A 61,617-nucleotide genomic window follows, 5' to 3' on the forward strand; every position below is an offset into this window, starting at 1 on the left:
TATATGTTCCACATTTACTATAAACATATTATGGAGCTAATCAATTAGATACTACTAGTCTTCCTGCTGGTTGGACCCTCAGACCACGTCAGGACCAACTCTTGGCCCCCCTTAAAACGGCCTGTTTGGTCCAGTCCGACCAGTTCTTGTGTATAAAATGTCCAACCCTATTGGTATGGCATCAGTGGGCTACTCTTCCCTCTCTCTCTCTCTCTCTCTCTCTCTCTCTCAACCCTCCCTCGCTCTGTCCTCCCCTTCCTTGAGGACTACCGTCATGGCGCTCATCATCTTTATTTATGTCTCTATCGTTACAAATCCTTCTGCTCTCCGGTGAGTGTTCACTACGCCCACCTTGCCTGGTATTCTTGTATGTGCGCTTCCAAATTTTTCCATAATCCATGAACCCCATCTCCTTCCTCGACCATTGACAACAACAGTCAACTATCGAGTTGTGTACGACAACAGTTATAGCAGACATTTACATGCGAGTCTACATAAGACTTTGTTCTATTACGGCATTTTAAACAGAAACAAATACAAGATTACAAAGACAAAACTGACGGCGATAGCATCCGACTTGCACCCCTTTCATACGTCGTCTTATTTTACTACCACGTCGGTAGACTGTCAGACCCCGTCATCAGTCACAAGTGGTCTCCCTTGGAGGCCATGTAGTCCATCTGGGAACAGCACCTGCAACCGGAGCGATCGCAGCAACGGAACGGGCAAGGATAGCCGTATCCAGGTCCGGGAAAGTCTCGCCCAGGACCCGGATAGCCGCGCCCAGGTCCGGGAAAGTCTCGCCCGGGACCCGGATAGCCGCGCCCAGGTCCAGGAAAGTCTCGCCCAGGACTCGGATAGCCGCGCCCAGGTCCAGGAAAGTCTCGCCCAGGACCCGGATAGCCGCGCCCAGGACCTGGTCCAGGGCGCCTTCCACCGCCATACTGGTCTACTTCAACCTCTTCATGAACAACCGAGTGTTTCAAGTTAGTTGGAGAAAAACGACCCGGGAAAGAGGAGAGCGGATGAAGGATATAACGTACTTGTTTCTTCGTTCTTCAATTCGACGGCGAAGGAGACGATGATCATGGCGATAAACAGCACGGCGAGAAGTGCCAAAGACTTGGAAGACATTCTAAAGTATGAAGAAGAAAGTGTATGGAGAAGATGAATATCCTTGGGTGACGTTATGCTCTATTTATAATGATTTTTACCCAGTGAGTCAACGGTGAGCAGTTGCCACTTCATTAAAATCGTTTGATTATGAGAGAGAGAGAGGTTATGTGCAGAAGACGGAGCCTTATCTTCTTACAGAATGCCCACAGTATGTCCCGCCTGAGAGAACACCATAAAAAGAAACTACTGTTCTAGATGACATTTCTGGATCAATTTAGTATCAATTAATACTTTTCGTGCGTCAACCTCTCTACCTCTTTCGACCGTTGATTGGTACCCATGGTACACCCTTCAATCACTGATTCTGGATAATAATTCTTCGTAGGCCGCCGTTATATCAATGTCGGTTATATAAGATTTTGGCAGATTTGACAGTAGAGCGGAATGTTGTCCGTCACCTGATTTGTCACTGGTCAAATCGTCACTGATTGCCATGTGAGTGAGTTATGAAAACTTAGCCATCCTCAACGAAATTGACCGCGGAGGGGAGACAATATTGAATTGGTATTAATGGATTCATGTGCCATTAAAAAGGCCAGCACATTTTCCAAGCCGAGGTTTTCCATTCTTGTTTAGATACTCATAGAGAACATATCATACTGCGGTCCGACTAAAATGAAGATGTTTTTATTCTCATCTACCAGTGGACCAAACGAAGACAACTCATGTCTTATGCTTCCCATTCCATTCCCATACTTTCAGATGGAACCAGTGGTTTCTAATTAACCAAAACTAATTTAAAATTGATAAACTACAAAGATTGTTGAGGAGTGCCAACTCGGAAGTCAACACGAGCGACAACACGACAGTCAATAAGGATTTTTAATCAGATTAGATAGTAAAATCTATATACATTATACTCGTCATGAGAAATAGACGGCTAAGATTAAATATAGGATTTCACGTAGACTAGGATCAAATCGAGCGGCAATGATTAAATATAGAATAGGAAATACAACCGTTAAAATCTAACGGTCCTTGTTTGTTTTAATATAGCCGTTATCCCGTTATAATGGCTATGATTAAAAACAACATATTACTATATTTAGTATCACTCTATAACTATAAATACAAACCAACTTATTGTAAACTTTGAGGATTAATAAACAGTCTAATTCAAGATTGATGGTGTCTCACCCCTCCCTTCTCTTCTTCCTCTTCTTCTTCTTCAATTTTTCTTCTTCTCTCTCTCTCTCGTCTTAGCTCAAGATTTCCAACAAAGATAACCATTTTCCATTTATCCATTAAATTTTCAGAAAATTTAACCTGTTTAGAACTCCTTTAAGATCATACGATAGTTAGATTTGATGGATCAAATTGATATAGTCTATATTTTTCTTTAGAATTTCATTTTATCCGATCAGTAAGTGGTTTCATTGCTTTTATATCAAAACACAAATGTGAGACAAATTAACTTCATTGTCCGTAGGAGAAATTTTCAGGACGAGGTAGGATGGCGTCCTGTTAGACAGTAAAGAACAACCCCGGGGTCTACATCTGCCGGGTTATTTCAGGGTCAATTTCCGTTGCATTTTTTGATTGGTATCCTCTAATGGATAATATTTGTTGTCGAGAAGTCCTAGACAGATGAATCTACCATCTCAAGTATCTCCGATTTGCTTGCAAGAAAGATAATTCAAAATAATAATCGTTTGCCAAGCAAAAAAGGGACTTTCAATAATGTTTTGAGTCCCCAGTAGTCTTTTCTTGCACCATACTCATTTCTAATCGGGGTTTGCCTAAGCTCCAAATTACTCCAAAGAAATGAGATGGGGATAGAGACGGGACCGAGAGATATGTAGGATATATAATGGTGGAATTGGGGGGGGGGTTTTGTGGGAAGTGTACAGAGAGATTCTAAGAGGCAACATGTACAGCGATTGAAGGACATTTAGAAAGAGAGAAAGACTGAGAGAATAAGATGGGTAGGAAGAAAGATAATCAGAATTTATCATCCAGCTCCGTTACGACATAGCTTAAGGGTTAAGCATCTTTCAATCACACAAAGCTTGAAAACGTTACCTGATCTCATTTAGAAGTTTCAAGTTCCCCGCTCTTAAATTTTCTTCGTATTGGGGATGTGAGATCCCCATCATGGGAATGCGGGAGTAGGGTTCGCCCAACCGATATCCGTCCGATATCCGATATCCAACAACCGATATCCGATATCGGGAACAAAACCAAAACGGTGCCGGATATCGGATATCGGATATCAGTCTCTGAAGGGTAGACGGATATCGTTGACGGATACCGTAGATATAGGGACATGGCGGATATCGGATGCCGGATATCAGTTATCGATATCGGGATATTGGTAACCGATTTCTGGATATCTTTTCCGAATCTGTCACAATCCCATATGGTAGATTTTAAAAATATTTTAAGGTTTAAAGTTACTCCAGCTGTCTTTAATGTAAATCTTTTGTATGAGTTGCGCTTTTCAATGAATGCTATTTGTGGAAATTATTATAAAAATGCCCATATGACTTTATATTGCCCAAATTTTTATAAGGGAACTTTACAGAAACAAAAGTTCATACATTAAGCCCACAAACAATTATTTTGATCCTTAATCGAGCAACATATAACCTATGGTTTTTATGGGGACTAACCAACTAAGGAATATGTAAAATATTTATCTCAAAATTTGAAAAGAAACTAGAAGCTTATTTGGTTCTTTAACATGGTTTATTGGTTTATTACCTAAAATTTATATTATTGAATTAAGTGAGAATTTGAAACATGTAAATTACTAATTGGGCATGTGTAAATTTTTAATGTTGGAAAATTCAACAATTTTTTATGAAAATGTTGCAAAAATTTTAACAAAATTATGCCCACTATTTGGTTCTTTCACATGATTTATATACCGTAATAATTATATTATTAAATTAAGTGCAAATTTGAAATATGTAAATTACTAATTGGGTAAGTGTAAATTTATAATGTTGGAAAAGTTAAAATTTTTTTTATAAAAATGTTGCAAAAGTTTTAACAAAATTATCCCCCACTATTTGGTGCTTTAACAGGGTTTATTACCTAATATTTATATTATTGAATTACAGGCAAATTTCAAATATGTAAATTACTAATTGGGTAAGTGTAAATATATAATGTTCGAAAATTCAACAATTTTTTGGTTAAATGTTGCAAACTTTTTAACAAAATTGAGCCCCACTATTTGGTGCTTTAACATGGTTTATATACCTAATATTTATATTATTGAGCTAAGTGAAAATTTGAAATATGTAATTTACTTATTTTGTTAAGTGTAAATTTGTAAAAAAAATCAAGAAATATATAGGAAATTTTTGCAAAGTTTTTAACAAAAGATGCCTTCTGTAATATGTAATCGTCAATAGGCCCTTCGCCTGAAAATTGCCCCACGCTTGTGTCAAAGGTTTGAGCTTAGTTGGTCATCGCCTGCATAGCGAAAGATAACAGATAAGGAACAATGATTACGTTAAATATGCATAAAATGTAGTCAATGTAGATGATGTGTACCTCGAGCACATGCGACTACCCTATCTTGTCCATCCTCGCCATCCGAATCCATCTCCACATCAGTGTACCATCGTTTGTTGTTCGCGCGCAGCTAACACTTCATAGTGATGAGTGTTTCAATGCTTATTAGCGACAAACATGATATTTTGTATGCGACAATAGCGTTGCACACTGAGAACATGCGCGCAACAGGAGTGTTTGTTGCACATACGGACAACAGCTTCCTAGTAATGGAAATAAGTAAGGGGAAGTGTTTTGCCCCTGTGCTGGCCCACCAAGATAGTGGGGTGAGCACTCCCTCATCAGGTACGACCTCTGTTAGGTATTGGTTGAACTCGTCCAACTCGTTGAGGCACGTGTCGGTTGGACTCTTCGCATCATGTTTTGTAGCCAAGAGTCCAACTCTTTACCTTTTGAGTGTCCATATTCAGCGTGCCCACTCGCTCCATGCCTCGGCGAGTCACATGGTAACAAGGACCGTACATATGGGATGGTTGCCTCTCTGATGCCCTGACGGAGCATTAACCCTTTGTGGAATGGATCCATCAACTAGTGATTGCCTCATTCTCCCACAAGATTTCTGCATACTGTGCTAGCTTGCGTTGCATCGCCTTACACGCTTGCGCCATGTTGGAAGGATCTCCTTCATCCAATTGTTGTATGCATGTGAAGAAAGTTCCCTCTTTGATTTGCTGGACCACTTCCTCCATGCGTTCTTTCAGGTTGTCTATGAGAAATAATAAATCACATATGGCCAGTGTCACTATCTTGCAAACATGATCGGTGGATGTAGCGAACCGTCCAAAGGTGCAACAATATTCTTTCACCAACTCCCACTCGTCCTTCGACATCTTTGTCGCCTTCCCCTTCTGGCCAAATGTCTTCGACACTTCATCAATGACATCACGTTTCTTCACGGCAGTGGATAACATAGCGCAAGTGCTATTTCATCGTTAGAGTCCTCGACTTCGGGGTCATCTTGACATGCCTTCGCATACTCCTCTCTTCGTTGCGTAGAGCTCCGAATACTGTGCATTAGTGTCCGCACCTTTGCAACTACATCACCCGAATACTACAGCTGGCGTGCTCTGTTATTGTCGCCAGATGCTGAGAATATATCTCTAAGATCATTGTCCTCGTCACTACCATACTTATCTGATGTCCTGGTCACGTCGCCTTCTTCAGGCTCTAAAACGTGGGCCGAAGGAATGTCGAAGCTTTTTATTGTCGCTTGCACGACAATGTTCAGAATGTGTCCGACGCATGGGACGTGCCTTCTAGCCCTAAACGTCGGTGAATGATAATATCCTTTTATTTGCCGAGGCATTGTGAGTAGTGACACCGTAAACCTGCATAAATACCGGTCACATGTAAAATAAAATGTTTAATTAATAAGATAAGTTTGATGCTGAATGAAAAACTTTGGCCGCAGACAAAATTCTACTAGGACATAGAGAGCGATGGACGACATGTTCTCCACATCGTGCATGCCGACGAGCCCTCGGATGGCAAGTACCTGCTCTTGGTACACCCATTTGTCGTCCACCTAATGAACGGTGATGCCTAGAAGTCCGGTACCATTCTCCGTGGTCCACGCATCTATAGTGAGGGACACTTGGCTCACGTTCTCCCATAGCTTCTTCACATCTTGCTTCATGCATCCATGCATTTAGCGGGGATCCAAGTCGAGCGGTGTCGCATAGCGCCACAGCTCCTTTATTGCGACATTCTGAATAATGCTCCACGGTGAATCAGTCATACGTATAAATTGCAATGACATTCTTCGTCTCGTCTGGTGTATGCCCTCTAATCGGCCCTTGTCTACTTGGCTCTCCATGTTGTTTGCTTTGCATTTTCTGTGATATACGCGGCTGATCAGGGTCTTCCAACACCACGCCCTTGAGCTCCGCATGATGAGCAGGATGACAAGCTCTAAAATGTCTCCAAAATACGTTGGTGCTCTTGCTGGCTTGCTGCTTTATCACTTTTCTCTTATTGTATGGGTTCTTCTCTCAGCATAGTAAGCATGCATAGTATCCATCACCAATGTGTTTGACGTAGTAAATGATGACTGAACAGTTTGAACGAGGGTGACTCTGTATGGCACAAGATGTTCCTTCGTTCATACGTTCAGGAAAGTTAGCTCCTGACCCAGATCTGTATTGGGGTGGGGCACCACCACCCGGTGGGTTCATGGTTCTAAGGGCCTGATTTGATAAGCAATGATTGTTTAATACATCAACACAATATGCTGAACTACGCTTAGAAACTGAACACTACAAATAAATTGAGCAATCTATAAAAAGAGTCAACAGCTAATCAACTTTCTTGATTAACGTCCAAAAAGAAAGGTTAAGTAATAATGAGAAGCGAATAGAGGAAATAAGAATAAATCAGCATAAGGGATTCGGGAAAAATAGAGAAAACATCCCGACATTCTTAAGTAAAGTTTAGTTTCCTACATGGCACAACTAGTCAAGAATGACTGAAGAGAGGGATAATGAGAAAGAATACCACTGAAACGGAATAAGAAAAAGGAAGAGTGACACAGCGAGAGAGAGGGTAAATGAGAGAAAAATGAGAGAACGAATCATAGAGCAAGAGAGAATGTGATAGAGGGAGAATTAGAGATAAAAAGAGATAATGAATAATAGAGTGAGAGAGAATGAGAAAAAAGAGTGTGAATTAGAGAAAGAATGCCAGTGAAATGGAATGAGAAAAAGGAAAAGTGACAGAGTGAGAGAGAGGGGGAATGAGAGAAAATGACAGAACGAATCATAGAGTGAGACAGAATATGAGCGCAGAAGAATTAGAGATAAAAAGAGAGTAAGAATCAGAGATTGAGAGAGAATAAGAGAGGGAGAATTAGATAAAAAATGCCACTGAAATAGAATGAGAGGAAGGGAGAGTGGCAGGGTGAATGAGATAAAATTAGAGAACAAATCATAGCGTGAGAGATAATGTGATAGAAAGAGAATTAGAGATAGAAAAGGAGAAAGAAGTAGAGAGTGAGAGAGAATGAGAAAAGAGACAAAGAATGAGAAAGAATGCCACTGAAATGGAATGAGAGAAAGGGAGAGTGAAAGAGTGAGAGAGAGTGTAAATGAGAGAAAAATGAAAGAACTAATCATAGCGTGAGAGAGAATGTGAGAGAGGAAGAATTAAAGATAAAAAGAGAGAAAGAATCAGAGAGTGAGTGAGAAGCGAGAAGAGCGAGAGAATAAGAAAGAATGCATCTGAAATGGAATCAGAGAAGGGGAGAGTGACAGAGTGAGAGAGAGGGTGAATGAGAGAAAGAATCAGAAAGTGAGAGAGAATGTGACAGAGGGAGAATTAAAGATTTCAAGAGAGAAAAAAATCAGAGAGTAAGAAAGAATGAGAGAAGAGATGGAGAATTAGCGAAAGAATGCCACTGAAGTGGAATGAGAGAAATGGAGAGAGACAGAGTGAGAGAGAGGATGAGCGAGAGAAAAATAAGAGAAAGAATCATAGATTGAGAGAGAATATGAGAGAGGTAGAATCAAAGATAAAAAGAGAGAAAGAGTCAAGGAGTGAGAGAGAATGAGAGAAGACAGGGATAATCAGAAAGAATTCCACTGAAATGGAATGAGAGAAAGGGAGAGTGACTAAGTGAGAGAGAGTGAATGAGAGAAATAATCATATAGTGAGAGAGAATGTGAGTGAATGAGAATAAAGATAGTTAAAGAGAAAGAATCAGAAAGTTAGAGAGAATGAGAAAAGAGAGGGAGCATTAGAGAAAGAATGCCAATGAAATGGAACTACAAAGAGGAAGAATGACAGAGTGAGAGAGAAGTTGAATGAGAGAAAAATGAGAGAACGAATAATAGAGGGAGATAACGTGAGAGAGGGAGAACTAGAGATAAAATGAGTGAAAGATTCAGAAGTGACAGAGAATAAGAGAAGAGGGGGAGAATTAGAGAAAGAATGCCACTGAAATGGAATGAGAGAAAGGGGGAGTGATAGAGTGAGAGAACAAATCAGCGTGTATGACATAACAAGAGAGAGGGAGAATTAGATATAAAAAGAGAGAAAGAATCAGAGAGTGAGAAAGAATGAGAGAAGAGAGGGTGGATAAGAAAGAATGAAACTGAAATAAAATGGCAGAAAGGGAGAGTGTCAGAGTGAGAGAGAGGGTAAATAAGAAAAACAATCATAGAGTGAGAGAGAATGTAAGCGAGGGGGAATCAAAGATAAATAAAGAGAAAGAATCATGGAGTGAGAGAGAATGAGAAAAGAGAGGGAGATTTAGAGAAAGAATGCCACTAAAATGGAACCAGATAAAGGGAGAGTGACAGAGTGAGAGAGAGGGTAAAATACAGAATGATTCATAAAGGGAGAGAGACTTTGAGAGAGCCAGAATTAGAGATAAAAAGAGAAAACGAATCACAGAGTGAGAGAGAATTAGAGCAGAGAGGGAGAATAAGAAGGAATCCGACCAAAACAAAATGAGAGAAACGGAGAGTGACGGAGTGAAAGAGAGGGTGAATGGGAGAAAAATGGGAGAACGAATTATAGATAGAAAGAGATAAAGAATCAGGAGGGAGACAGAATAAGCGAAGAGAGGGAGAATTAGAGAAAGAATGCCCCAAAAATGGAGTGCGAAAAAGGGAGAGTGACAGAGGGAGAGAGAGGGTGAGTGAGAGAAAAATAAGAGAACGAATCATAGAGTGTTAGAGAATGTTAGCGAGGGAGAATTAGAGACAGAGGAGAGAAAGAATCACATAGTAAGAGAGAATGAGAGAAGAGAGGGAGACTAAGATTAAAAATGCCTATAAAATGGAACAAGAGAAAGGGAGATTGACAGAGTGAGAGAGAGGGTAAATGAGAGAACAAATCATAGGGTGAGAGAGAGTTCGAGAGAGCAAGAATTAAAGATAAAAAGCGAAAAAGAATCGCAGAGTGAGAGTGAAGGAAAGAAGAGAGAGAGAATGATAAAGAATGCCACTAACATGGAATGAGAGAAAGGGAGAGTGACAGGGTGAGGGAGAGGGTGAATGAGAGAAAAATGATAAAATGACTCATAGAGTGAGAGAGAATTTGAGAGAGGGAGAATTAGAGATAAAAAGAGAGAAAGAATCAGGAGTGAGAGAGAATAAGAGGAGGGAGAATTAGAAAATGAATGCCACTGAGATGGAATGAGAGAAGGGAAGAAATGCAGAGTGAGAGAGAGTTGAGTGAGAGAAAAATAAGAGAACCAATCATAGAGTGTGACAGAATGTGTGAGAGAGAGAACTAGAGATAAAAAGATAGAAAGAATGAGAGAATCAAAGAGAATGAGATAAGAGAGGAACAACAAGATAAAGAATGGCAGTTAAATGGAGTCAGAGAAAGGGAGAGTGAGCGAGTTAGAGAGAGGGTGAACGAGAGAATGATTTATAGAGGGATAGAGAGTTTTTGAGAGCAAGAATTAGAGATAGAAAAAATAAGAATCACAGACTGAGAGAGAATGAGAGAAGAGAGGGAGAATGAGAAAGAACGCCTTTAAAATGGAATGAGAGAAAGGGAGAGTGACAGAGTGAAAGCGATGGTGAATGAAAGAAAAAGGAGAGAACGAATCATAGAGTAAGAGAGATTGTGGGAGAGGGAGAATGAGCGATTAAAAGAAGAACAAATCAGGAGTTTGGGAGAATAAATGACGAGAAGGAGAATTAGAGAAAGAATGCCACTGAAATGGAATGAGAGAAGAGGAGAGTTGAAGACTAAGAGGGGGGTGAATTAGTCTACTTTTGTATTTATGTTATCTAATTCTCTTTTTAAGATTCCTTGTTTAATATTGTCTCTCAACCACTCTTCTCACCTTAACACAATCTTTTACCCTGCTTGGGGGCACAAGTGCCCTTAATGCAGCCGCGGGAGATCGTCTAGATCTCAGGACAGTCACAGGCTCAAAGACCCAGTGAAAGTGAGAGAGAATGAGAGAAGAAAGGGAGATTTAGAGAAAGAATGCCAATGAAATGGAATGAGAAAAAGGGAGAGTGACAGAGTGAGAGAGAGTGTAAGTGAGAGAAAAATGAGAGAATGAATCATACAGTGTGAGAGAACGTGAGATAGGGAGCATTAGAGATAAAAGGAGGGAAAGAATTAGAGAGAAAGAAAGAATGAGAGAAGAGAGGAACAACAAGGTAAAGAATGCCACTAAAATACAATAAGAGAAAGGGAGAGTGACAGAGTCAGAATGCAGGTGAAAGAGAGAATGAATCATAGAGAGAGAAAGAGTTTAAGAGAGCGAGAATTAGAGATAAAAAGAGAAAAAGAATCACAGAGAGAGAGAATAAGAGAAGAGAGGGGGAATGAGAAAGAATGCCTTTAAAACGGAATGAGAGAAAGGGAGAGCGACAGAGTAAGAGAGAGGGTGAATTAGAGAAAAATGAGAGAACAAATCATAGAGTGAAACATAATGTTAGAGAGGGAGACATAGAGATAAAATGAGAGAAAGAATGAGAGAGTGAAAGAGAATAAAGATAAGAGAGGGAGAATTATAGACATAACGCCACTAAAATGCAATGAGAGAAAGGGAGAGTGATAGAGTAAGAGAGAGGGTGAATGAGAGGAAAATAAGAAAACGGATCATAGAGTGAGATAGAATGAGAAGGAGGGAAAATAAGACATAAAAAGAGAGAAAGAATCAAAGAGTGAGAGAGAATGAGAGAAGAGAGGGAGAATTAGAGAAAGATTGCCACTGAAATAAAATGAGACAAAGTGAGAGTTACACAGTTAGAGAGAGGGTAAATTAAAGAAAAATGAAAGAGTGAATCATAGAGTGAGACAAAATGTGAGAAAGGGAAAATTAGAGACAAAAAGAGAGAAAGAATCAGAGTGTAAAAGAGAATGAGAGAATAGATGGAGAATTAGAGAAAGAATGCAACTGAAATCACATAAGAGAAAGGGAGAGTGATGCAGTTGGAGAGCGGATGAGTGAGACAAAAATAAGAGAAAGAATCATAGAGTGAGAGAAAATGTAAGAAAGGGAAAATTAGATATAAAAAGAGAGAAAGAGTTAGAGAGTAAGAGAGAATGAGAGAATAGAGGGAAAATCAGAAAGATTGCCACTGAAATGGAATGAGAGAAAGGGAGAGTGACTGAGTGAGAGAGAGGGTGAATGAGAGAAAGAATCATAGAGTAAGAGAGAATGTGAGTGAATAAGAATAAAGATAGTTAAAGAGAAAGAATCAGAGCGTCAGATAAAATGAGATAAGAGAGGGAGAATTAGAGAAAGAATGCCACTGAAATGGAATGAGAGAAAGGGAGAGTGACAGAATGAGAGAGAGGGTGAATGAGAGAAAGAATCATAGAGTAAGAAAGAATTTGAGAGAGGGAGAACGAAAGATTAAAAGAGAGAAAGAATCAGAGAGTGAGAGAGACTGAGCGAAGACAAGGAGAATTAGAGAAAGAAGGCTAGTGAAATGGAACTAGAAAAAGGGAGAGTGACAGAGTAAGAGAGAGGGTGAATGAGAAAAAAATGAGAGAACAAATCATAGAGTGAGAGAGAACCTGAGTGAGGAGGAATTAGATATGAGAAGAGAGAAGAATCAGAGAGTGAGATAGAATGAAAGAAAGTAGGGAGAATTAGAGAAAAAATGCCATTGAAATGGAATGAGATAAAGGAAGAGTGACAGAATGAGAAAGAAAGTGAATGTACGAAAAATGAGAGAACGATTCATAGGGTAAGAGAGAATGTGATAGAGGAAGAAATAGAGATAAAAAGAGAAAATGAATCAGAGAGTTAGAGAGAAGGAGAAAAGAGAGGGAGAATGAGAAAGAATGTCACTGAGACTGAAAGAGAGAAAGGACGACTAACACCGTGAGCGAGAGGGTGAATGAGAGATAAATGAGAGAACGAATCATAGAGATAGAGAGAATGTGAGTTGAAGAATCCGTGATAAATAGAGAGAAAGAATCAGGAGTGAGAGAGAATAAAAGAAGAGAGGGAGAATTAGAGAATGAATGCCAATGAGATAGAATGAGAGAAGGGAAGAGTGACAGAGTGAGAAAGAGGGTAAATGAGAGAAAAATAAGAGAACGAATCATAGAGTGTGAGAGAATGTGAGAGCGGGATAATTAGAGATAAAAAGAGAGGAAGAATCAAAGAGTCATAGAGATTGAGAGAAGAGAGGGAGAATAAGATAAAGATTGCCACTAAAATGGAATTAGAGAAACGGAGAGTGACAGAGTCTGAGAAAGGGTGAATGAGTGAATGCATTATAGAGGGAGAGAGAGTTTGAGAGAGCGAGAATTAAAGATAAAAAGAGAAAAAGAATCACAGGGTGAGAGAGAATGAGAGGAGAGAGGGAGAATGAGAAAGAATCCCACTAAACCTGGATGAGATAAAGGGAGATTGACAGAGTAAGAGAGAGGGTTAATGAGAGAAAATTGATATAATGAATCATAGAGGAACAGAGAATGTGACAGAGGGAGAATAAAAGATAAAAAGATAGAAAGAATCGGGAGTAAGAGAGAAAAAGAGAATATAGGGAGAATTGAAGAAAGAGTGCCACTGAAATGGAATGAGAGAACATGAGAGGGGCAAAGTAAGAGATAAGGTGAATAAGAGAAAAATGAGAGAATCAATCATAGAGTGAGAGAGAATATGTAGTGGGAGCATTAGATATAAAAAGAGAGGAAGAATCAAAGAGTGAGAGAGAATGATCGTAGAGAGGGAAAATTGGAGAAAGAATGCCACTGAAATGGAATGTGAGAAAGGGAGAGTGATAGAGTGAGAGAGAGGGTAAATGAGAGAAAAATGAGAGAAAGCATCATAGACTATTAGAGAATCTGAGAGAGGGAGAATTAGAGATAAAAAGAGGGAAAGTTTTAGAGATTGAGAGAGAATAAGAGAGGGGAGGAAGAATTAGAGAAAAACTGCAACTGAAATGAAAGGAGAGAAATGGAGAATGACAGAGTTAGAGAGGGGTGAATTAGAGAAAAAACAGAGAACAAATCATAGAGTGAGACAAAATGTGAGAGAGGAAGAAAAAGAGATAAAAAGAGAGAAAGAATCAGAGAGTGGGAGAGAATGAGCGAAGAGATGGAGAATTAGAGAAAGAATGCCACTGAAATATAATGAAAGAAAGGGAGAAAGACAGAGTGAGAGAGAGGTTGCATGAGAGAAAACAAGAGGAAAAATCCTACAGTGAGAAAGAATGTGAGCGAGGGAGAATTAGACATACAAAGAGAGAAAGAGTCAGAGTGTGAGAGAGAATAAAAGAAGAGAGGGAGGATTAGAAAGAATGCCACTGAAATGGAATGAGTGAAAGGGAGAGTGACAGAGTGAAAGGGAGGGGGAATGAGAGAAAAATGAGAGATAGAATCATAGTGTTTGGAAAAATGTGAGTGAGGGAGAATTAAAGATAAAAAGAGAAAAAGAATCTAAGAGTGAGAGAGAACGAGAAAAGAGAGGGAGAACTAGACAAACAATCCCACCAAAATGGCACTAGAAAAAGGGAGAGTGATAGAGTAAAGGAGATGGTGAATGAGAGAAAAATGAGAGAACGAATCACAGAGTATGAAAGAACGTGAGAGAAGGAGAATTGGAGATAAAATGAGAGAAAGAGTCAGAGAGTGAGAGAGAATGAGAGAATAAAGGGAGAATCAGAGAAAGAGTGCTACTGAAATGGAATGAGAAAAAGGGAGAGTGATAGAGTGAGAGAGAGGGTGAGTGAGAGAAAAATGAGAGAATGATTCATAGAGTGTCCGAGAATGTGAGAGAGGGAGAATTAGAGATGTAATGAGAGGAAGAACTAGAGAGAGAGAGAGAATGAGAGAAGAGAGGGAGAATTAGTGAAAGAATGCCACGGAAATTGAATGTGAGAAACGGAGAGTGACAAAGTGAGAGAGAGGATGAATGAGAGAAAGAATCATAGAGTGAGAGAAAATTTGAGAGAGGGAGACATAAACATTAAAAGAGATAAAGAATCAAAGAGTGAGAGAGAATGAGGGAGAGCGGGAGAATTAGGGAAAGGGAGAGTGGAACTAGAAAAAGGGAGAGTGACAGAGTGAGAGAAAGGGTGAATGAGAGAAAAATAAGAGAAAACTATGAAAACAAATCATAAAGTGAGAGAGAAAGTAAGAGAGGGAAAATTAGATATAAAAAAAGAAAGGATCAGATAGTGAGAGATAATAAGAGAAGAGAGGAAGAATTAGAAAAAAGAATGCCATTGAAATGGAATGGGAGAAAAGAAGAGTGACAGAATGAGAGAGAAAGTGAATGAAAGAAGAATGAGAGAACGATTCATAGAGTAAGAGAGAATGTGACAGGGGAAGAAATGGAGATAAAAAGAGAGAAGGAATGAGAGAGTGAGAGAGAAGGAGAGAAGAGAGGGAGAATAAGAAAGAATGGCACTAAAACAGAATGAGACAAAGGGAGAGTGACAGAGGGAGAAAGAGGGTAAATGAAAGAAAAATGTGAGAACGAATCATAGAGTACGAGAGAATGTGATAGAGGAAGAATTAGAGATACAAAGAGAGAAAGAATCACAAAGCTTGAGAATGAGAAAAATAAGTGAGAATTAGAGAAAGATTGCCACCATAATGGAATGAGAAAAACGAAGAGTGACAAACTGAGAGAGAGGGTGAATGAGAGAACGAATCAGCGTGTATGACATAACGTGAAATAGGGAGAGTTAAATATAAAAAAACAGAAGGATCAGAGAGTAGGAAAGAATGAGAGAAGAGAGGGAGAACAAGAAAGAATGTGACTGAAGCAAAATGAGAGAAAGGGAGAGTGACGAGTAAGAGAGAATATAAGGGAGGGAGAATTAAAGTTAAAAAGAGAGAGAATGAGAGAGAGAGAGAGAATGAGAAAAGAGGGGGAGAATTAGAGAAAGAATGCAACTAAAATAGAAACAGAAAAAGGGAGAGTGACCGACTGAGAGAGAGGGTGAGTGATGATAAGCCAAAATAGGGGTAAATTTTATGCGATTTTAAGCCCTTGTTGTTGTCAATTTTAGCTTATACAATAAAATTTATAAAAACTCTACTCAAAATGTGTAGTGATAAGTATGAGTGTCGTCCAAGGGAAGCTAGTAAGGAATCCAATTGATGTTCTTCTTGAATAATTTGAACCTAATTGGGGTTAATTTAATCTTCAACAGAGATTAAATCACCCTAATTAGATGAGAAATTTGGAAAGGGGGGTCGAATAGATGAGAGAAGTAGAAGAAATAAGGGGCTCAATTGAATTAATTGGTCCAATTGAGAGGATCAAAGAAGTCAATTAGAGAGACTAAGAAGAAGATTTAGATGTGTTTTGGTTGATTCTGTAGATTTGACAATTCAGGAACAACTACTCTATTGAATAATGGAATGGGAAATTCAATCTGCTAGAAAGTTAACCCTTTTTATGTTTTTTTTATAGTTTTCTTGAAATGCACTTGAATAGCCAGGTAAATCTCTCAATTTCTCTGCTCAATCCTAGTCCGGGCTTGTACATGCCGCTCAAGCCAAGCGATTTAGAAGTTCAGACAGAAATTAAGAAGAACGATTAAGAGATTCAACTAACAACATCCAAAATACACCAAAAAATTCAAATACAATGAAGGAAAAAGTACCAAATAGGTTGATCTAAGCTGGAGCTCCTCTCTGTCTTGCAGCTGTGATAGAGCACCATCAAGAATGAGCTCCCCCTCTCGAAATTTAGCTTTCATACTAAGGTTACATGGTAAAAATCACCATTTTACACCGATTTAGTAATTAATTTTTATCTATCAATGTAGGCTAGATCTGAATGATCCAACCGTATAGATAGAAAGAGGGAATCAAGACGAGCAAATCCATAAAAGAATCATGTCAATCGGACTCTAGGATCAAAGTTATTAATAAATGAGTTTTAAACCAATTTAATCTATTGGATTTAAATTGAAATATTTATTCATTTCTTTTTTAATCTGCCATGATGTGTCGCTCTCTCATTGGCTGGCACATTTTGAATTCTTCTTTTTGCCAAAAGTCCTTTAAAAAGGCCGGAATTGTTGCTGGACGACGCCCAAAAGTAGTTGTGTATATGCCCCTTGCGCACTCTCTCTCCTTGGGTTTCTCCTAAAAACATTAAAAGAAATATTACATAATTGCAAGAAAACCCTGAAACTGTTTGAATAACATCTTTATGCCTGCAACCACGACCGAGAGCTGTTTTTGAGGGCATCCTTGCGACTAAAATTTACGAAAAGCCCCTAGAAGAGTAGAAATTGCTTTAAAACTCATTTTCTCATTATAAATATATCCTTTTCCTCTTAAAAATTCATTTCTCACTTAAATACATCTCAAAAAATCCAATTCAATCCTACATAAATTCTAGAAAATTCCATAAAAATCTAGAAAATTCAGTATTTCATCCCCATAATAATTAAGCTCAAAATTAAATTTTAAACCTGCCATTTTCATTTAAAAATAATTATTTCAAGCTCAAATAAATCTCAGAAATTCATAAAATTAACAGAAAATTAGGGAAAAATCGGAAATCAATTGGAAACATTAAATTTATGTAAATATATGATAACAACCCCATTTTACGCTCTTTAAATGCATAACATTGTGCTAATAGCATGAAATAAAGACCAAATTTAGGGCGTTATCAAGCGAGAGAAAAATAAGAGAAGGAATCATAGAGTGAGAAAGAACGTAAGAGAGATAGAATTGGAGATACAAAGAGAGAAAGAATCACAGAGCTTGAGAATGAAAATAAGTGAGAATTAGAGAAAGATTGTAACTAAAATGGAATGAGAGAAATGAAGAGTGACAGACTGAGAGAGAGGGTGAATGAGAGAACGAATCAGCATGTACGACATAATGTGAAAGAGGGAGAATTAAATATTAAAAATTGAAAATATCAGAGAGTGGGAAAGAATGAGAGAAAAGAGGGAGAATGAGAAAGAATGTGACTGAAGTAAAATGAGAGAAAGGGATAGTGACAGAGTGAGAGTGAGGGTAAGTGAAAAAAAGAATCATAATGTGAGAGAGAATGTAAGAGAGGGAGAATTAAAGATGGAAAGAGAGAAAGAATCAGAGGGTGAGAGAGAATGAGAAAAGAGAGGGAGAATTAGAGTAAGAATGCCACTAAAATGGAACCAGAAAAAGGAAGAGTGATAGAGTAAGAGAGAGGATGAGTGACAGAAAATAAGAGAAGGAATCATAGAGTGAGAAAGAACGTAAGAGAGGTAGAATTAGAGATACAAAGAGAGAAAGAATCAGTGAGTACGGAAGACTCAGAGAAGAGAGGGACAATAAAATAAAATGTGAAATGGAATAAGAGAAAGGGAGAATGACAGAGTGAGAGAAAGGATAAACGAGAGAAGGAGTTATAGAGTTAGAGAGAGTTTGAGACAACGAGAATTAAAGATAAAATGAGAAAAAGAATCACAGAGTGGGAGAGACTGAGAGAAGAGAGGAAGAATGAGAAAGAATGCCACTGAAACGGAATGTGAGAAAGGGAGAGTGACAGTGTGAGAGCAAGGGTGAATAAGAGAAAAATGAGAGAAGGAATCATAGAGTGAGACAGAATGTGAGAGAGAGAATTAGAGATAAAAAGAGAGAAAGAATCAGGCGTGAGAGAATACAAGAGAAGAGAGGGAGAATTAGAGAATGAATGTCACTTAAATGGAATGAGAGAAAGGGAGAGTAACAGAGTGAGAGAGAGAGAGGGAGTAAGAGAAAAATAAGAGAACGAAGTATAGCGTGTAAGAGAACATGAGAGAGGGAAAATTAGAGATAAAAAGAGACAAACAATCAGACAGTGAGAGAGAATGAGAGAAGAGAGGGAGAATAAGATAAAGAACGCCACTAAAATGGAATAAGAGAAAGGGAGACTAATAGAGTCAGATAGAGGGTGAATGAGAGAATGAATCATGGAGTGAGAGAGAGTTTAAGTGAGCAAGAATTAGAGATAAATAGAGAAAAAGATTCACAAAGTGAGTGAGAATGAGAGAAGAGACGAAGCATGAGAAAGAATGCCACTAAAACTGAATGAGGGAAAGGGAGAGTAACACAGTAAGAGAGAGGACGAATGAGAGAAAAATGAGAGAATAAATCATAGAGTGAGGCAGAATGTGAGAGAGGGAGTATTACATCTAATAAGAGGGAAGGAATCAGAGAGTCGGAGAGAATAAGAGAAGAGAGGGAGAATTAGAGAACGACCGCCACTGAAATGGAATGAGAGAAATGATTGGTAACAGGGTGAGAGAGAGGGAGAATTAGAGAAAAATGAAAGAACAAATCATAGAGTGAGACAAAATGTGAGAGAGGGATAATTAGAGATAAAAAGAGAAAAAGAATCAGAAAGTGGGCGAGAATGAGAGAAGAGATGGAGAATTAGAGAAAGAATGTTACTAAAATGGAATGAGAGAAAGGGAGAAACCCAGAGTAAGAGAGAGAGTGAGGAAGAGAAAAGTAAGTGGAAGAATTATAGAGTGAGAGAGAATGTGAGAGAGGGAGAATTAGATATAAAAAGAAAGAAATAGTCAGAGAGTGAGAGAGAATGAGAGAAGAGAAGGCGGATCAAAAAGAATGCCACTGAAATGGAATCGAGAAAGGGAGAGTGACAAAGTGAGAGAGAGGAGGAACGAGGGAAAGAATCATAGAGTAAGAGGGAATGTGAGCGAGGAAGAATGAAAGATAAAAAGAGAGAAAGAATTAGAGAGTGAGAGAGAATGAGCAAAGAGAGGGAGAATTAGAGAAAGAATGCCAGGGAAATGGAACTAGAAAAAGGGAGAGTGACAGAGTGAGAGAGAGGATGAATGAGAGAAAAATGAGAGAACAAATCATAGAGTGAGAGAGAACGTAAGAGAGGGATAATTAGATATAAAAAAGGGAGAAAGAATCCGAGAGTGAGAGAAAATGAGAGAAGAGAGGAAGAATTACAAAAAGAATGCAATTGAAATAAAGTTATAGAAAGTGAATGAGAAAACAAATCATAGAGTAAGAGAGAATGTGACTGAGGAAAAATTAGAGATAGAAAGAGAGGAAGAATCAGAAATTGAGAGAGAAGGAGAGAAGCGAGGGAGAATGAGAAACAATGCCCATAAAACAAAATTAGAGAAAGGGAGAGTGTCAGAGTGAGAAAGAAGGGGAATGAGAGAAAAATGAGAGAACGAATCATAGAGTGAGAGAGAATGTGGTAGAGAGAGAATTAGAGAAAAAAGGAGAGAAAGAATTATAGAGTGAGAGAGAATGAGGGAAGAGAAGGAGAATTAGAGAATGAATGCTACTGAAATGGAATTAGAGAAAGGGAGAAAGATAGAGTGAGAGAGAGGGTGAGTGAGAGAAGACGAGAGAAAGAATCATAGAGTGAGAGAGAATGGGAGAGAGCAAGAATTAGATATAAAAAGAGAGAAAGAATCACAGATGAGGGAGAATGAGAGAAGAGAGGAAGAATGAGAAAGAATGCCTCTGAGATGGAATGAGAGAAAGGGAGACTGACAGAGTGAGAGAGGGTGAATGAGAGAAAGAATCATAGGGTAAGAGAGAATGTGAGTGAGGGAGATTTAAAGATAAAAATAGAGAAGAATCAGAGAGTAAGACAGAATGAGAAAACACAGGGAAATTAGAAAAAAAATGATACTGTAAAGGAACTAGAAAAAGGGGAAGTGACAGAGTGAAAGAGAGTAAATGAGAGAAAGAATCATAGAGTTAGAGAGAATGTGAGGGAGGGAGAATTAAAGATATAAAGAGAGAAATAATCAGGGAGTGGGAGAGAATGAGAAAAGGGAGGGAGAGTTAGAGAAAGAATGCCACTGAAATGAAACTAGACAAAGGAAGAGTGACAAAGTGAGAGAGAGGTTAAATGAGAGAAACATAAGATAACAAATCATAGAGTAAGAGAGAATGTGAGAGAGGGAGAATTAGTGATTAAAAGAGGGAAAGAATCAGAGAATGAGAGAGAATAAGAGACGAGAGGGAGAATTACAGAAAGAACTCCATTGAAATGGAATGAGAGAAAGGGAGAGTGACAGAATGAGAGAGAGGGTGAATGAGAGAACAAATCATAGAGTAAGAGAGAATGTGATAGAGAAAGAACTAGAGATAAAAAAGACAGAAAGAATCGGAGAGTGAGAGAGAAGAAGAGAAGCGAGGGAGAATGAGAAAGAATGCCACTGAAATGGAATGAGAGAAAGGGAGAGTGTTAGAGTGAGAAAGAAGATGAATGAGAGAACAAATCATAGAGTGATAGAGAATGTTAGAGAGAGAATTAGAGATAAAAAGAGAGAAAGAATCAGAGATTGATAGAGAATGAGAGAAGAGAGGGAGAATGAGAAAGAATGCCACTGATATGGAATGAGAGAAAGGGAGAGTGACGGAGTGAGAGAGAGGGTGAATGAGAAAAAATGAGACAAGGAATCATAGAGTGATAGAGAATGTGAGAAAGGGAGAATTAGAGATAAAAATATAGAATGAATCAGAGAGTGAGAAAGAATAAGAAGAGAGGGAGAATGTGAAAGAATGCCACTGAAATGGAATGAGAGAAAGGGAGAGTGACAGAGTAAGAGAGGAAGTGAATTTGAGAGGAATGAGAGAAATAATCATAGAGTGAGAGAATGTGAGAGAGGGAGAATTAGACAAAAGAAAAGAGAAAGAATCACGGAGTGAGAGAGAATGAAAGAGAGGGAGAGTTAGAGAATGAAAGAAAGAAAAAATTATAGAGTGAGTGAGAATGAGAGAGAGGGAAATTGAGAGAAAAAACAGATATAAGGAGACTAGAATTGAGGAAGATCAAAATAAATTGAAGCTACTGAATACAGATACTCTGTTCTGAAATGAAATTCTTTGAATACATGCAACCAGAATGGAATTTCGAACAGTTTTATGAACAGTATGGAGATATGAGAAACAGCGGAAGAAGAATTGTGAATTGGCGGATGAGAATTGAGAACTAGCGGATGAAGAAGGTCTCATATCATAATTTTGGAATTGGCAAATTTAGAATGACTCAAAGGAGAATTGAAAAATGAGAATTGATAGATGAAGCAGTGAAGGAGAATGTGAGAATTAGCGGCTGAAGAAGAAAAAAATTGAATGACGAACAAAAACTTACGCGCGCCCGATGATTCTGCCTTCGCCACCGTCTACCAATGCCGCCTCCTACCGATGCTGTCGTCCGCTGTCCGCCATCCACTGTGCACCGTCCGCCAAGGTGCCAAACCCTCTCTGAGTCTCTTGTTTTCTTTCGTGTATTTTTTATTCAAAATTTTGAATAAAAAATGCACGACATACATGAAAGAGAGGTTTTCAATATTGGATATCAGAATTCGATATCCAACATCAAAAATCAATGTTGTCATACTCCTCCCTGAGACGCAGGCAGATGAAACCTCGAGACGGATATCGATATCAGATATCAGCTCTGTAGCAACCGATATCCGATATCCAAATATCGATAAAAATGGATACCAGAATTTCCCTTTCCGGTATCTGATACAGTATTAGTCCTGATACCGTCATCCGGTACCGGTATCAGGACTAGCCAGGGGGCTGGACTTGTCAAACCCCAAAGAGAGGGGTTGGATGGCAAAGGTAAGCGAGCATCCCCCTCTCTTGCCCTTTTGCTAGACGGGGCCATCTGAGGCCTACTTACTCTGTTCTTTAAAGGGGTGTCAAGCCCTTGTAACCCCAGATTTTTACAGCTGCCTGGTGATTTTACTGTTTATTCTTCTTATCTCTTTTCATCTATACCTTAGTTTATTCTCTTCTATTTTGGGTCAATCCTTTCTCTTGGGAGTTCAAGGTGGAGCTACTCAACTGCACCATACCATAAGCCTACACCCAGAACCAGAGACCTTGAACATTGACGTCACGCTAGTTACATAAGGAGGTTTATTATCAATCTCAATGGGCCATCATATTAATATTGTCTGAGTTGGTCAATTCGGCATTTTACCATAGCATCTTGGAATGTATTTCAACACACTGTCTATTCCCATCCACACTATCATTCTTATTCGCTCTCTCTCACAACTTTTTATCCATTTTTTATGAAAGCATAATATATATATTATTATGAATAGAAAAATACATCTTATTGATATCATAAAATTTTTAGTTTTAAGTTATATGAAGAGATGTGCCTATTAAGAAGTGCATACATTTAAATTTATCAAAAAATTAAATGAGATTTTATTTGAAAAAATTATACATATTTACATTCATTTTACTGTGTTGCTGATAAAACTAGCTGCTAAATAAACCGAAGTTGTATGAATTGTAGCTGATGAAATCTTACGGAATATATTGTTGCTTACAAAGGAAGCGGGACAAAAAGATTTAGCATGTACACTTGAAGGAGGTATGGAAATGATGAGGATGGAGTGACATCCTAGAGGAAGGCCACCAAAAGGGGCAGTACAGAGCAGAAAGAGAGTTTCCTGAAGTCAGTTAGAGGTAAGCAATGTGGTTATCACATACTGGGGTAGCATATGGAGTGCATGTTAAATGAGAATGGATGTGTCATCTGCATATATGATCAATAAGTGGTGAATTCAGATGAACTATAAACCCAAAACTAGAGAAAAAAGATATATCCATCCAAATTAGAGAAGGTTAAGTGAGTGTAACTTAATCCCAAAAGATAAATGTAGGGGTTATGATGACTAGGCATGAAAAAATTAACCCTGTTAGTTGGTGGCGCATGCCATCTCGAACCGATGACGACGTCGTCCGCACCGCGGGCCACTGTGGTCAACAGCCGGGTGAAAGTGTTCGTCTATCGCATTTTAAATTTATCGTCCTTCTTTAGTCAAGTTTTGTGTTTTTTTCGCAATCGTTGTTTTATTTTCGTCGCATTGCAATGCGTCTCGTATGTCCATTTTTGTCATCTTGGGAAGGGGTCAAACATTTGGACCCCTCCCTTGCCTTTCCCTTTCTTTTATTTGCTTTACTCCCCTTCATTGTTGTAAAAGAGGGGGCCCTTATATAAGGGCTCCCCTTAGTGGATCTGCCCCCTTCTCCCTTGCCTGAGAGCCCATTAGGGGCCCATTAATTCCCCTACTTAAGGGAATAGTGGGTGCTCAAAGAGACTCAGATTTGTTTTCCTTGAGTTTTGAAGTTTAACTGTCACCAAGGAAGACAGGTCTCCCCCTCCTACACAGGAAGAAGGGGCGGTTGAAGAAGGGAAGAGGAGAACGGGAGAGGAGCAAGAAAGGAACAAAGGGGGGTTGGCGGAGGAGAGAACTCTCTCCACTGATGAAGCTCGCTCCCATGCTCCTACTCACCCAATTTCTTCTACTAACCCGCGGCAGTGGCCCACAGCAACAGTACATCACCGTTCACATGGGAGAGATCTTTTTCTTGCTATGATCAGCGTTGCGGACTCGCGTCCATGCCGCCGACCTCCGCAATGATTACTACTCGCAGCTGAAGGACGAGACGGCCCTATTGATCGACTGAAATGCAAAAATTGGGCTACGGTCAGTGACGAACCTCGCGGATTCATCGCAGTATTGAGATTGGAGCACGATTGAAGCTCAATTCATCAATTTCATCGCAAATTGAATTCTGGGTTGATTGAAACTTGATTCATCGGTTCATGGCGAAGGGCGAGAACTGCCCTTGGTGATTCCCGTAGGTCATTCAACAATCTAGGTCCACGCCAGGCTCGCCCACGTCGACCAGGATGAACCTGATCATCCATCTACAAACTGGGCCTTCGCTAGGCGACCTGATGCCGACCACGCTTGAGTTGATCTGTCAACGCCTGTAGGCTCGACCCTGTCTATCGGCACAAATCCAAGCAGCTGCCATTCGACCTCTATCGACTTGCAATCTTCGGCCAGTTCGACATTGGACAATTAGGTGCAGGTCGACACCTCTAGCTCAACGCCAGTCAACTTGCGAGCCAACACGCACGTCAAGTCGTGTCCTTGTCTCCCCCGAACTGCTCGGCTGCACTAGTTGTTGCCGACGGTCACCTTGGTTGCGCCCTACTGCCGAAGGTGGTCTTCTCCCTCGCATCCATCATGGGACCCCGCCGGCGCCGATCCCATGATCGTGTCAGCCGGGTTCAGTGCCTGCTTGAGCTGAAGCGTCGCTTCTCGCCATCCTCCTCAATCCCTCCTTCCCCCTATCTGCCCATCGCTCTCCAGCTCCTCTCCATCGCATCAGCTCAGGCCGCTGCATCGACGAAGCACGAGTGTTGGGGACGTAAGGAAAAATTCAGCCGGTGGCTTCGAGGAAGGCTTCGGGGTGTCGGAGTCTGAGTCCGAGGTAATGTTGATGACGTCTTCATTTGTGTGATGATAGGCCAGGCGTTGGAGGAGCAGATGAACACTACGGCACGGAACACGTTGACCATGAAGCAGGGTATCCTCGCATGACGCGGCGTGATGCTAGGGTGTCAATGATGATCGAGGCATAGCTGTTGGTATAGCCCGCGACTCCTGTGTACTTGCAAAGTACTCGTCCCACAAATGGGGAGCAAGTGTTAAAACATTGGCCGTAAACACTATGGAGAGACTGGATGTGTTCTGCTAACGATTCCATTGGATGAAGTGTTGGAGTAAAACTGACTAATTTTGGTGAATCTGATGAGCAGGAGAGCCTTCCATTGGATGAAGTGTTGGAGCTACTAAGAACTTCCAAGGGGAGGCTTTCTTCGAAGGACGCCGAGGCCAGGATGGGAGTGTTTGGCCCCAACAAGCTAGAGGAGAAGCCTGTGAGTTCTCCCCCCTTTGAAAATTTGACTGATGGCTACAATCTTGAATTTATTAGACAAAGAAAGAGTATGTTCTAGAGAGAAGATTTTGAAGTGTGTGTTAGTCACTCGCCCTTGGAGATGAACGGGTAGGAAATTAAGTGCAGATGTAATGCTGGGAGAGAGATGAAGAAATAAGGTAGAGAATTTAGAGAGAAGAGGGAGATTTAGAAAGAGGAGAGAGAAGATAGAATGATGAAGAAAGAAAGGGATGAGATGGAGGAGGAGAGAGAAGATAGAATGATAAAAAAAGAGGGAGAATGAGGGAAAAAGAGGAGAGAGAGGATAGAATGATGAAAAAACAAGGGGATGAGATGGAGAAAGAGGAGAGAGAAGATAAATTAATGAAGAAAGAGGAAGAAATAGGAGAGAGAAGATAGATTAATGAAGAAAGAGGGAGAAAGAGGAGAGAGAAGATAGAATGATGAAGAAAGAGGGAGAAAGAGGAGAGAGATAATAGCTGATGAAGAAAGAGGGAGAAATATGAGAGAGAAGATAGAATGATGACGAAAGAGGGAGAATGAGGAGATAGAAGATAGAATGATGCAGAAAGAGTAGAGCGAGACGAGACAGAGAAAGAGGAGAGAGATCCATGTCCTAATTAACAAGGAAACAGGACATAGAGAGTGCGTGAGTCAGTAAAAAGTGCAAGGAAATGTGTGAATCAATATTGACGTGTGATTAGAGAACCTATCTAATTTAATGTGATGATAATAACAGAATTTCTGAGACAGATAATTTATGCCAGGAAATAGATAGTTCTAGAGAGAGAAAGAAACCTAAACTCGGCATCGATAATCAACCCATAAGTCGAGAAATAAGCAACCATTCTAGGCTACGTTGACCCATTTTTCTGACCAACACAGGAGAACAATAGATTTGCTAATTGAGAGCACAGCTTCTGGAAAATGAACGCGTTACACAATAGAAAGGCGTTATGCACAACACAGGCAATGATCTCGACACAAATGCACTTAATGGTGCAAAGGAATGGTATCAATCGAACTAAGAAAAAATGGGACGCAACACAGCGACATTATAATAAAGCCATTGAAAGAGAAAGAGACCTGAACATACCTCGACCTCAAAGAAGCGGCAGAGGAGCGCCCCGCACCTAGTGGGAGACTTCACATTTCAAAATAGGATGCCTGGTGAGAGTTCCCGAGTTCAGAATTCAGAGTTTTTGCTTCTTCCTTCAGAGTTCCAGCTGATGCCCTAAATCTCCCGCGCGCGGGAGAATGGAGCCTTCACAGGAAAGCCCTAAATCTGATAAAGGGGGACTTCTTCCAACTAAAATACTTTCCTACGTTATATTTTTTTGTCTGGGACGAAGGAGGGGACGATTTTCGGCCTGGACGGGACGAAAAACTGTCCCGGCATTACTGGACGGGACGGTTTTTTTTTTTGGCGGACGAAAAACTGTCTCATCCTTCATCCTTATGCTAACAAAGGACGTATGACGAGACAAAATTCGTCCCGAACCGTCCTCGTCCTGTCCCGTCCACGTCCTTGAACTATATTTATGAGGCCCTGTATTTAATTCATCGCTAGTCTCATAGCACATGTAGTTGGCTTCCAATCCGACTTTTCATTCACCTTGGGAACCTGTAAATATGTTCAGGTAGTGTTAAAGGCATTAAACAAACCTCTACATATGAATAACCGGACGAACTACTACACCACCTGTGATGAACTCACATATTGCTATGAAAACCATTAGCAGTCATTAATAGTGAAGTCTTCATCTCATTGGGTATGATAATATAATCAAGAAGGGGTGTCTTATCTCTCCATAACCCATTTAGAAAGACCTCCTATAATAATGTATAATAAATTTTAAAACAACTAAATCATGTAACATTATTTTTCAATGTTAGTAAAATTTTCTTCAGTGATGAACTGCACTGAGATCTCAAATCAAGAAATCTTCATAATAAGATAGTATCACTCTAAGAGATCACCCATCCCATTAGCTTCTAACATTTCCCATACATAATTCCAATCATCATATATCGGGCCAAACGTTTTAATTTTCAATCTTTCGGTCAAAACTTCTGCCATCAAGAAACTTCATTTTACCTTTAGAAATGATAAAAATTTGTTGGGTTTTCCCGTCAACCCATAAAGTTCTTATGACTAGCATAAAAAAAATTCTCATCCTCTAAGGTGAGATTGCCTAGAAGATATGTGTTTCCGAATATTAAGTAGACATGTACATTATAATGGGTGTTTTATATGTTGTTCTATATTCATATAAAAAACATGCAATCATGGATTATTAAGTTGACTAGCTGCTTGTATTACATTTTTATGGCTCTTCTTTATTTCTCCGAAAATTGTGTTTGGCCATAGGGATATGATGACATGGGCAGCTCGTGTTATGGCACACCCGATACACCTTAAGTAGAAAATTAGATTTGGGGTTAGTAAAATGAGATCTACTCTCCTCAATTATTGATCTTGGACATCTGAATGTGAATAATATATAATAATCAAAAACAATAAATTATAGAAATTTGTTGGGTTTTTCCGTCAGCCATTAAAGTTCTTATGACTAGCATAAAAAAAATTCTCATCCTCTAAGGTGAGATTGCCTAGAAGATATGTGTTTCCGAATATTAAGTAGACATGTACATTATAATGGGTGTTTTATATGTTGTTCTATATTCATATAAAAAACATGCAATCATGGATTATTAAGTTGACTAGCTGCTTGTATTACATTTTTATGGCTCTTCTTTATTTCTCCGAAAATTGTGTTTGGCCATAGGGATATGATGACATGGGCAGCTCGTGTTATGGCACACCCGATACACCTTAAGTAGAAAATTAGATTTGGGGTTAGTAAAATGAGATCTACTCTCCTCAATTATTGATCTTGGACATCTGAATGTGAATAATATATAATAATCAAAAACAATAAATTATAGAAATTTGTTGGGTTTTTCCGTCAGCCATTAAAGTTCTTATGACTAGCATAAAAAAAATTCTCATCCTCTAAGGTGAGATTGCCTAGAAGATATGTGTTTCCGAATATTAAGTAGACATGTGCATTATAATGGGTGTTTTATATGTTGTTCTATATTCATATAAAAAACATGCAATCATGGATTATTAAGTTGACTAGCTGCTTGTATTACATTTTTATGGCTCTTCTTTATTTCTCCGAAAATTGTGTTTGGCCATAGGGATATGATGACATGGGCAGCTCGTGTTATGGCACACCGATACACCTTAAGTAGAAAATTAGATTTGGGGTTAGTAAAATGAGATCTACTCTCCTCAATTATTGATCTTGGACATCTGAATGTGAATAATATATAATAATCAAAAACAATAAATTATAGAAATTTGTTGGGTTTTTCCGTCAGCCATTAAAGTTCTTATGACTAGCATAAAAAAAATTCTCATCCTCTAAGGTGAGATTGCCTAGAAGATATGTGTTTCCGAATATTAAGTAGACATGTGCATTATAATGGGTGTTTTATATGTTGTTCTATATTCATATAAAAAACATGCAATCATGGATTATTAAGTTGACTAGCTGCTTGTATTACATTTTTATGGCTCTTCTTTATTTCTCCGAAAATTGTGTTTGGCCATAGGGATATGATGACATGGGCAGCTCGTGTTATGGCACACCCGATACACCTTAAGTAGAAAATTAGATTTGGGGTTAGTAAAATGAGATCTACTCTCCTCAATTATTGATCTTGGACATCTGAATGTGAATAATATATAATAATCAAAAAAATAAATTATAGAAATTTGTTGGGTTTTTTCCACAGCCATTAAAGTTCTTATGACTAGCATAAAAAAATTCTCATCCTTTAAGGTGAGATTGCCTAGAAGATATGTGTTTCCGAATATTAAGTAGACATGTGCATTATAATGGGTGTTTTATATGTTGTTCTATATTCATATAAAAAACATGCAATCATGGATTATTAAGTTGACTAGCTGCTTGTATTACATTTTTATGGCTCTTCTTTATTTCTCCGAAAATTGTGTTTGGCCATAGGGATATGATGACATGGGCAGCTCGTGTTATGGCACACCCGATACACCTTAAGTAGAAAATTAGATTTGGGGTTAGTAAAATGAGATCTACTCTCCTCAATTATTGATCTTGGACATCTGAATGTGAATAATATATAATAATCAAAAACAATAAATTAGAGAAATTTGTTGGGTTTTTCCGTCAGCCATTAAAGTTCTTATGACTAGCATAAAAAAAATTCTCATCCTTTAAGGTGAGATTGCCTAGAAGATATGTGTTTCCGAAAATTAAGTAGACATGTGCATTATAATGGGTGTTTTATATGTTGTTCTATATTCATATAAAAAACATGCAATCATGGATTATTAAGTTGACTAGCTGCTTGTATTACATTTTTATGGCTCTTCTTTATTTCTCCGAAAATTGTGTTTGGCCATAGGGATATGATGACATGGGCAGCTCGTGTTATGGCACACCCGATACACCTTAAGTAGAAAATTAGATTTGGGGTTAGTAAAATGAGATCTACTCTCCTCAATTATTGATCTTGGACATCTGAATGTGAATAATATATAATAATCAAAAACAATAAATTATAGAAATTTTTTGGGTTTTTTCGTCAGCCATTAAAGTTCTTATGACTAGCATAAAAAAAATTCTCATCCTCTAAGGTGAGATTGCCTAGAAGATATGTGTTTCCGAATATTAAGTAGACATGTACATTATAATGGGTGTTTTATATGTTGTTCTATATTTCATATAAAAAACATGCAATCATGGATTATTAAGTTGACTAGCTGCTTGTATTACATTTTTATGGCTCTTCTTTATTTCTCCGAAAATTGTGTTTGGCCATAGGGTTAATGATGACATGGGCTGCTCGTGTTATGGCACACCCGATACACCTTAAGTAGAAAATTAGATTTGGGGTTAGTAAAATGAGATCTACTGTCCTCAACTATTGATCTTGGACATCTGAATGTGAATAATATATAATAATAAAAAACAATTAATGATGACATGGGCTGCTTATGTTATGATGATAGAGGGTGAAAGGAGTCTGTCAAGGCAAAGGAGGAGAATCGACATGAGATGGATCATGTGGATAGATATAGAGGCTCCACACCTAAGCAGCTTGACCTGTCACTTTCTAGGATCGAAGAAATCACAGATGTTATTCGTGAATAAGTGATTGATTTCATCATTTTATTGATGTCATTTTGATTCCTTGCGGTCTTCCGCTATGGATCGTTTTGAGTTTTTCATCTAAATCAAGGCTGTTAGAACCCAACAACATTCAGCCCTCAATTTACTTATCCAACCATATGGATTGATATAGGACATAAAGACGAAGGTACCCTCAAACTTTCAGGTGAATTGGAGTCCACAATTGTTAGTTATCAAGCCTGGAATTTTGATTATTATTAGTTGTTGATTTAATCTAAATATTTCTCTCTCTTCATTATTCTTTGTGTCTTCAGGTCATTCTATGAGGGTTTTGTCTCCTCATGACATTTAATGTGATTACTGGCCTAGGTTCATCCTTGTGATTCATGATCAAGGGTCTCACTGCCCCATGTGTAGGATAGGGAAAAAGACAAAAAGGTAAGTTTTAATGGTATGTTTATATTTCTATTATTTGAATCAGAGTCAACACGCGTGTGATGTGGCAGTATGGCAGCATAAGTGTTTAAAAAAAAAGGCAATAAATGGACAAGTGTGAGTCATGTGTATACGTGATGCCATGGGTACACCAGACGCCACATGTCTCACAACAAGTTGGACAGCACCACAACATTGGACTAGTCAGAATATTTTAAAAATCAAAATTTTAGAACCTTGTCTTTTGTGTTGCACTTAGTGCAAAAAATAATTTTTTTAGGACACATTACCCCTATGATTAAAAAACAAGAAAGAAAACCACTAGTAATAAATAGCATTATGGTATGGCTAATTGTGTTGCATTAATCATACTACTTAATTCAAACTTATTTAAGTATAAAGATATATTTAACAAAATATTTTATTTCTGGTTGGAAATATGAGATAAGAAGAAGTCTAAACCATGACCTGGGTCAGCATAGGAGGCCCAATTTCCAAGGAGGATAAAAAGCCTTGCTTGACCATTTTTAGATACCATATCAAACGAAAGCATGCCAAAATATTTTGGGTGCCGTTTCATCCATTAATTCTAATTTGGATGTTGTATTTCTACGCACAAATGAAAGACATGAAATATTTACATCAAAGCTTCCTAATATGTTAGAATCAGATGTCAAACCTAGAAGAACCGAGATCTTCTTCTGAAACTTCTTTTCCCCCAACCTATACCAAATACATGAATATCAGAACACTTAGAGCAACAATTTTCTTTCTTTCGCTTTCATTATGGGTGTCCAATTGGAAGTTTAGTGATCCAAATCCATTTATTTGAACAAGATGAAACAATACAATACTGGTTCCTAAATTGTCTGACCAAAAAGTTTTGGTGTTCTCATTAGTTCTTTACCATGTTATCTTATCTTTTTTGATGCATGAAATCACACCTAAAAAGTCATCATGCAACAAGAATTACAACCTATATTGTCATTATCACCATATCAGTATTTCGGATACCATTAATGTTTTATCACTTGTCTCTATGTCGATCCTTTGTCGCACACCTAGCTCTAAATCAAGCCTCCACTATATCGGTGACCTCCACGTCACCCCTCCCCAAGCCATGTGACCTGATAATATGCTATCATGACATTTATTAATGCTGTTTAAAACCAATTTAAACTGCCAATTCATACGAATTCAATGCACATTGTCATGTATTTTGATCATTTCAACATGCATCAGATTTCACCTGTTTGCTCTTTTTTGTAAATTTGGTGTTAATATGTTGCTATTTGCTGGTTTGGTCTTGCTCAAGGTCAGACTATGGTAAACTAATAATTTCTTGTGAGTTCTAAAATGTGTATGGACCAGGTTAAGAGAATTCACCACTAAACAGTAGATGCGTGCCACGTGCAGGCAGCATTTCAGGACCACGGTTCCTACTTTAGCACCACCTTGGAATGCCTGAATTATTCTTATGTGAAGTGCGGGGTGAATGACTTCAATTTCCTTGAAGCTAGAAGAATTTGGTGAAGATTTCACCCTGATTCAGAGTAGCCCATAGGGAGATACGCCCATGCAAAATCAAGCAAAAATTGACTTCAATTCTGATTTTTCAAGGATTCTCTCTTTATTCTATAATTGTTTTCTATTTTTGGTCTTTGGATTTATTTATATTATTGATATTTGTGGATAAATATTGCTAAAATAAAAAGAATAAAATAATTTTAATTTGGTGTCGCATGGCAGACGCCACATGGGCACCACGTAGGCATGACTACACATGTGGTACCCGCACGCCATGGTGACGTGACGTGGGGTCTGTCATGATGGGTGCCTGTATGGTGCTGAGGATGCCTTGGTGGTGCACAAATGGTGCCTACATAGGTACATACATGTGAGTGCATGGCGCACATGGGGCACGCATGAGAGATAGATTTTTTAATGATTTCAAGTGCCTTATTGTTTGTCTTCATTTGACAGAGATTTCTCCATCTTTCTCCTTGTGGGACTAATGCCCTTTCGTGGCTTTTGCTGATAACTTAGCCGCATTATGAGTGCAATCGAGGTGAGAGGTGATGGTTATTGGATTGGGTGGGCCACATCCACCCAACCACTTAAGTAGGACTACATGGGTCTGCAAGAGTGGATGGCATGAAGAAAAATTTGGTGCGAGAAGTGTGGCATGAGAGGGTCCGGCGTGGCGTGAACAGATTACTGCCAGCCTGATTAGACAAGTGGAGCTGCATAGGGTGCGTGTGCGTAGCGATATGTCTGCAAACACACAGGGATTTCGGACTTTTTCTTGGCCCCTTTTTCTCCCTCCCTCTCTACATGAGGGATCATGACTGTTTGTGATGTGTGTGGTGCCCATCGGAAACCATCATATGGCTGATCTGATGGGCTCCACACTCATTCTCTCTCCTCTTTCCTCTCTATCTCCCTTCTCTCTTCTTTTGGATAGGGTGACGTGGCCCCATCCTGGTTTATTGCCCCACTCAAGGGTAATCAAATAGTTAGGAGGGGCGCTGAGGCCCTTACGAGTGTTTATTAGAGTCATTCTCAAAACTTCTCATTCTTTTGAATCGAACCGTGTTTTAGCTTTCTATGTCATGCAATTGAGAGCTGAGGGTGGTTTGTTGGCTGTTTTTGCCTCTACCTAGGCTGAATACTACCATTGGGTAGGCGCAAATGCAAGCCAATGTAATGATAGGAGCTTTAATTTTTGGCTTGTTTCTGATCCAAGGGAGCTTGGATTGCCCAACTTGCACACCAAGGTTAGTTTTCGTCTCTTTAATTTAATGGCCAAAATAACTAGGTTTAATTCCTTGATGGATTAAAATTTAGATTTCTTTCACCATAATTTCTTGCAAAATCAAATCCAAATTCTTAAATTCTCAATTTCTCATCCAACTCTGATCTGAATCACATAACTTTGGATCCTTTAAAGAGTTATCAAGTCTCTCATCATGTTTTCATTGTCAATATACACTTATGAGCACAAATTACGTTACATTTCACCAAATTATCACTTGTACATGTGGATTTAACAGAAAGCACTATTTCTTAGAGTATTCAACTTTGAATCGCTACTTTATTTTGTTTTAATAGTTCACTCAAGCAAGTTCATGTTTAAATGATCCAAATTTCAGTTCGTCATGACTCTCATGAAGAAAAAAAACTGTCTGCTCAGTCTACTTCTAGAACCACAGTTTAGCATAGAGGCAAGTAGCTTTGTTTGTGTTCCCAACTAAGGACATTAGGGTACATCTAAATGATACAATGGCTTCTGTATTCAAAGAATATTTTATGCAACCCTACCTTTCATGAAGTTGGGAACTATGTCAAGATAAATTTGATAGGGTACTTAAAATGAGCTACGATGCATTATAACAACTCCGCATGTTGATTTTTGTACCCCCTAAATATATAAAATTTTTAAACTTAATACCACAACAATCTCATAAAATAAATCCTAAGAAATCCTAGAAAGTGGTATATAGATCCACAACATAGTTGTTTAATGCAACTCTTTTGTCATGACATCTCATTTAAAAATATTGTCCTTAATCAACATAATAGTAGCATATACCTCCATTTGATGCACATAACAAACACAGAAGTTGGTATCATTTTCATAAAAAGGATACAGCTCAAGGTATCCTGGAAGTTTCACTTATCCCAACTTGTGATCAACTTAAAGATGCTCTCATTAAAGTTTATATGAAGCATATATATAAAACATGGTCTGTCAAGTTTCCCTGAGAAACACTCAATAGAAAACATAATGAGTTGTAACAAGAGAGAAAAAAGTCATGAGACACATGCCAGTAGCAAAGAGAGTGGGGGAGGAGAGAGATATAAAGAGGGAGAGATAGGAGGAAGGAGAGAGAGAGCGAGAAAGCGATATAATAATATTTTTAATGTAGAAATATATGTGTAGTTATAGGGATAGAATTAAAAGTGTTTGTATTCCAATATTGGAATCCTTGATTCATTGTATCGTGCGTTGTACTCTAGATGATGTGTTGAGAGTGTACTGACATTTCGGTGGTGGTGCAGCCCTACTTAAGCATCATGAGATATTCTGACATGTTATAACAGGTCTATAAGTTTGAGGGGGGTCTTTTTTTTATTGACAATCATGTCAAGCCCAAGCTTGATACCAGATTGAGCTTGCATTGAATCTAATTAAACCAAGGATTTCCTATTGATTTAATGAGAGCATATTTAGGTTGATCGAAACCTGGAAGGAATGAAACTTCCATGTTACCCTGGCTTACACATCTTTCACTAAAATGATAAATAATATGTGTATTAGTTATATGGATAAAATATAGGGATATGTTGCCATTATTTTCATTAAGGATATAACTACCAAATGAGATGTTATGATGGAAGACTTTGATTATCTGACAATACTGCATATCTATATACCATACTACATGCTCAGAGTATTTGAGCATTATTAGAAAATAACAGTTTTGTTCTCTAATAGTGATAGTGTAAGTTCTACCTTTCCTTCTCCCTCCTTGCTCTCTCTCTCTCACCCCCAATAACAGTTCATTTCACTACGAGTATTTTTTTTCCATTTCTTAGAGTTATTCTAAGAGGTTATATTGGTATTATTATTAAAAGGGTTAATAGCACGAAATATCCCACACTTTTTAAAAAATCTGAGATATATCCTAAACTATTTTTTTGGCACAGTATATCCCAAACTCTCTAAGTCAACTCCGACATATCCCGGCGATGACGTGGAATCCATCGTGGCTGCCAGGTCGATTTCTGGTCAGATTTTGACCTGGTGGAATCCACCTGGCAGCCACGATGGATTCCACGTCATAATGGGGATTCCACCTGCCAGGTGTTTTCCGATAAGAGAGGCATTTTAGAGAGAGAGAAAGGGAGAGAGAGGCATTCTAGAGAGACCCGACCGAAGCGAATGGCGCGGGAGAGAGAGGAGGCCCAGAAACACAGACATAGACAGATAGAGAGGGAAGGTTATTGCCAATCGTCTTAGATACTAGAGAGAGAGAAAGAGAGTGAGATTTATCAAGGGTTCGAGAGAGAGAGAGGGAGGGGAGAGGGGAGAGGGGAGGGAGAGATTTCTGCTTGGGGGATTTTCAAGGATTCAATTAGAACATATTCTAGATTTGTCGGCAGCTCATGCAAGGTACGTTAAGCTCCCAATCGTTCAGAAGTATCGCGATGCATTTGCATTACATAGGAATTTGAATCGGATGTAAAAAATTGATCGTTACAATTAGTCATATGGATCTTGATCAACTTGAACTCCTCCATTGTGAGGCCCTTCTACTTGTCCAGAGGGGGCACCGTGTCCACATCTTCTTGATCGAGGAGAAAGTTGCTGCAACATCAAAAAATGGCAAATTGCAAGTGCAAACCACATTCAAAACCCAGAAAATTTTCAGAAAAAGAGAGTTACCAGTGCGAGAATTTCCAGAAATTCGCTGCCATCGAGAAATTCGAGATGGGTACTCAGCAAAGGAGATGCACAATCTTCGTGTGAACAAAATTTGAAGAGATCTGGAGTGAATTTATCTCTATTTACTTATTTTAACCAATTTCTTAATCAAGCTCCTGAGAAGTTTCTGTTCAACTTCTGCGTTTTCAATTTGGAGAAGAGGATTGGAATTTGGCTGGATGAGGCTAGCTTGGAGGATCTGCTGATGCCGAGCTTCTCTCAATTGACAGATGAAGTGCTGTACAATGTGGACTGCGTGCAGAGGCTCCTTGACCACTTTCTCGAGGCTGGCAACTCCTCGCCTGGCTCACCGGCAAATGAAGAGTGCTCACATGGGTCACCATCTTTGGCGAGATCCACCGCTATCACGAGGCTGATCGACAGCTACTTGCAAAGATTGCCGCCGATGTCAATTTGAAGCTGGACAAGTTTCAAGCTCTGGCAGAGGCTGTGCCCGACTATGCCCGGCCCCTCGACGATGGCATCTACCGTGCCATTGATATCTTCCTAAAGGTAACAAATAATATTCTTAGGTTGTATCTCAATCTCTATCTCTTTCTCTATGTTTTGTCCATCTCTTTGTCTTTATCTCCATCTCTATGTTTCTCTCTTTCTATATTTTTATCTCTTGTTCTATTTCTTGATATATCTCCCTATCCCTGTCTCTCTCTATCTTTGTATCTATCGCTATCCCTCTCTATCATCTTTCACCTCTAACTGTTTCTCTATGTCCTCTTTATCTTATCTCTCTCTTAATGGTTTTTGTAACTCTTCTTTCTCTCTATGTCTTTCGCTTTCTTCTATACTTCTGTCACTATCTCCATTTATATGAAGATATAACTATATATGAATACATATGTATGTATCTCTATCACTCAAACTCTCTATTGCGATCTCTCTTTCTCAATCTCTATGAAGATTAACAAAATATCCTTCTGAAACTTGCTATGGCAGTTCCACCCATGGGTGACCGAGGGGGAGAAGGAGAAGTTGTGTAAGGCCATAGATTGCCATAAGCTGTCGCTAGAGGCGTGCACACATGCGGCACGGAACAGCAGGCACCCATTGTGGGTCATCGTGCATGTGCTCTTCTTCGAACAACTACAGTTGAGGAGCTCCATAGCTGGTTGCCTGATGATCTCGGAGAACTCAGAGTAGCTGAGGGGGACCAGTGAAGACGGTGGCGGGTGGGGTGTTGCGGTGAGGGAGAATCAGGTACTCAAGGTGGGCATAGACGGCATGAGGATGAGGGGGGCAAAGCTGGAGAAGGAATGCCTGGGCATGAGGCAAGAGATACTAAAGCTAGGCCAAGACAGGGGTAGAGGATGGGTTGGTGTGGTGCCCAAAAAGTTGGTGGGATTTAGGATCAAATCTCAAATGTGCGTCATCTACTTCAACACGTGGAGGTTTTGTAGCTCCCTAGGATCCCTGCATGATTGATCAATACATGTTCATTCTTTTACGTTAAATTAAATTCAAAGCCTGTAAACGACGTTAAACAAAAAATTCAATCTGTACTTGGCTCTGCAGCTTGTATCCTTGTTTTGGATAATGTTTGACTATTAAGTTCTTTCTCACTGATGTCAATTCTTCTCTTTTGCTTGGGCCTTCCAAGTTGTTTCTTCACAAGAGGAGGGAATACATAGTTCCCTTCAACTTCGTTCCTCAAGTTTTTTCCATTCATTGGTGGGATACCATGACTATAAGCTATCTGGTATACATCTACCTCCAACCAGTCAGTGACAAAATTGACAGGGTCCTGCTTGATCCAGTGAATGCAAGTAATAGCATGGGATCATGGAATGCCCCTTATATCCCAATATCTGCAACTACAGGCTCTGGTAAGTAAATCAATCACAAATCTGTTTCCAAAGTTTGTAACTTCGAATTGATACTGTCCTGCATGTCTAAGAGTGCATGTCCTAGACTTCAACTTGTTATCTTCGAGCAAATCTCTTATTTGAGGGCATAATGTATCAGTTCTGTCAGAAAATAACTCCCTTTTCTTAACTATCCTCTACATGACTGCACTTCTAATATCTTCTAGCATGTCTATGATAGGCTTTGACCTAGACTGTATGATATAATTATTGAAGCACTCACAAATATTGTTATCAATCAACTCACATTTTGTCCACTCACTAATGTAAGCCCTGCAAAACTTCTTTATACCTATATCTCCAAAGTGATGTGTGGCTTGTGGTTTCAATGTGCTCATCTATCTCATGATCCTGTGCAAATATTGATGAGTTGTGCACTTCAAAGCTTTCCAAAATAATTTCTTCAGCATCTCAATGGAATGTTCCTTCTTCTTCCAATTTGCATAAATATGTCTAGCACAATTCCTATGCTCCACATGTGGTAACAGATATGCCACTACATTTTCTAGTCCCTGCACAATGTGAGAGACTATCAAGTTATTAGTGCAATAAATTAGTTCCACATTAAGCAATAAAACTTCAAACAATTATAATATTATGAACGAGTTAGTTAAGTACCTTCTGTTGATCACTTATAATTGTCCAACCATGACCATCGAAAATTCCTAAATCTTCCATTAGCAGTTGAATAAACCAAGTCCAAGAAGCTTGATTTTCCCCTTCAACCACTACCCAGGCAATAGGGAACATTTGATTATTCCCATCCTTGCCCAGAGCACTCAACAATTGGCCTTTCATTTCGGTCTTCAAAAAACATCCATCCAAACAAATGACTCTTCTGCAACCTTCAAGAAAACCTCTTGCTAGTGAATCAAAGCATATATAGAGTCTCTTAAACCTAATCAAAGAATCAGGAGTGTCTCTATCAAGCACCAACTCGAAAGTACTACTCCTATTAACCTTCTTTAACTCAGCAACATAAGAAGGAAGCAAGTGATAATGGTCATTCAAAGATCCTTGAAGCTTCTTGTGCGCTGCACATCTAGCTCTATAATAGGTATGCTTTGAAACTGTGATTCCAATCTGTTCGTTTATTTCCCAGGTCATATCTACCACCTTCCAATTCATATTCATTCAGATTTTCTCTAAGAAGTGGTTTGCAATCCAATGATAATCGGCTTGTCTATTCCTCGGAGCCCCTACTACACCTATGATTATCATTTAGTGTCTTCACAACAAAAGCCTCCATACCATCCCAACTAGCATATATCCTCCATGGGCAATCTTTCTTGCAAACAACTTCAAATTTTTGCTCTCCAGACTTTAAAAACCTGATGTTCAACCCATTCCATATAGCATGGTTCTTTACAGCTGTCCTAAATTGAGAAGGCGATTCAAATTTCATGCCTACTTGAAAGTTAATCTTCTCAATGGGGCATCTAGGATCATACCTTTTGCCCTTGTGTACGTTCCTTCTATTTTCACCCTCATCATTAGTATCATTAGGAGTTAATATCTCATCATCCGAATCAGCATACTCACTATGATATCCATCAACAGATACTTGTTGTTGAACTTGTTCTTTTCTATTTCTCTAGGCATCAACAAAGTCATCATTCCATTCTTCACTTGAGTATCCATCGGATCACTTGCATGCACATCACGTTCCTCATTTTCTTCACATGGACTGTATTCAAAATCAGCATCACTATCATAATCAGAACCAAACACTCTTCTCTCGTCATCAGCCCTATTTAAGAAACAAATGGAAAATAGTAACTGATGATGCGTGTAATATATTTAAATTGTCAAGGGAAAACATACATTCTTTTACACTTTGACTAGTGAGACAATCTAATAGGAGCACGGTGGGGGAGAGCACCACTGCACGATGAAGAACCAGACCTTAAATTCGGGCAGACCTTAAATTCGGTCCGGTTTTAGGCAATCCTTACGGTCTGAACCTTAAATTTGGTCCGGTTGATCACGGTCCAGCTCTGTCTGGTTCGGTCAGACCTTAATTTCTGAATGTGAAGATGATTTGGAATGTAAAGTTAAAAAACTATAAAAAAACATAAAAAATAAGTAAAAAGAAGAAAAACTGAATTACATTTTAAAGAATTAGAACAAAAAGAAATCGAATAAAAAGATTTAGAATAAAAAGGAGAAATTTAGTTTTTCAGATAGATGGGTAAATTTAAAAGAGAGAGAGAGTTTTGAAGAGATGGATAAATTTTAGAGAGAGAAATAGAGAGTTTATTTTAGATGAATCATTATCATTATTGAGATGTTGAGGTCAGCTAGCGGTGTTGAGTAGTGCTATTGGTATTGAAATATCAATAAAAATTTCAAACATAGAAAATAGGATCCGCTCAGATCTGACACTAAGCAGGATCCAATCACCATATCGATATCTAACTTCGATAACTGATATTTCATATTCATTCTCCTTTTTAGATATCCAATATTCAATTCGATATCCAACAACGAGTATCCAATCTTATCGGTCCATCGATGTAGGTATCGCATCAATATTGTTTATTGAATACATGGTATTGGCTATTGATATCTGGATAATGAATGTTGTCCCAAATACGAATAGATGAACCCTGCCATGAACTGATTATTATGGTTGTTGACAGATCTGTTATCAAGAAGAATGCCAAATTAACGAATATCAAATATCCGAAGAGGACAATGCCAACATCGATCACAATTCACAAGATATGGAGAACTAATAGCAATATCGAATATTTTCATTTCACAAGATGAAAAGCAATAAAAAACATAAAAATAAGTAAATTTCATAATCTAAGTTTCAATTAGAATGTAAAAGAAGAAAAACAGAATTACATTTTAAAGAATTAAAACAAAAAGAAATAGAATAAAACAAAATTGAGATGCAGAATAAGATGATTTAGAGTGAAAGAGAGAAAGAGAGTGGGGGAGAGAAAAGAGAAATTTTCGAAGAGAGGGGTAAATTTATGGGAGAGAGAGTTTTTGGAGAGTCATCCTCTCTGTACATTTGATATCTTACATTCAGATCAAATATCAACAACTGGGTATCGATTACTGACATAATGATATCAAATACCAAATGGAGATCGATAGGCAACCCTACCTTTGGTCGAAATGCTCATATTCCTCTGCAATGCAAACGCGTCGAGATGCTTCTGAACGATTGGGAGCTTGACATCCCTTGCATGATCTGCTGACGAAACTAGAATATGTTCTAATTGAACCCTTGAAAATCACCCAATCAGAAATCTCTCCCTCCCCTCTCCCCTCCCTCTCTCTCTCTCTCTTAAACCCTTGATAAATCTCACTCTCTTTCTCTCTCTGCCCCTCTCACTCTCTTTCTCTCTCTCTAGTATCTGAGATGATCGCCGATAACCTTCCCCTCTCTCTCTGTCTACGTCTCTGTTTCTGCGCCTCCTCTCTCTCTCCCGTGATTCGCTTAGGTCGGGTATCTCTAGAATGCCTCTCTCTCCCTTTCTCTCTCTCTCTCTAGAATGCCTCTCTCTCCCTTTCTCTCTCTCTAGAACGCCTCTCTCTCTCTCTAGAATGCCTCTCTCCCTCCTTCTCTCTATCTCTAGAATGCCTTTCTCTCTCTCTTATCGGAAAACACCTGGTAGATGGAATCTCCATTATGACGTGGAATCCATCGTGGCTGCCAAGTGGATTCCGCCAGGTCAAAATCTGACCAGAAATCCAGCTGGCAGCCACGATGGATTCCACGTCATCACCGGGATATTTTGGAGTTGACTTAGAGAGTTTCGGATATATCGTGCCAAAAAAATAGTTTAGAATATATCTCAGATTTTGAAAAAGTGTGGGACATTTCGTGCTATTAACCCTTATTAAAATACTATCTATTTTGATTGGTTCATATTTACCAAATGATTTTAAAATAACCAATATAACCTTGCTACTTTCCTTTTTTGGATTTGCTTTTGTTACAATGCTGAATCACCTAAATGTGCACGAGGAACCATAGTTTAATGATATTTGATTGCCACATTTTAAAAGGACTGGTTATGGCATGGTGTTCAGGTTGCATTAAAACCCCTTCTCATGTGTTATCTTTGATAAATTAATTTTCGATTTATACATTTTAATAAATTAATTATAAAAAATGAAGGAAAAAATAATCCAAACTATCTTAAATGGGTATTGAATGTTTAGTAACTTTTAAAACATTCCACTAATATTTAGATGTTTAGATTTTTATTTTATTTTTTTATAACATAATGTATCCTTGGGATGTCCTTTATTATGAAATTTCCTGGCAATTTTATTTGTCTGGGCAAAATTTGCAGTCACGTGATTGGAATGAAACATATCATTACTTTGTCTTTTGGAGGAATGTTAGAACTTGCTTTGGTGATTGGGGAAGCTTCTCAGCTGGGCTACTTGCTGGGACGTTGACCGAAACAGAAGGTGGTAAATATAAAATAAAACATATTGGAGATTACAGAAGGTGTCATCACTTCCCATAAGAGATGAGTGGTACATTTCCTCCAACAATATTCTTCAAACATGAAACCTCTCCCCCAAATTTCCATTGAACAATAATGAATGCCAAAGATGATGTTCCAGGCTGCTAACAAGTTGGTAACATAAATACAAATTTGGACACAAAGAGATGAGAAAGGAGTTTAAATACAGGGGTTGTAACCCTTCCTGTCCTTAAATTCTATTCCTAGTGTTTGGATGGCTAAAATATCTTGTTCTCTGAACTTTATACAGTTCTAGATGATTCAAGTTCAAAAAAAACTTTTTAAAACTGAAGTGGTGGTTTAGTTTGAGAGTCATTGTTCTTATTAGACTTATCCGTTAAAGGGCCTTAAATGCGATCCAAAATAGATTTTTTCTGCATTATACATCTCTTTGTGATCTGGGTCATGGATTGATTTTTTCTGGTCGAGGACATGGCTTGGGCCTCTCTTTTCTCCCTTTTGGATCCCAAATCTACCATTTAATTCAGAAACAAACAAGTATTTCAAATAAAACTCTCAGATGATTTCAGGAAACTGTACTTTACTGAAAGGAATCGAATTAGTTTAGTACTATAAATCAATAAGATACAGAAAAATAGATCTCATGAGAACTATTTATAAATTTTCCCTTTTAACCTGCCCCAACACTATTTTCCGAGTCCTTCACACTCCCTTATTTCTCTACGTATCTTTAGATAAGAGCCTCACCGCTCATGTGCCCTTGATACACAATTGATGTGTTGGGCTTGAACGAGAGGATAATAATGCCCATATTTTACTTTTAGGTGGAAGGAAGATTAGTAGTAATGCACAAATTAGTAGTAATTCTGATTACTTAGTACATATGAGATGATATCATATATATGGGGAAATCTGAGAGAGTCACCTTGTTGTTAGTCCCAATGAGAAGTGTGCTTGCTCCTCTTAACCACAATTACATTCCAAAACTGTGAAAGAGGTTATCACATGTGTTCCAGTAGTTCATGGGGATATTCATACTTAGAGACACAATTGATACATTAAACACTCCAGTGTTGAATTAGGCTTCCTCCTCGTGAATTTGATTACATTCGAAAATTCTGAGAGAGTTTATCATGTGTGTTCTAGTTGTTCATACGGAAGGACTAACAATGAGTAAAGTTCAGGGGTTGGATGAAACACAATAATTATACTAATCCCTTGATTTTTCAACATTGTTTATAAAAATGATCATATTTGGTTGTCATCCAGATAAAACCAGTTAAATCTATCTTAGAGTGATTGTTAATCATTTTCTGGTATTTTTATGCAATGTTCGGACATTGGATTCCTAGATATATTACTATTTGAATTCGGAATATATTGTTTATTATTTTTATCAATTAAACTTTTTTGGTACCTGTTTCAGGCTTTTTTTCATGCTGCCACGTGTCCCTAACCAATTTATAAATTTAGCCCAGTTTTTCGTTGAGGCAAATCACGCTGCAGTTATGGCCAATCAAGAGATGACATGGGTTTTTTTAAATGCACCAGGATATGTGGCCCAATAAAAAAGATGATTAAAATCTCAAGGACTGCAATTTGAAAAGAAGATGCCTGAAGGCCCTATAAAATTCATCCATTTTTTAGAATAAATTTTCTTCAAATTCTAAAATGCATGTGCACACGCGTCCTTGCACTATACCTTTGTCTGTATCTCTCTCTCCCTCTCTCCCTCTATCCCTCTCTGTCTCTCTCCCGCTGTCTCTTTCTCTCCCTCTCTATCACTCTCCCTCTGTCTCTATCTGTATCTCTCTCTTTGTGTGTGTGTGTCTCTCTCTCTTTGTGTCTTTCTACTAATGTCATTTCCATTACAGATGGACAAATTTTCTTATCCACGAATCTATTCAATTCTGGAATCCGACCTGCTATTAATGTAGGTATTTCCGTGTCTCGAGTAGGATCCGCGGCTCAAATTTAAAGCCATGAAACAAGTCACTGGTAAATTAAAACTCGAACTAGCTCAATTCGCTGAATTAGAAGCCTTTGCTCTCTCTTTCTGTGTCTCTATCTCTCTCTGTATCTGTCTGTCTGTCTGTCTCTCTTCTCTCTCTGTGTCTATCTCTCTCTCTGTTTGCCTCTCTCGTCTCTTCTCTCTCTCTTTCTCTTTCTCTTTCTCTCTCTCTCTCTCTCTCTCTCTCTCTCTCTCCTTATTATATCTTTGATTCTAGTTCTTTTACAAATATCAGCATTGTTTCTTCAGAAGTTTCAGTGTTGACCGGCCTACGAACTGCAAGGCTCGCCATGAACTTCCAAACCAGGGCCAAGTGGCAACATTTCACTTGGTGTTCCAAAAGAGTCTCGTCAACTCAGTGTGCGTGATTCCTCTCGTGGAGTGTACACTGGTCAAAAATTGATATTTTCATTTTTGAAAGCGCTGGTTCGGAGATTTTTTAAAAAAAATTTGTCAGTTGTGCAAACTGGAGACTCTTGGACTGGTAGATTCCTCCACCTACGATATTTGGAGAAAAGTATTCATTAATTAAATAATACAAACGAATAATCTAATTGAAATTGACAAGGCTGAAGAGTTGCAAGTCCTAACGAGGGTTTTTTATTGCTAAATATCGCAATCTTGCTGACAGACGGGTTGGATGCCAACCCTATCAAATTTGACTAGGGCAAATACTACGAAAGAGCATGAACTTTGGTTTTTGTCAGCCGGGCAGCATGAACTTTCATGCTTGTTCAAAAAATAGCACAAACCAATAAGAAGACGCCAGGTGGCGTCTTTTTTTTTGTCAGCGACGGTCAACTGCTGACGTGGCTTCCACCATGGCAGCTAGGTGGACTCCACGGTGGCATTCACGTCTCCGGCCGCCGCCAATGCCGCCCGTCTCCGTCCACTGTCGCCGTCGCCGCCCGTCTTCGTCCCCCGCCGCCACCCATCTCCGGCCGCCGCCGCCACGCGTCTCCGGCCGCCGACGCCGCCCCTCTCTGGCCGCTGACGCCCCCCGTTTCCGGCCGCCGACGCCGCCCCTCTCCAACCGCCGTCAACGCCGCCCGTCTTCAAAAAAGAAGAAGAAGAAGAAGAGGAAGAAGAAGAAACAGAAGACGGGCGGCGTCCGCAGTTTGGAGACGGGTGGCGTCGGCAGCCAAGACTGGCGGCGGCGACGGCCGAGACGGGCGGCGCGGCGCGCAGAGAGGGGCATCGTCTGGCTGAAACGGACGGCGTCGGCGGCCGGAGATGGCGCGGCGGCGGCGAGACGCGCGGCAGCGGTGGCCGGAGACGGGGGGCGTCGGCGGATGGAGACGGGCGGCGGCGGGGGACTGAGATGGGCGGCGGCGTTGGCGGACGGAGACAGGCGGCGTCGGCGGCGGCCGGAGACGTGGATGCCACCATGGAGTCCACCTGGCTGCCACGGTGGAAGCTACGTCAGCAATTGACAATCGCTGCCAAAAAAAAAGAAGACGCCACTTGGCGTCTTCTTATTGGTTCGTGCTATTTTTTGAACTATCATGAAAGTTCATGCTGCCTGGCTGACAAAAACGAAAGTTCATGCTCTTTCGTAGTATTTGCCCATTTGACTATAATGGTCACCATGAAAACAGCAAATGGCAAGGCGAAAAGACAACGTGTTAATGGAGTATTTGAATCTCGTTAATAATGCTTAGTATACAGTGTTTGGAAAAAAAAAAATTCAATCAAATAAAATAAAGCAAGTATCCAATCGGGAAGAGACCCGAATGTGCCGGCTGATGTTAAACTGCCGAGTGTTCTTTAGGCTAACGGAGGAAGTCATCTTCAATATTTTCGTTTTTGGATTTCAACAAAAAGTCAATAAAAATTCCAAATTTCACGAAGTTTTAGAAAGTTTTATAAGCACCTGGATTTTTCCTAGGATCGACGTAAAATTTTGTGTGTGGTGTGATCTTAAAATTTTCTCTCGTTCTAAGCGTCTAGGAATTTAATTTAGAAAAATGAAAACAAGGTTACTTCCTCTTTGTACATTTGAATTTGAATTTGATTATTCTATCAAGAATGCCTTAGGAATCTGAAGCACTATAGATGAGTTATCCGGGACTGGCCCATAGCTAGATGAGCATTCTGACTTGATTTTGCTTGGAGAACTTCGTCCACAGGATTCCCTTATATCCGTGAGAATCAAAACAAGAATGGATCAGCTCAGCTTCGAGTGGCACATCTATTAACATCAATCTTCCTTCTCCTCTTATCCGTGTTCAAAGTCTTCCAGGCATTTCCAGTTTCCACACGCATTCCCATCCGTCCATTGATGCCTATCCTTGTCACATTCTCCACACAAGTCTTTAAGTGACAAGTGACATGTCAGGCAAAATAAACCATGAGACGGCCAACGTGCTTGGAATCAGTTCGTTCAGGTCAAAACTCATGCTGTGGGCACTCGCTTTAGAAGATAATGGTTCAAGCTCTCTACCCTTTTCTTCCACTCACGAACAAACACACAAGTGCGCATTCAACGAGGATTACTATAAATAAAGCAGAACAGCAGGAAAGGACATGCATCTTCTCCTCACTCTTTCCTCGTCGCAGTAAATGATGGGTTTCAAGGCTTTGCCGCTTCTAGGTTTGCTCTTGATGGGCATGATCCTCGTCTCCTCCGCTGTCCTCTCTGACTTCGAGGGATCGAAGAAAGAAGAAACAGGTAAGTTGTATCCTACAGCCGCTGTCCGTTTAGCCTTCCGGATTCCTCTACTAACTGTTAAGAAACGTGAGATGCCCCGTAACCAAGAAGATAGAAGTAGAGAAGAAGAAGAGAGAATGGGCATCTCACGATCTTCATCAACAAGCCATTTAGGCTGAAACAAAAGAGAGAAAAAGAGATAGACGGGGATAAGAGGATAGACAGGGCGACGGGTGGAGCCGCCGTCCTGGGAGACGCAATATAGTAAGAAAAGCCTCATTGATCTAATGTATTACACAGTTATTTATAGGCCTTAATATGACCGTTGTGCGATTAACCGTTGTTGATCCTCTGTTGAGAAATATCAAGTCGACCGTTGTACTGCTATTTTGAAATAGCAGCAGTGGACCGTTATCAGCAGTCGAACGTTGTCCGCCTCTTCAGACTGGTGCTTTGTTATCTCTAACTTGGGACACTTCGCTGTTCATGCAGAGGTTGACGTAGACCAGTTTGGCGTGGGTGGCGTCCTGGGCCCCGGCGTCCAGGCCCTGGGCGAGGCTTCCCAGGTCCGCAGCGCGGCCGTCCAGGCCCTGGGCCAAGCTTCCCCGGCCCGGGGCGCGGCCGTCCAGGCCCCGGGCCAGGCTTCCCCGGTCCTGGGAGAGGCGATCCCGGACCACAGCGCGTCCGTCGTCCGGGTCCTGGTCCGGGCAAAGCGGGTCATGTCTAGCCTAGACCTTACCCACGGCCTCGCCGTCCGCAGTAGCTTCGGTTGCAGGTGTTGCTCTAGGACGGAGTACATGCTATATTTATCAGTGATAATGGCTCTAATAATCTACGGACGTTTCAGTTCAATAAGACTCTACGGGTGGGTGAAAGTTCGATTTGGAGAGTCTAAGTTTATACCATGTAACGTTGTAATGTACTTCTGCTTACTTTTGGTATATGGCATGTGTCTTTGCGAGGAGTGTTGTGATGTACGAGAGAGGATTAGGGGTTGATGGATTATGGACTAACCTGGAAGCATATCTATAAAAATAGGTCTGTCAAGTTCGGCGTTAAATGAAGATGTGCCTGATTATTAATCCTAAAACCGTTAATCTTTTATCTGGAAAAGTTTAATGAAATTTGGGTACTTTTAGGAGATTAAAATATTTTTGTGACATGATATTCTGAGAATTTTTTTGTAAAGTACAGTATTTTCAATGAATTCCACAACATTAAGTCACAAATATATATTATTTCTCTAAGCTGAAAAAATATAAGTAGAATAATTTTTGAACTTTTTCTTAATTTTATATGAAATTTGTAAGAAGTTTTGGGTTTAATCACCTAATTGCTACATGTTGATTGGTGACAATCATCGATTACCACAATGTTTGGGGCACCAACCATTATGAAAGATCCCATTATGGCATTGCAAATTGTGATGCAATAATGGCGAAGAGTCGTCTAATGTGTTTCCTTTTTAAAATTGAAATGCTGATGTGAACCAATCAGGGCAAAGGAGGATTCAATTGTAATAAAAAGACCCATTGCAAACCAAGAAAAGGGGAAAAGCCTAGATAGAATCCGACAGTGTTGGTGGTGATGAGAAAAGAGAAATGTCAGAAATAAATCAATGGCCATGATTCATCAAGCTTTAATGTTTGATATCTGATAATCTAGAAAGCTAATTGAGCTGATATTTTCAGGGTAACCTCTATCCATCCACATGGTTAGGGCACGAAGATGAGTCCGTGATGTTTTTAAAACATATCTTCAAATTTGTTTTGTCCAATTTCAAGGCTGATTGAAATAGAGTAAGGGTATGAAAATTGATCAAGTGTTCCTATGTGTCCTAGTGCTTAGCCAAATATCAATGTAGAAGAAGAGAGGCTTTAATACATTGGCAAAATTATGTTGTATCGGCAAAACATAAGGGCCTAGCAAATTTATTATATTTTGATTTCTGACCATGACCTAAACCATCTAGGAGTCTTGTGCTGATGAAGGATTATATAGGTAGCCGATGAGGGTAATGGGTTTAAGAGAAATTTTTAACAATAATCATCATCTCTTGAGTACAAGGTGTAGTTTGACACCACATGGGGTAAAAACTTAACCTAATATTTGGGTTAATCAACCCTTGATTAATTTATCTATATATTTATGTAGGTCAATAAATGTTATTGGGTCATTAAAATTGGTTCAATGGGCTTTTATCAAGAGTTGATGTGGAAATTACCGAAGGTCTATGAATATTGACTCAAAAAGGAGTGCTCATCATGAAATTGGTATTAGTGTGGTAATAAAGGTTGTCAGAAGTGATAGAATGTAAAAAATAGATAGAAGCGGGAACTGGAGAGGTGTGAAGATGATAGTTAATATTTATAAATGCTAAAAGTTATACATATGAAGGATATAAGGAAAAAGATGGTCATGGACAGAGAGTATATAAAGAATTATAACGAGTGATGGAGTGATAATGCGATGAGGCATAAAATACATTGATTTTCATGTATATATGCATCGTATGAATATCAAATAGACAGGTAAGGTGAGACAAGATCGAAGAATGAGGACAGGTCATGTGTAAGTGCTTATAAAGTGGAGGACAATTTGGAAGTGATTTTATGGAAGCAAAGAATGAACCTAGGCTAGATGGATGGTGATGAAGAAGATAATAATTTAAAGCAAGGAGACACAACTTCAGTCTTTATGTTTTTTCCAGGACCAGAGAGGGCTGTCAATGCAACTAAACTTCTCCTTATCTATGGCTCTTCTCTTCAATTAGACAATAACATCAAGGACACCATCGCATCATTTTAGGGTTTCACATTCTCTTTGTTTCGGATGATTCCTGATGATGATTGGATTCATTTTATGTGTCATCAGCAATAATCCTTTTCCCCTATGACACGCCTTGCAATAACAGTAAAATTATCGAATATTTCCCCTATAGCAGACATAGAGCCATCAAGTTATTGGTGAGTTTTAAAATAATAAAATATAAAACACCTTGCAATAAAAAAGGCTTGAACATTCCTTTTTTTCCCACACGAGATAAATAAGACAAGATTAGTTATTCCTTACATGTCATCAGTGGAAATAACTCAGCTCATCGCGAGGTTGATCTGCCCATTTCCATACCTTCTCTTGTGTCCGCACTACTGTTCGCCCGTCCCGATACCGGTACCAGATGCCGGTATCGGAATGGATGCTGTATCAGATACCGGAAAGGGAATTTCCGGTATCCGTTTTTATCGATATCTGGATACCAGATATCAGTGTCGGATATCGGTTGCTACAGTGTCGATATCTAATACCAATATCGGACGGATATCGATTGGGGGAACCCTAGTCTGCACAGGTAGATCACATATGAATGTTTAGAGGTCTTTGAATATTTTAAAAAGTGAAATATCTGTTTGTCCAAATTTATTTCTTTCTGGCTTCTCCAGAGTCATATTCCATGTTATACAATCACTTCATCTAAAATTTAGATTATGTAGTTTGACACTCAATATAAAGACAAATCATTTGTAGCAAAATAAATGACAAATCTACCCCATCATTATAGAATCACATGACTCATAAAAGAATCATAATTTTCATGTCAATAATATTGAATTATAATTTTTTTTACAATTTTCTTAAAAAGACTTCTCTCCTGCATGGTGCTAAAATAATATTCTTGCAAGATCACATGATTTCACAGAGTTTGATGCTATGTAATTAATCGAGCAAGGGAAATCTTAAGCTTATATTTTAATCCAAACAAAAAAAATTCAAATGTGTGGATGGGAAATAATATATTCTCCAAAAGTATAAAATTTAAAAATATGTATGGTGATTTCTTTATGAATTAAATTGATGCAGTGCTATATGATATTTCTGGAACCATGGGTTTAGATCAAAAAATAAATATCCTAATTATAGCATTAACAGTCACGCACATTATGTAAGATGCTATGGTTGATAGGAGGCTGACATCCAGATTTTGCCTATTCATGGGGGAAGCTTGATTTATACTGTTACCCGTTCAGATTAGCAGTAGGATGACCTCCAAGCCACGTATCCAGGAGAACATAGGGCTATAGTTCAATTAATATGCGAGGCCCTATAAGATTCATTTGTAGCAAGTTAGCTTCATGCAGAATAGATAATTTGACCAAGCATGAATCAACATTCTAGTGAAATAGTGAGCTCCATGATCCTACATTTCTTCAGTTCACCTGCAACCTTGGATTCGTGAATCCTCCTATTCAATCGTTAGGCAAGATGTTAACATTATGCTGTTTTTGAATGTTAATATTATATTTCCTTTGGATGCAATCCACTAGCTTTATCTTTGTAAATTTTCTTCTTAAAGAGTATCAGAAATGGATATTACCTCGTCTACTTTCTCTAGTACCCTTAGTTTTAAGGTCGGAATCCTGGAAAGTACATGGCACCGCTTTATAAATTTGAAAGAGGTTTGAACACTTGTTCATGATTTTTATTCATCCTAGCAAAATCTTACTTGATATGATGTCCTCAATGTGCAAAGATAAATCTAACAACTTTCACCTCTTCATGATTAACTTGGGCGGATTCTGAAACAGACTCATTTTGAATTACACATTAGTCACTTTGACAGATTATTCTACATCGAATACTCTAATGTGATCATTCATAGGTCTCATACCTCCTGACAGCTGAACTTTTTCCCCAACGCAGAGTTTTTGCTATCAGGGATCAAATAGAACCAGACCTGAAAAATGAAGATATCCATGAGCATCCATATGATATCAAGAGCAGAAACAACCACATTAGTTAGAGATAATCTAAGTGTCGACTTGCACCGCCAATGATGGGAACTTGAAGGGAACAAACATGATCACATAAAAAACCATTTAGGAAGGAAAACTCTTTGGTATCATGACATTGCAAGGAAAGGAATGATATTGAGTGGGAGATCGTACCCTAGTCCACTGAGGGAGCCAATCCCACAGGCAAGCAATCTCAATGATGGGAATTAACATTACTGGTTTATTGATACAGGTCATCCTCGGACCTGTTTAGATAAAAAGAAAGAAAAGAAGAATCAGTTAGACTAGCGTCACGTCAGACAACCAATGAAGGGCCCAATAGGAGGAGAGTTCCTACTATAAGTAAGAGGAGATCAACTCTCAGAGGCTTCTTGGAAGTTTGTTGCTGTACGACAGTCTGAAGTTTGTTGAGCTCAATTTGAAGGCTATCAGTATTACGCTGGATTTGTTGAATCATCCCAGTTCATATATTTCGGAGTTAGGGGAACATTCTGAAAGAGCGGTGAAACAAATAAAATCATGCTGTTGCATTTCAACTTTAGCCATATGAGATAATAAACAATATAATTAGGCAAAAAATTTAATTAATACCATCAAGCTCATCTTCAATTTAAAGGGCTGCAGATGGGCAGCAGAGATTCCTGGGAACAACAATCACCTGGAAATTCGATCCAGGGAGGATAATCTGTTTGGACATGCAATTAATCAAAATCAAAATATACTATCGCAATGTGGTGATAGTTCAGGGGCACTGCAAGATATCCTTCAAAATCTTCAAGCTTGAATCTTTTTCAGAATTGGCACATGAAAACCTCGGAAGCATGTTAATGTATAGCTGAGTGCCCTCATCTCCACGAAGGGAGCTCACCAGAACCGAAAACGTGGACTGGAGCATAAAGAAACCATTCTTCTCCATCATACAAATATATTCCATTGCCCTTTGAGTATTCTTTTTCTTTAGAAAGCATTGGATGATGGCATTGTAAGTAAATGTATCCGGGCTACATCCTTTCTCTTGCATCCTCACGAAGAACTCCTCGGCTCTCTTCTCCAACCCATTCTTCATCAACCCTTTTATGACCGTTGTGTAGCAGGACACATCTGGTGTGATGTCCTTTGAAACCATAGAATGAAAGAATGCCATTGCACCATCATTATCCCCTGCAAGAAACATTCCCTTAAGCATTATGTTCATAATGGTAGCCCCCTGCTTGAACTTCCTGATATCAATGGTTCCATACAACTTCTGGGCATCTTCAAGGTGATGGTTTGAGCATAACCCATCCAACATCACAACCACAGTGCAAAAGTTAGGGGTCAACCCATTAGACATCATCTCCTCGTACATTTCCTTGGCTGCCCCAACTCTCTTTTGCCTGAAGAGCCCTCTAATCAATGAATTGTAAGCAGCACAATTCGGATTGCATCCTTTGCTTTTCATCTTCCTAAGAAGCTCCAAGCCCTTGTCAATATGCCTTTCCCTACAATATCCGTTGATCAAGATGGAGTAGATTATCACATTGGGCTCAGATCCATCACGAATCATACGGTGAAAAAGCTGCCACGCATCCTCCATATCTCCAGCTAAACAGTAGCCATTGATCAAAGCACCATACGTCACGGCATCAGGCTTTTCCCCTATCTGGGGAATCAAGTCGAACAATTCATGGGCTCTTCTAATGTCGCCTTGCTTGCAGAGAGCATCAATCAGCGAGTTCACCATCGAAATACTGGGGACGACACCATCAGCTGTCATCTCCTTCAACATCAACATAGCTCTGTCCCATTTCCCTGACGCACAAAACCCATTCACCAGACAGTTATAACTAGCAAAATTATGACGTATACCAAGATTAGCCATCTCATTAAGCACTTCCTCCACATCCTCAAACTTCCTCCCTTTACAAAGGCCATCAAGCAAGCAGCTGTAGTTAAAGATATGCGGCTTTATCCCTTCTTCCTTCATCTCTTGAAACACTTCCTTGGCTTCTTCTAGTCTCCCTTCCTTACAGTACCCATCAATCATGACAGAGAAAGTGTGAGTTGTAAATCTCACCAATGAAACTTTCATGGATTTCATCACTTCGCGGGCGGCATTGACGAGACCCGCCTGGCAGTACCCCTTCATCAGTATATTATAAGAGAAAGCATCAATCTTCACCCCTGTTTCAGACATAACATCAAACAGCTGCCGGGATTCGTCAATCCTGTTGTGTTTACATAGAGAATTCAGCAAAATGTTGAACGTCACTGTGTTGGGGGAGACTCCCCTTGAAACCATGGTTGTGAAGATCTTCATAGCTTCTTCCCAACGGTCGGCGATGGTGAAGGCGTGGATGACAATGTTGAAGGTGATCACACCAGGGAAAACCCCTCTCGCAATCATCTCCTTGAGGAGCCCCATAGCTTTGTCCAGCTCCCCTTCTCTGCACAAGCAATTGATAACAGTGCAGTGGGCCACGACGTCGGGCTCGCCGAAGGCCATGGAATTCAGAAGCTCAACAGCCAAAGCAGAATTCCCTTCTCCACAGAGCCCTTTAATGAGAATACAGTATGTCACAACGTCGGCCGGGCAACCCTCCGAAGCCATCCTCTCTGAGACCGCCATTGCTTCTTTGATCTTACCCTCTCTGCAGAGGCCATTGATGAGACAATTTATAGTACGAGTACTGAATTGGAGAGAGAGCTTGATCATGGCACCAAAGACCGCAAACCCAAAGCCCCCAAAGCCCATCTGGGTGCAGCAATTGATGATAAGACTGAGCATTCTCGCATCCTGAGACAGTCTACCATGAGGAGCCTGACGCAGCCTACAGAAGAGAGAAAGCGCAGTTCTGTAGTTCTTCGTTCTTGAGAGTTCGGAAAACAGAGTATTAATGGCAGAAGTTGGCGGAGGAATCTGCTGCCGAGGTTGAAGCAATCTCTCGAACAGTTTGTGGGCTTTAATGATTATGAGATTTTTACCAGGGTTCTCTTTCTGGGTTTGATCCGTAGGATGTAGACGATACTGAATAGGGAGGCAAGATCTCTTCTGCAAGAGTGGAGCGATTCCCGTCATCTTCCTTGGAATGAGCTAATGGGCAATACCAGCTGTGCAAAGAACCCATTGCTTCATCAGCTGGAGTCTCTCTAGTTGGCTGAAATCCTCGACTAAGTTTTCATCTCTGATTCTACGGTGCTCGCTTTCAAATTCGCCGATGAATGCAGAGGTACCCATCTGCACAAACGAAGGCGGCTGAGAAATAGGAGCCAGCCAAGCTACCTTTCATCAATACTTTCAGCTTCACCTTCAACCCTGGGTTCTACGTTTTATTAATGAAGAAAGGGGTTCATAATGGACCTTAGTTTCTTATTCTGATGTAATGTCTATCCATATCTGATATGTTTTATCATTTGGCTGGAATAAAAACACAGCACTGAAGTCTTCAATTGGGCCAGCTTATTTTCTTATCTATCCAACTCCCCAGATACCTTAGGTAATCATGTGTGTTCTGTTCTTTCTGTGCGATTGTGTACGAGTTGTGCATTCTGTTCCGTTATCTGAACAGAACAAAAACGAAATCGCACATAACATCGCACAATCCCCTGTGCGGTTCGGATTGTGCGAGTTGTGTGAGTTTTTTTTAAGTTTTTAAAAAACCCCATTCGATTTCTTCCCTCTCTCTCAGTCTCTCGTCGGCCGTTGCTACCCCATTCCCCTCTCTCTTTGTCTTTAGTCTCTTCTCTGAGACTAGAGACTCGCTGCTCTGGCGCTATCCCAGTAGTACTTAGTCTCTACGGTGTCTGTGGCTGCTCCGGCGCCAGATTCGGATGAGGAACATAGTGGAGGCAGAAATAGGAAGCGGAAGTTTTTCGGATTTCTAAGGTCTTGGTACGTTTTTTTACTTTTTATTTCAGTTCGTGTTAGAATACTATTTGCTGTGTGATGTTTTTGTTTCTTTCGTCACTTTAACCATTAATTTTTTTTATCTCGAATTCTATCGGACCTCTTGCATTTTAATTTTTTTGATTTGCTTTGGTCTTCAATAATAAACCTCGTATATTTATATCTATTCGGACGTTAAATTCTTTGTGCTATTAAGAAATCAATCTGTACACCAGTTCTAACAATAGAAGTACAATTTTCTGGTCACAGTTTTTTTTTAACTAAGAAAGATCAAAAAAAGTTATAATGATGTTGTTTTCAAGCCCCACAGTGGGCGATCCTTTTTTTCAGTATTTTCACACTGAAAACTGTTCTAACAAGAGAAGTACTATTTTCTGGTCAAAATTTTTTTAACTAAGCAAGATCAAAAACAGTTGTCATGACGTTGCTTTTGTGCCCCACGGCGGGCGATCTTTTTTTGCAGTATTTTCACACTGACAACTTTTCTAACAAGAGAAGTACTATTTTCTGGTCACAGTTTTTTCAACTAAGCAAGATCGAGAATAGTTATTACGACGTTGTTTTCTATCTATCCAGCAATAACAATGCAAACAATAACGGTGGGTGCCCTTTATTTTTCGTGTTTTTCATACTGAAAACATTTCTAAGAAGGATTATTTTAAGTAAACAACGTTAACGAAGTTGTGTTATTCCATCTGTCTATTTCCAAATTCTATTGATTACGGTTTGAGTATCTTCCCGATCAAACCATATGTTACAGTATTGTATTAAAACTCCATGGTCATGGTTTTGATTTTAGGCCGGCAAGCCAAGGCTGAACTCCAAAGACGAGTACTCAGAATCTTATAGAAGCTTACACCCATCTGCCCCTGTGGTTGTCCCCTGGATGTCGGGCGCCATTGGCTAAGGATTCTCAGCCGTCGAAGCTTATCAGTTGTGACTAGCTTCAATTGTAGCCTCTGAGTGTCTCCAATTGTCAAAGATATTACTTGATTATTATTTGATCGTTGTATTTTTGCGTCCAAATTCATTCCCTTGTATTTTTGTTTTATTTTCTCGCCGTCATCATTGGGGTGTCCCAGCCTGGCGATGAGCATGGCCAACCGGATTAGCAGTTGGCCAACAATTAACGATTCGTAGTAGATTAAAATGAATAATTTACAAGCTTTGACAAATAATTCAACGGTAGCTCTATTTCTTTTTATCATAGAATAATAAGGTCAATGAGGGTGGGCGACATGGAGAAAAACAGACCAACAATCTAAAAAAAGTTAATCACACATGGCTGCATTCTCTACCTTCAATTAGACGAGTATCTTGGATTCTTTTTCTTATTTTTTTATCATTTTTTGGATCTTATGTTCGTTTTCTTTTATCTTTTTTAGTATCTTGGGTTCTTTTTCCTTTTTCTCTTATTTGTTGTAAGATATTGGGTTCTTTTTCTGTTTTTATCTTTTTTAGGATCTTGGGTTTTTTTCTTCTTATTCTTTCATGATCTTGGGTTCTTTTTCCTTTTTCTCTTATTTGTTGTAAGATATTGGGTTCTTTTTCTGTTTTTATCTTTTTTAGGATCTTGGGTTTTTTTCTTCTTATTCTTTCATGATCTTGGGTTTTTTCATCTTTTTTTTCAGGACCTTGGGTTTTTTTCTTCTTATTTTTGCAGGATATTGGGTTTTATCTCTTCTTATTTTTTCAGGATCTTGGGTTTTTGTCTTCTTATTTTCTCAAAAACTTGGGTTCTTTTTCTTTTCATTTTTTTTGATTTTGGGTTCTTTTTCTTTGCATTTTTTAGGATACTGGGTTCATTTTCCTCTTATCTTTTTGGATATTGGGTCGCAGTAATATCCAACATATTCAGGAGAGCCAACTTAGGAACATTGTTTTCCTTTTTTCTCAAACAAGGGGAGAGTGGGTGCTTCCTTTTATCTACTCGCCTCATAAAACTACATTATACTTCAAACGGAGATGAAATCGCATCTTTGTGTGTTTAGCATTTACTTCAAAGGAATTTACATTTCTACATTATAGTTGACATATATTTCATATATTTTAATTTACGACTCTGGTTTAACATGTCTACATTATAGTTGCACTTGAAACTTTTTCTCAAATTAGTTTGATGTTGGATGAATTATCAGATAAATTTACATTTTCAATTGTAATTTAGGATGCTTAGAGCACCTCTCTCTCATGCTTTTGGTTCCTATGAGAGGTCTGCATCGTCCGAGGGGAGCGTTGGTCAAAGCAAAAAGAAGAAAAAGAGAAAGAATGAATATGCTGCACGGATACACTTCACATAGGTTGCGCTGAAGGTTTTCACATGCAATCTTTGTGCGACACATAACCAGGGTCGTGATGTGATAGTGGAGCAAAATAAGTATAGTTGCATTACTGTCCTATGGCGACATTTGCTAAATGTGCGTTATAAATTGTATAATGAGATGAAGTCACAAGAAGGCACCTCTTCTGACCAACCATCGGTGGCGGGCATCTTTGACTAAAATCCAAATGAAAAATTGTACTTCACTAGTCGCACTTCAGAGACAACAAAAGAAGAGCTTGTACATTTCATTTGTCAATCGGTCTCACCGTGGAACATTGTATGTAAGAAATACTTCATACGACTGCTTCAATACATCACATAGGAGGGGATATCCATTCCATCGACAAGAGCTATGAAGGAAAAAGCTTTCAAGATTTATATTGAGTTGAAGAGTGGCCTTCGTGACCGATTGGAGAGTGTTGATAGAGTGGTCATCACTCTAGAGTGTTGGACTTCTGTGAATTGAATCTCATTTATAGGTCTCACCGTTCATTGGGTAGACACGGAGTGGAAAATGTGTTAGTGTGTCCTCGCTATATACCAGTTGGAGGGATCACACACTAGGGAGTGCTTGAGCGAGGTTGTATTGGAGGTTCTTACAGAATTTAAATTGAGCGCGAAGATATGTGCTATTACGAAGGATTATGCTTTGAACAATGCAACAATAATGGTGATATTAGAATGGGAGTTGTCGCCGGTGAATGACCATTTCACTGCAAAGAGACATGTCATGTGCATTACGCATGTGATCAACTTAGTTATGCAATCCGGATCGAAGGCGCTACATGTCATCGAAGATGGACCAAAGTCATTTGTCGTTGATGAGGTAGACCTGACAAACCTTGATGGTGTGTTGGATGCAAACGAGTCTGATCCTTTGATGGTGCATGCCATCAAAGTTCGTCGATGACGTCGTCTGCGCCACCCCCGCCGTCATCGACAGCTAGGTGAAGATGCTCAATTATTGCATTTTGATTTCGTCATTTTCCTAGTCATGTCTCATGTTTTCTTCGCATTCGTCCTGCTTTCGTCACACGGTGACAAATCCGTGTCCGTGTTTTTTTGTCATCTTTGGGAAGGGTTCCTTAGTCAGTTTGGACCCCTCCCTTGTGCCGCTTGTTTTTCTTTCTCTTTTCTTTTTTATTTTTAATTTCCCATTTATTTTTTAATGAGGGTGCCCATTATATAAGGGGCCCCCTAATGGACTCTATGTTCCCCCCTTATTAACCCACTTAAGGTGGCCCATTGACCTCTTCCCCCTTCATAAGGGAAGAGGGTGACACCCTAGCCCCCTTAGACCAGGAAGAATTGTTGAAGGAAATTATGTTCGTTCTTGTCTGGTCTCACCCCTCGTTCGGAGAAAGAAAGAGGGGAAGAAGGAGAAGTGGAGATTGAGGGGAGTAAGGAAGAAGGGCTGCCTGCTCGCTGATCTTTCAACCCCCCCCCCCACTAATTGCAGGTGTGTGATCCATCAAGGAGTGAGCACTCATCTTTGCCATCCGGAGAATTTTATCAACCCTGTCGCCCGACTCCCGTCATTCCTGTACGCGACGACGACATCCGGGTAGAATGAAAAGCCTCCTAGACATGCACCACAACGGACGCGAGACCGATCCCAAACCCTCCGAGACGTTCGAGGGTGTGGTGACATACAATTGTGTCTCTCACAATCCTGTGTCACAACCCGACTGCCTAGAGCTCTCGGTCAACAACCGCTCATAAGCCGAGTGGCCGTCTGACTCGAATTGGTCTGTTTGATTGACCGTGACAATCAAGATTCACCCAAGGAACCCCAGACGTTAGGTTGTGGCGTTCTACCTTGGTGGATTGCTGGGCGACCTCCACCCCTCTTCTCTTCAAGCACGGGACCACATTTCCTCAGTGTGGAGAGGCCATTGCTGCCGTCTTCCTAGGCGGGTGTGAAGACAGTCGTGGGAAGCCAACTTGCCAACCCTCGAAAGGCGCCACCTCTGGCTGGGGTAGGTTCTCACCACCCAACCACAGGTTCCACACGTGGACGCTTCCGTGTATGTGGCATGATTAGGTTGTACTTGATTCGACCAGTCATCCACACCTCTCGTAGCCACCTCACTGCTCGCCGGGCATTCTGCCTAGGAGGCAAATTACTCCGTTGCTGCTCCGCTCACCACCACTACCAACCTTTGTCCATTGCACTGTCGTTTAAATCACGCCAACTAAGAACAGCTGTTGGTTTGAGCCACGACTGCTTCCGCCCTTGTCTCCGCAACTTTGCTCCCCATTTACCCATAGCTCCTGCCTTAATGCCAGTCAAGCCGTCCTCAGCTCTCCGGTGCCTTTCCGCCACACCCCCTCTGACTACCGCAACCGTCGACACCCCCCTACACGACGAGCTGCACTTACAATGAGATATGTATCCTCTCGCTCACTCGTTAGTTATCCCTTTCAGTGCATTTTTGTCTTGACTCCACCACGCTCAAGCTAGGTAGGTGAGAGAGGTTTCGAAAGAAACTACGACATATTTGAGTGTCTTACCTGTACAAACAAGTCCGCCTATTACGCGTGAGCCCTACGGATTGATTATGTTCAATTGTAGATGCCATTGTCGCTCCTACGAGGTTCGAGAGGCCACCGTCACTGTCACCGTCACCCGGTGACCGCATCCAAGCTTGGAGCTTGGCGCCACCCTCAAGTCAGAGCCTGTACATACGACACGTAGGACATTCATTCATTGCATCATAGTCACTTCGACCCGTTAGGGTTCACCCGTCACATGACGTCATCATCGCCGTTCACTACCACCATCCCTTATCGGTACCGAGCCATCATACTCGGTGCCAACCTGACGACGTCACCGATGGTGTCCGACATGATCATTCTTCTGCTATTTCCTTGGGGGATGGTGTTCGGTGCTTAAGAGAAATGGCCACCACAGTATGAGGATCGTCGAGGCAAGAGGCGACGTATTTTTCATACTATAGACAGTTAAATATGACAAATACGAGGAGGATCCCGCTAGATTGCTCTACTAGGTGGAGCTTTATTTACAAAACAGCTACGCATATGCCTTGCCAAGAAAATAGTTATTGATATGATGAAGTCATCCGCGCTTAGAAAACATACTTTACTTGATGCATAATGCGACCTAGTAGAGAAATTTGTTGACTTACTCAAAC

General features: G+C 39.6%; 2 protein-coding genes and 1 pseudogene across 3 annotated transcripts; 1 reads left to right on the forward strand and 2 right to left on the reverse strand.

Annotated features, from left to right (window-relative positions):
• Positions 1-506: 506 nt before the first annotated feature.
• LOC144708921 (uncharacterized) lies at positions 507-1,084 on the reverse strand. Its single transcript, XM_078582372.1, has 2 exons — positions 1,044-1,084; positions 507-961 (listed from the first exon to the last, which is right to left on the reverse strand). Exon 2 carries the CDS (start codon positions 941-943, stop codon positions 641-643), a length of 303 nt encoding a protein of 100 aa, XP_078438498.1. The 5' UTR covers positions 944-961; positions 1,044-1,084; the 3' UTR covers positions 507-640.
• A 35,276-nt stretch (positions 1,085-36,360) lies between these two features.
• On the forward strand, positions 36,361-37,902 carry LOC144708308 (BTB/POZ domain-containing protein At1g30440 pseudogene; annotated as a pseudogene).
• A 14,033-nt stretch (positions 37,903-51,935) lies between these two features.
• LOC144708738 (uncharacterized) lies at positions 51,936-55,538 on the reverse strand. Of its 2 annotated transcripts, XM_078582174.1 has the most exons (5): positions 52,845-55,538; positions 52,591-52,744; positions 52,407-52,498; positions 52,130-52,195; positions 51,980-52,037 (listed from the first exon to the last, which is right to left on the reverse strand). In XM_078582174.1, the coding sequence occupies exon 1, from the start codon at positions 55,309-55,311 to the stop codon at positions 52,996-52,998; it is 2,316 nt and encodes a 771-aa protein (XP_078438300.1). In that variant the 5' UTR covers positions 55,312-55,538; the 3' UTR covers positions 51,980-52,037; positions 52,130-52,195; positions 52,407-52,498; positions 52,591-52,744; positions 52,845-52,995. The 2 variants fall into 2 exon arrangements, with proteins under 2 accessions (XP_078438299.1, XP_078438300.1); XM_078582173.1 differs by having other exon boundaries at positions 51,936-52,195.
• Positions 55,539-61,617: the final 6,079 nt, after the last annotated feature.

This window comes from Wolffia australiana, chromosome 10 (genome assembly GCF_029677425.1).
Source record: "Wolffia australiana isolate 7733 chromosome 10, ASM2967742v1".
NCBI lineage: Eukaryota > Viridiplantae > Streptophyta > Magnoliopsida > Alismatales > Araceae > Wolffia > Wolffia australiana.

Coding starts and splice junctions, on each gene's coding strand:
- LOC144708738 (XM_078582173.1), bottom strand. CDS start 55,311: ATGACGGGAATCGCTCCACTCTTGCAGAAGAGATCTTGCCTCCCTATT.
- LOC144708921 (XM_078582372.1), bottom strand. CDS start 943: ATGGCGGTGGAAGGCGCCCTGGACCAGGTCCTGGGCGCGGCTATCCGG.